Source organism: Eriocheir sinensis, chromosome 23 (genome assembly GCF_024679095.1).
Source record: "Eriocheir sinensis breed Jianghai 21 chromosome 23, ASM2467909v1, whole genome shotgun sequence".
Classification (NCBI taxonomy): domain Eukaryota; kingdom Metazoa; phylum Arthropoda; class Malacostraca; order Decapoda; family Varunidae; genus Eriocheir; species Eriocheir sinensis.
In genome coordinates, this window is record NC_066531.1 from 14,509,001 (window position 1) to 14,571,820 (window position 62,820).

Below are 62,820 nucleotides of genomic sequence, written 5' to 3' on the forward strand. Positions count from 1 at the left end.
ATGTCTTTTTATGCTGAGAAGAGGAGTGTGGTTTACTGTCCGCTGAGGACTTGTACTTCTGTTCCTCCTTGGCCTTTTGTATTGCAGAACAACTGTCTGAATCATGAAAACAATTTCCGTGGATATGGCAAAAGGCAGCCTTCCGCTGATGGTTTGGCCTAGGGTTCCTGTGTGATGAATGATGCCCGCCCCTGTAACCTCCTGACCCCCTATCTGAGCCCTGTCTTGAATGTGTTGATTCCCTACGTTTCGCGAAGCAAGAATGTTCAGAATGTCCTGATTGCTTGCAAAAACTACAGGTGAGAGAGACCTTACTTTGAGCCTGTAATACTGCGGCTGGTGCGAGGGGATGCTGGTGAGGGTGTCCTTGAACCTTGAGTGGGTTGTAAGTATGCAGACGAACCCGGGGTGAACGAATTCTGCGGCCTGTAATTGATAAATAATGAGTGCCTGAACATAAGATTACCTTAGTAAATTCACCGGTTGTGGTATCATGTTCCAGTCCCTCTTCACTTGAAGGACGAGCCAACTGTTTAAAGGTGTCGCCGAGTTTAGCGAGAGTGTCTTTGTTCATACTATGGTGTAAATCATTTACAAAATAGGAGCATATGTTGATAGCTGTAAATATGAACCAATAAACGCAACGTGTATGAATGAATAGTTTGCGTTGAAACCCTAAAAAGGCAAGAAAGAATGGCTAGCAAGGTGCCTGTTTAGACGTAATAGAAGTTAAGGTTATAATGGAATGCCCTAATGATATGGGTATATTGAAAGAATAACTATATAAACAAGGTGGTATGGTAAGTGAGTATACCATTGAAGCTCACGTTTTCTCTCGAGCGGTGAAAAGAAAACGGAGGCAGGGCACACTGATGAAGATTAACTTTGATCAGGGAACTCACACTATACTCAATAGACTCGCTAGCAAACAATAAGAAATAATCAATATCGTATGCGAATGAACGTTACGCTCACAATTATGACTGATTAACAGCGTTAGGAACATAAATAAAAAATCGTGCCCCTGCACGAACAATAATGAAAAGAAGCCGAGTCGGCATATTTGGACAAGAAGGGAATATCCACAAATACCAAGATTAATCAGCTGATGTAGTGGAGAGGGCGACGGCTTGTGATGCCCTGGGTTACGTGCAGTCGTTGTAGGCGCGTCAGGAAACCTCGGCCGCGGCCACAGCGGCGGTGAGAGGTGAGGGATGGTCTGAGATCGGAGGACTCGCAATGGAGGTTGAAAAACTGCTGATCCAGCAATTTGAGCGGCCGCGTATGCGGCGGCTGGGAGCCGGTACACTGCCGCCAGACGTATGATGGCCGCGTCGCCCTTGTTATAGTAAGAGATGGGCGGCTGTGGCAGATAAGACGACTTGGGTGTGGAACCTCTTGAGAAGACGCCTTGCAAGAAACGGTAGTACGTGGGAACAGCTTGCAGTCACCGGGAGATGGCCGCGGGTACCCTTGCTGACTGTTTGCCGGAAGAGGTTTGGGCCGAAGCTCCCGGCAGCGGCGGTGGTGCCACCAGCTGTGGAGCGAGGGGCATGCGGGGTGTCCCAAGGTCAGCGGGGCGTGCCTCCTCGTTGCTGGTGTGAATACTTCTGCTGTATCGTGGAGTGGCTTGCAGGGTTCGTAGCAGTGCTGGCTTGAAGCGGGGGAGCAGCTTGTAGATTGTGGCCCTCGCTTTCGGCTGCGTAGGCCTGTGAGTGCTCGGGGCTTGTAGGCTTGACGTCTGTAGAGTTGCTTGAAGCTGGTGTGCTCGAGGCTTGTAGGCTGGACGCCTGTAGAGTTGTTTGTAGCTGGTGTGCTCGAGGCTTGTAGGCTGGACGCCTGTAGAGTTGTTTGTAGCTGGTGTGCTCGAGGCTTGTAGGCTGGACGCCTGTAGAGTTGCTTGTAGCTGGTGTGCTCGAGGCTTGTAGGCTGGACGCCTGTAGAGTTGCTTGTAGCTGGTGTGCTCGAGGCTTGTAGATGGCGCCTTGTGAGTTGCACGTAGGTGGCGACTTGTGAGATGCTGGTAGCTGGCGCCTTGTGAGTTGCACGTAGCTGGCGCCTTGTGAGATGCCGCGGACGGCTGGTGCGTTGCCGCGGACGGCAGGTGCGTTGCCGCGGACGGCAGGTGCGTTGCCGCGGACGGCAGGTGCGTTGCCGCGGACGGCAGGTGCGTTGACTCCTTCTTCCCTTGTACGCCTGTCCCCGGAGTTTGTTGGTGAGTTCTCGTGGCTCGGAGGAGAACGAGGTAGCGAAGACACAGGCGCGGGGTGACCGCTGCCAACCAAATGCAACGGGCTTGTCGGGGGGCGTTTAAAGGGTGTTGATTAAGACTTCAGCTTCCTTAAGGCGAATTATATTCATAGCCTTTATGTACAAGAAGCGACGGAGCGAGAGCGACTGTCGTTGTGTGTCAGTCGGACTCTCGTGAAGGAGTGGCGAGTTTTTTCCATTGACAACTGTATGCCTAATTCGTGGTGATATTAAATAATAATAATACATTGATATCCTACTATAACAGAGAGATATTATTTTGGGGTCTAATCCCATGTTTTTGTGGGCAAGGAGTGTAAATATACCGTTCGAAATTCAATCCAAGCATTACGTTTAAAATAACCATGTGCTGTCTCAAGAAATTATTCTGCCAAATTGCTGAACTACCATAAGTAATCTGGTTCACAAAAAGGGCACAAGATTAAATTAACGAAATCCAATTTCAGTTGGATGCTAACCGCTACAAACTGTGAAACATACAATACATAGAAAGGCATATCCATACAGCATTTATATCAAGAAGCAAATAATACAACAAAGAAACCATTGGTCCAGTCTGGCAGGTACCAAATGTGAGTACATTTATGTCATAATATTTACAACACAATTCTAGTTTCAACCCTCATCTGAATCTATGGATTGGCTGTTGTTACATGTCCTCCCAATACACGAGGAACACATCTCAGTGTAAAATAGCCCAGCTCTGTAACACCTGCATTTTTTCCACATCCTATTATGCAGCCACATGAGATCATTCGCAACACCCGATCAGGTGGCACAGGTTGGTCTGTTGCACCTGGAAGCAACCTTCCATCTTGTACTTTCCATCCCCATTCAGTAGGTGCCAGCTCATTTCCGGACCACTGCTGCACTGCTAAGTAGGCCCGATATGAATGATATTTGGTGGCAGCTGATGTTGGTGGCAGGCTCTCTAAGTTGACTCCACTTGAGTACACAGATTTTCTACCAACCTGCCTCATGTACAGTACATACCGAAGCATTTCCTTAGATGTGGACTGAACTGCCCAATACAGTTTTAGCAAAAATTTGTTCTCCAACTCTTGCCACCTCTTCATGACTTGATGAAGGCTGATGAAACACATCCAACATTCCCCATTCGTTCCTGCCTTCAATAATGGACACTGCCTTCATCTTACCTACATCGTATAAGGCTGAAACAGTATCACAGCCTGTTATAGCATGTAGGAACAAGAGATTGGTTTTAAGGTTGGGACTGATGGCCTATTGAATAGCATGTATGCTGTAAACTGATGGATCACGTTCAAACATCATGAAAATGTTCATATCTCTAGTTGCCTGGGCAGTGAGCATCACCAGCAAATCAGTATCCTTCCCAACAACTACAACTGGTCGTTCATGGTCACCAGCTGCTGCAGTCAGTGATGTGGCTACAACGAGATGATCTGCATCTGCAGTGCTCTGCTAACAGTTCACACCATTAGACTTAATTTTTTCATGAGTATACCAATCAACCGCTGCTTGTTCTTACTGTTTGCCAGGAATGACGTTTGGGAGGTGGTAGGCACCATGTCCACCTCAAATATAATACCTGCAGATGCATTCTGGACTGCTCTCCTGTGTTGTTCTAGTGCTTTTGTTGATATGGTGCAGTCGTATCCATCAAATATGATTGCTGAGCCCCTTCCATAATGATTAAGAACATGTGTCACATAGGTGTCACACACCTTTCCATATGTAGCGTCACATGACCAAGTTACACTGTGTAAGAGGTGGCCAACATCAATAATGAATTGTAGGTTCTCGGGAATCTGTAACTGGCCATTCACCTTTGACTTCAGCATAATGGCAAGGACACTTTTGATGTTTTTGCGCATCATCCCATGATGAACAAGGGAGGGTGGGTCCCAAATTCATAACAAAGGAAATCCCGCATTTCATTATGATGCGTCATAATACATGTCACACGCATGAAAAGAACGGCTGCGTTGACTTCCACACTCTGTCCTCTTATAGAAACTTGAGACCTAGCGCTGCTGATTGACAAAACCTTGTCTTTTTGCCTCATTTTCTGATCAGCATAGTTGTGTCCTGTCATTGCTTCTGCTCCAGCTTTCCCCACTGTGTATGATTCATCAGCATTTGCTGCAGTATTAGCAACTTTACCAGTAGAAATACAGACAAGAGATTCATACCCTTGATATGAGAACGGGGAATGTGTAGAAAGCCAATTAATGAAAGTTTCACAATCCTGACTGTCACGTGCTGTTCTGGATGGACGTAAATCAGCATGCTGGTCTGATGTGCTGTTATGAACACCACAGAAGTTTTCCAGTGCATTGCAGATAGGAACACATTTTGGAGTTACAAATACTCATTTGGTCACATTGCTATCAGTTATTCCCCTACCACGAGCCAGTTCACCAGATGTCTTCAATAATCTCATGAGTTCTTGCTCAATTATTTGGTCTGTAAAATTCCCATTCCAAAATGTATCACTTCTCCGTATTGTGAGGTAACCATGCTTGGGGAAATTTAGAAATTCAGTTTCACCCATGATTTCAGGTAGCTTCTTCATTGAGTCAAGATACAAACGTGATGATTTAGCATAAGCAGTATGGCCTGCTGCATGGAGTATCGGGATCATTTACTCACAGCATGAAGATGCAAATGCCAGTCTTCTGTGCGCTCTGCTCTGATAAAGAGCATAATTACTTGCACCTGCTTTAAATACTGGATCCATAACTTGCCTGTACAACTTTGTCTAGCAGCATCTGCCATGATATCATGTAAAATGTGAGTCAGCTGCTGAACTACCTCTTCATTCATAATGCTACTCATGTCACACTCCCTGGCAAGGAGCATTATTTGAACAGAGCAAAACTGACTGATATCCATCCCAATCAGACAACCTGGTGTCTGTAGTAAGATCCTCACAAGAGCAGCTGCTGTGAGTAAATGGGCACGAAGAGCTCTTGCATATGCATGCCCTGTCACCATATGATTCACTGTGTTTGGCGCATAGACTGTCTGCCACAGACTCTCCAAACCACTACCGCCCATTATGTAGCCAATAGATCCCATGAATGACATCAGAAGGTGAAACCCACCAAGCCTGACTATTGTGTTCTTGAGCTCAGGGGAGGCCTTAACAGCTTTGATATACAGTGGCTGGTCAAATGTCACAAGACACTTTCCCAAAAATGCTTGATGGCTGAGATGGAGCTTGGTTGGTGAATGGAAGAATTTCTATCTTGCTTTTATGATTATTGTCCCCTGTGACTGCCACCTGCATGAATCCACTCCAGGAAGGACACTCTGCTGCAGGAATAGCTTGGGTTAAACAAGCAAACTATATACTATCCAGAGATTTAACCAGGTTCAACAGGACTGGGAGTGGTTGAGAGGGTTCAGGTGGGTCAATTATGACTCACTTCAGTCCTGCAGATTTAGGTTTTTTGTATGGCTTTATGGGCACATGACTGAACTGTCCCATCTGCACTACAGATCTGATACTGGTGGATCTTTATAGCAGAAATGAAACCTGATCTGTTGCTGCTGGGGTTACACATGCAATGCCACCCATGGTATGCCACGTGCCATGACATGTTAGAGTGCGAACATTTATATCTACATTGTCAAAAATAAAATTGACTAGATCTCCAGAAAGGTAAAAAAACTGCTCTCCTTTTGGTAAAAGGGCATCATATAGTCTTTGAACCTCCCTGTAGTTATCTGCAAAAGATAAACTACCGAGAAGATCAATGAGTTCACGTGACTCCAGTTTTCTATTAATATACACAGATATTCCTAGCAAAATTGGTGATATGAATGAACGAGGTCTGACAGCAGATATTATACTATGGGCAATAGCAGTGCGACGTCTTTCTGCTACTGCTCTGTCATTTGATTTAGTCTTGATTATCACTTCTAGGAGACGCCTTAAGCCCCAAATACACTGCCGAATTTTGGCCACGAACTTGACGCCGAATCAGTTCGTGATTTTTTTTTTTTTTTTTTTTTTTTTTGTCGCGGAATAACTGGCGACAAGTCTCCGAATTGTCTTCGCATGTCCCCGAAGTGTCGGCGACATGTCGGGGACAATTCTCCGACAGTGCCAATATTTCTGACAGCTGATCATCTGATGCCCATGTGGCATACAAGAGCACGGGAATCCGCGCCTACCTCATGGACTACTACAACACCCGGGGAGCAGTGGCCTGGCAGGACAGAATTGTGGGCGAGTAAATACCATGTGTGGTAATATGTGTAGTAATATGTATGATAGTATGTGTAATAAAATGTATAAATGTGACTTGTTTTTGTTTTACTCTCCTACAAATATTTTAGAATGAATGAATGTTTACGTAATATCAGTAAACAAACCAGTAACTGAAAGAAGAAATAAATCTAAATAACTGAAAATGAAACAAAGGTTAAATAATGGCAGAATAATGATATTAAGAAATAAATAAAGAAAGAAATAGTAAATTAATTATGAAATAAATAAAAATGTTAGTTCCATACCTATTTTATATATTCATGATTCTTCTTGTTTTTCATAATTTCTTGTTTACTTTTTTATTATAGTATTATTTTATTTATATCTATATATATATATATATATATATATATATATATATATATATATATATATATATATATATATATATATATATATATATATATATATTTATATATCTAAAGAGAGAGAGAGAGAGAGAGAGAGAGAGAGAGAGAGAGAGAGAGAGAGAGAGAATCCATAAATAGATAGATAGATAGATAGACCCCCGTGTACACCTCCCACCGCGACCCGTTTGCCGTGTCGTGATTTATTCGCCGAATATTCGGGGACATGTCCCCGAATAGTCTTGGCCATTCGGCGACATGTCCAGCATACAACAAGGCCAGCATACAAGAAGGCCAACATTATGCTCGGGTTCATAGCGAGGAAAATCGAGTGTAAAACACCAGACGTGATGCTATCCTTGTATAATTCCATGGTAAGACCGCACCTCGAGTATGCAGTGCAGTTCTGGTCTCCCAATTACAGAAAGGACATTGCTTTACTGGAAAGGATTCAACGACGCGCCACAAAGATGATTCCAACCTTCAGGGCTCAACCGTACGAGGAACGACTCAAGCGACTCAATCTCTTTACATTGGAGAAAAGACGCCTACGAGGGGATATGATTCAAGTCTTCAAGTATCTAAAAAAGTTCAATAACGTCGATTACTCCAAATTCTTCGAACTGCAAACCAACTCAAGAACTAGAAATATCGGTTTACCCATTCAGTTGAGTCGATGTAACACAGACATTGGAAGGAGTTTCTTTTCAAACCGAGTCATCCGCCACTGGAACAATCTTCCCTCAGAAGTAGTAAATGCGAATACCATCAACTCCTTCAAATATAGAATCGACTGTCATTTCGCTGCGTCGGGAGTAAACTGAATAACGAGGGGCTTCCATCTGCTCCTCAACATCGAGGTGCTTTCATCTGCTCACCAAGCCCCAAGTGGCGGTCGAGCAGATTAAATCACCCAAGCGGGCGACCTCGTAATGAGCCAATAGGCTTTCTGTTGCCTGCATTTCCATGTTTCCATGTTTCCACCCACTCCTTCCCCTTCTCTCCATTCATCCCCTTCTTTGCCTTACCCATCTTCCCATTCACTCTCGTCCATCCATCCCCGTCCTTTGCAACTGCACCCATGAGGAACTAAATCAAAGATGTGTTGTTCGTTATATGCACTTTAAGGAAAAATTCTGAATAAAATGAAAAAGGGAAGAACCTACAATTGAAGGAACACCTCGGGAATGGGCATGGCTTCACTTATATTACTGAAGACAAACTTATTTGAAAACCCTTCCCTTTGCAATCTTGAAACTGCTTGTTTCGAGGGTAAAGCCAAGATTATAGAAGTAAATGGTGGTTTTACAGCACATGTCGGCCCTAATTTTGACCCGAGCTCTGCCTGCGGGTGAGGAAGCTAGAGTGATGTGGCCTTGAAAAGGGGGGTAGGTTATCTCCCCCGCGCGTCGTGCGGCTGTGTCAGATACCTCTGTAATACGAGTATGGGAAAGTGGGGTAAGATGAACCGTAGGGTAAGATGAACCACCCCTTGCGATCACGTGATCACAGATTGCATCAAGCTCTAATGCTGCACAACCAAACCAGTAGTCATCACGTGTCTCTGGTAGCAGCGAGACGTTCCTGTGGAGAGTCTGTCAGTTTTTACAGCAAAAAATGTTTCTTCCATTGAAAAGTAAAATATTGGAAGCCGAGAATACCGTCAATTACTCTGGTATGTATTAGTCTTACTTTTGTTGCAAATTGCTGGTGATTAGTTTAGTATTTGATAATTCTTATGTCCATGTTTTCGATGGTAACGGTTTGTATTAACATATTTACAAACGATTCATTCAAAATGGCCGCGGAGGGGTAAGATGAACCTTTAAGTTTGGGGACAGATGAACCATCAGTTCATCTTACCCATCATGTGTGAATGATTATTTTTTAATCCTCATTGTAATCTATTTGATATCAGATGCCGCGAAAGTACATCAGAAAAACGGGCCGGGCCCCTGTACCCCTCGATGTGATGAAAAGGGCCTTCGCTGCATTCGACAATGGAAAAAAGAAGAAAGAAAGAAAAGAAAAGGGCCACAAAAATACTGACTGATACGCCAGCCCGGGATGAAGTAGCAGCAGAGAGAGAAGAAAAATAGGCCGCCAAGGCGAATAAAGAAATTGTGAAGAATTTGTTTGGTAAGAGACATAAGTCAAGACAGACAGCATCTATAATGCCACTTCGGATGATGATAGTGAGGACGATGCATGCGAGACCATGGATTCACTTACACAAGATTCTGATGACGATATATCGGATGACGAGTTAATGGAAGGCGGTTTCGTGGTAGTGAACATTCATAACATGAAGGGAACCACACAAAGATATGTCGCAAGAGTCGACGTAATCTACGGTGATGAAATCGAGGGAGTTTTCATGAAGATAATCCCGAGACACAGGCCCATTGAAAGCAAACAGGCCTTCATAATCGACCACGATGATGAAGCATCATTCGATAAAAAAGATATTTCGGTGACACTACCAGCTCCGAAAAACTTGTCTGGTAGTCTGCGAAAGTCGAAGCAGTTTTTGTTCCCATGTGACTTGGGAAGATTCAATCTCTCGTAGGCCTGTTGATGGACATAAGTGCATTTTGCTAAATTTTCAAAAGGATTTTTTATTCTTTTAAAAGCATGTATACGTACTATTGATACATCAAAAATGTGTACTATCCTCTTTTTTAAAGGCTTTAAAAAGGTGAAAGCCTTATCAGGAGAATATCAATTTTGTTTATGGTTAAAGGTAAATGACAGCTGCTCAAATGAACACTGACAGAGACAGGGTCACGTTACCAGGGAAGACCCCAGGTCGAAAAATCTAAAAAGTGGTTCATCTTACCCCACTTCCCCCTATCTAGGAGCTCCGAGCCCAAAAATATATTCAGTCCTCAGTCACACACACACACACACACACACACACACACACACACACACACACACACACACACACGTACAGTGTAATTCAAGCAAACATATCTAAATTGAAAATGACCGTATCTCGCTTATTTCCAAAGTCAAGTTTTTTATTAACAATCAGCAGCGGACGGGAAAAAAATTGATAACCCGGCGGGCCTGACGTGTGGGGTGGGCAGTGGAGAGAGAGAGAGAGAGAGAGAGAGAGAGAGAGAGAGAGAGAGAGAGAGAGAGAGAGCAAATCATCCGTCTACTGACCTGTATGTCCTCACTAAACTGAGGGAAATCACGAACGGTAGGTATAATAATTTATGAAGAGTAACGAGCCTCCATTATGGGAGGTAAGGGTTGCATATGACTTGCGCTACACTGTCGTGTCATCATGACAAGATGTTGCATCACTTCCACTGTACCCCTCCACTAGTGGTGGCAGCGCTCCACACGTAGGCACGAAGCAAGCACTTAACGAGCATGAGTAAATCTTGTGTTTACACTTGTAATATTTGCTTTGTTTTGTGTATGCAGCTCAGCGTTTTAAGGAAGTAATTGTTTTGAATCTTCGTAATCTTCATTTTCAAGAAAATAAAAATGTATAAGAAATGCATTGTAATTCTCAGACAACGACGTTGTTTGTTAACGCGCATCGGATCCGGGGACGAGTAGGTTTCATTGCTTGTTTCTCCAACAGAAGTTCAGTCATCTATAGGCGATGGAAAGTTTTCAGATTCCGCCATAATCAACTTTACTTTTTAACTCTTAGCGGGTGATATTTTCTCAAATAGTCTCCAAAGCAAATACCCTTCACTCATCGTTAATCAAGTCATACTGAGTATACTATTCTGAGGAGACCTCGAGTAACCTTGTCCCAGGGAATCTACCCCAACGGCCGGTGGCAACACTGCAGGGTGGCGCACGGGTGCCTGAGGTGACGGAGCTCACATATGAAGTGTCCGGCGGTAGTGGCGCGTGGCCTGTCATAAGTGTAACCATCACGTACCCTTTGAGGCTCCTAAATACTCTTCCGAACGCATGTGACCAGTTGTTGTGTCGCGTGTAACCTAGATTGACGCAGCGACGGAGGGGCAGCCTGAGGGACCGAACACCGATTCCTGGTAAGTACTTCCGTGGGTTGCCTCGTAGCAGCACAAGAGGTTTGTACTGATGTTTCTGGAATAAGAAAGTGAAAGGATTGTATCATCTACAAGAGTACTTCCTTCCGTGTATAGTCATGTGAGCTCGTAAATTCCACCGTCGGTTACAACAGAAACGGCAAATCGTGTATACTGCCCCTTTTCACCCCCCCACCCCCTTTTCGTTGCTTTTTTACATAGGTCAAATGGCAATTAGCACTACCCCAGCTACCATCCCCTCCCTGTCGTTGGCTTTACAGTGCCTAAAGTCAGGGATCTCCATGACCAATAACCCAGGAAAACTACTGTTGTACAATCGTGGGACACAAGTGTTGATACACTGTCCACTGAGTTCCGTTCACCGGCCCTGACTTTAAAATATATACACCGCATGGAAAGAGGCTAATGTTCGGATATGTCACTACATATACACTCTCCATAATTTATTATATATGAATTTGTCAGTTGTGCACACTGATAACAAGTTTGTAGTTTGTAGAGGAAAATGTCTCTTTTTACATTTCGTTCAAATTTAGTCAAGGACAGCTAAAGTTGTTTACAAGGCTATTATGCATTTGAATAAATGTTGTATTCATTCCTGCAACGTCCTCCCTAAGAAAATACGAAGAAAACATTGATAACTTGCACACATATTCTGATGGGATCTAAAAATATATAATGATGAAACCATTTAACTCTCGCTTGACGCTGTTATGTAATGACGTCATCGACCATGCCAGCCGGCGCATTTTTTTTTTTTTACAACAAAGGAGACAGCTCAAGGGCAACAAAAAAAGAAAACAATAATAAAAAAAGCCCGCTACTCGCTGCTCCTAAAGTAAAACAAAAGAAGTGGCCGAAAGGAAGATCAAATACAGGAGGAGAGGTGTCCTGATACCCTCCTCTTGAAAGAGTTCAAGTCGTAGGCAGGGGGAAATACAGATGAAGGAAGATTGTTCCAGAGTTTACCAGCGTGAGGGATGAAAGAGTGAAGATGCTGGTTAACTCTTGCATAAGGACTTTGGACAGTATAGGGATGAGCATGAGTAGAAAGTCGAGTGCAGCGGGGCCGCGGGACGGGGGGAGGCATGCAGTTAGCAAGTTCAGAAGAGCAGTCAGCGTGGAAATAGCGATAGAAGATAGAAAGAGAGGCAACATTGCGGCGGAATTTAAGAGGTATAAGACTATCAGTATGAGGAGGAGAGCTGATGATACGAAGAGCCTTAGCCTCCACTCTGTCCAGAAGAGCTGTGTGAGTGAAGCCCCCCCACACATGAGATGCATACTCCATACGAGGGCGGACAAGGCCCCTGTATATGGACAGCAACAGTGCAGGGGAGAAGAACTGGCGGAGACGGTACAGAACGCCCAACCTCGAGGAAGCTGATTTAGTAAGAGATGAGATATGAAGTTTCCAGTTGAGATTTTGAGTTAAGGATAGACCGAGGATGTTTAGTGTTGAGGAAGGTGATAGCTGGGTGTTGTCAAAGAATAGGGGATAGTTGTTTGGAAGATTGTGTCGAGTGGATAGGTGGAGAAACTGTGTTTTTGAAGCGTTGAAGGACACCAGGTTCTTCTTGCCCCAATCGGAAATAATAGTAAGGTCTGAGGCTAAGCGTTCTGCAGCCTCCAGCCTTGAGTCGTTAAGTTCCTGAAGGGTGGGTCTTCTATTAAAAGAAGTTGAGTAATGCAGAGTGGAATCATCGGCGTAGGAATGGATAGGACAGTTCGTTTTGGAAAAAAGATCATCAATGAACAACAGAAAAAGAGTGGGAGATAGGACAGAACCCTGTGGGACACCACTGTTAATAGATTTAGGGGAAGAACAGTGACCGTCTACCACAGCAGAAATAGAACGGTCAGAAAGGAAACTGGAGATAAATGTACAGTTAGAAGGATAGAAACCGTAGGAGGGTAGTTTAGAAAGCAAAGATTTGTGCCAGACCCTATCAAAAGCTTTTGATATGTCCAACGTAATAGCAAAAGTTTCACCGAAACGGCTAAGAGAGGATGACCAAGAGTCAGTTAAGAAGGCTAGGAGATCACCAGTAGAACGCCCCTTGCGGAACCCATACTGGCGATCAGATAGAAGGTCAGAAGTGGAAAGGTGCTTTTGAATCTTCCGGTTAAGGATTGATTCAAAAGCTTTAGATAGACAAGAAAGTAAAGCTATAGGACGGTAGTTTGAGGGATTCGAGCGGTCACCCTTCTTCGGCACAGGCTGTATGAAGGCATACTTCCAGCAAGAAGGAGAGGTAGATGTTGACAGGCAGAGGCGAAAGAGTTTGACCAGGCAGGGTGACAGCATGGAGGCACAGTATTTAAGGACAATAGGAGGCACTCCATCAGGTCCATAAGCCTTCTGAGGATTGAGGCCAGAGAGGGCATAGAAAGCATCATTTTGAAGAATCTTTATAACAGGCATAAAGGAGTCAGAGGGGGGATGAGTAGGATAAATATGCCCAGAATCGTCCAGAGTGGAGTTTTTAGAAAAAGTTTGAGAGAAGAGTTCAGCCTTAGAGATAGATGAGACGGCAGTGTTGCCGTCAGGACTGAGGAGTGGCGGGAAAGATGAAGAAGTGAAGTTGGAGGAGATGTTTTTGGCTAGATGCCAGAAGTCACGGGAAGAATTAGAAGCAAGGTGTTGACATTTTCTATTAATGAAAGAATTTTTGGTTAGTCGGAGAATAGATTTGGCACGATTTCGGGCAGAAATGTAAAGTTAATAATTAGCATTAGTTTGAAGGCTCTGGTACCTTTTGTGAGCTACCTCTCTATCATTGACAGCACGAGAACAAGCAAAAGGAGCTGCCTCGTACAGGCCTACCAGCCTCTTGCAGACTCCTGCGTTCTTATGTTCTTATGTTCTTATGATTAAACCAAGGCTTTTTAGCGTGAGGAGTAGAGAAAGAACGAGGAATGTATGCCTCCATTCCAGAGACAATCACCTCTGTGATGCGCTGAGCACACACAGAGGGGTCTCTATCCTGGAAGCAATAATCATTCCACGGGAAATCGGAAAAGTACATCCTCAGGTCGTCCCACCGAGCTGAAGCAAAATGCCAGAAGCATCGCCTCTTCGGTGGGTCCAGAGGGTGTACAGGAGCGATAGGACAGGATGCAGAAATAAGATTGTGATCGGAGGAGCCCAACGGAGAGAACAGTTTGACAGAATAAGCAGAAGGGTTTGAGGTAAGGAAGAGGTCTAGAATGTTGGGCCGATCTCCAAGACGGTCGGGAATACGTGTAGGGTGCTGGACCAACTGCTCTAGGTCGTTGAGGTTAGCAAAGTTGTAGGCTTGTTCACCAGGATGGTCAGTGAAAGAGGATGAAAGCCAAAGCTGGTGAACATTGAAATCTCTTAGGATGGAGATTTCAGCGAAAGGAGAGTGGGTCAAGATGTGCTCCACTTTAGAATTCAAATAGTCAAAGAATTTTACATAGTTGGTAGAGTTAGGTGAGAGATAAACAGCACAGATGTATTTAGTAATAGAATGACAATGAAGTCTTAGCCAGATGGTGGAAAATTCAGAAGAGTCAAGGTTGTGGGCACGAGAGCAAGTGATGTCGTTGCGCACGTAGGCGCAACATCCAGCTTTGGATTGAAATTTAGGATAGAGATAGTAGGAGGGAACAGAGTAGAGATTGCTGTCAGTAGCCTCAGAAACCTGTGTTTCAGTAAGGAAGAGAAGGTGAGGTTTAGAGGAGGAGAGATGATGTTCCACAGAATGAAAATTAGAGCGAAGACCGCGAATGTTGCAGAAATTGAGAAGAAAGAGGTTCGAGGAGTTATCAAGACACCTCTCGGGTCGGCAGCCTGAGGGAATTTTTGGGCCCCCCCCCCCCCCCCCCAGGCGGGGACTCCGAGGCTTGGTGTATGTGCGCCATTTTGAAATTTTAATTTTGGGAAAAGGTGTATATGTTGTGTGAATGTAGTGTGGTGTGGATAAAGAGAGGATCTGTCTTTAGAGAGCATGCTGAACTACTCTCCGGTGTTGGTGAGACAATAGGAAACGGTTAGTGAGGACATGGGAAGGGTCTTTGGAGGGCTTCAGCTCCCTTCTCACCTCCCATATATACCTCACCGGGAGTGGCTTGCGCCCGTTCGGTAGATGTATTCCTACCTACTCCACTACCTACTAGGGAACTAGTAGCCTATTGTGAATTGAATTAAATTACAAAGCTATTATTTTGCATTTAAGAATACTAAGGGATTCGTTTGCATTTATGAAACTAAGCCATTACTTTGCATTGACGAATACTAAGTTATTATTATGCATTTAAGAAAACTGCTATTATTTTGCAGTAACTTTTTTTGGTCAATTTACGGTTTCACCCAACCAACGATTTTCACACGTGGTTCATGTTTTCTGGTGATAGATGTAGAGAATTCCGTGATTTTGTTCCTCATTTCCGTCGCAAATGTCTACTTTTCGAGTTATGCCTCTTTTCAAGTTATGCCTATCCCCTTCCTTAAACGATCTTGGGGGACCTGTGGGAACACGGGTTTTTTGGGTGGGGGAGCATGAAATCGACTAATAAGCATTTTAAATGAGGTCGAGAAATCAACAGAATCGCATTAGAACACCAGTGAAAAGGCATAGCCTACATTTGTTTTGGTTGGAGCGGGGAAGCGGCCATTGTGATGTAAGCAGTGTTGCCAACGATCCGCTATGGGTGAACATCCCATCCTGATCTGCGCATGCGCGGACTTTGTTTACATACACAGGGCGGATTATTTTCGGCACGGTACCATGTCTTTTCTCGCTTACTTATTGTGATCTGTCCCACCCGAGTTTATATTTGTTTTTTTATGAAAGTAAATGATGACGTATGTTTTGAATTTGAAAAATGCGTGAAATATGAAAGTTGATTCCTGCACCTCTTGTATGTCAGCAAATGTGATAAATGAGATAACCTGCACCCTTGTATGTCGGTAAATGTGATAAATAAGATAACCTGGACCATTTGTAGGGGAAGGTGGGGCAAAATGGCATAGGTGGGTAATATGGACCACCCCGTTTTCTGTGTTTTTAGTTTCTGCCAGCTATTGATAATGATATGGACTTACTCCTCGGCTCATTAGTCAGCTGCAACATCGAGGCAAGTTTGGACGCCGTCGTTTGTTTGTGTGTGAAAAATCCCAGAATATTTTATCACCAGCTGATCTATTGGTAAGGGTCTGATAAAATCGTGTTTATAGGAGTACTGTGACTCACAATTTCATGTGTTATTGCATGATTCTTTGGTATTACTCTGTGCATGAGTCTGACTACTGAAACATTTTTCTGCACCGCCATTGTTCCGCTGAGATTGTTGTTAACATTTTCATTACCCTTGGGGCAAAACGGCCCACTTGATAATAATAATTATTTTTTGCTGCTAACTAACTCACAACTTCAGTGAACAAAGATAAGGACAAAGTGTTCTCTGTTTCTTTTATATGCATATTAATTTTATGTTCAGGAAGGTAATGTCAGTTTTCGTTTGTGAGTTCATGTTGTTCATGCTATTGAGCAAAATAACAATTATTTTTGTAATGCATTAAGAACTTTTATGTTCAGAAAGGTAATTTCACTTTCACTTGTGAGTAGTTTCATGAGAGTTCATTGGTGTTCATGCTATTGAGCCACAGATCATTTATTTTTGTAATGGAATAAGAACTTGATGTTCAGGAAGGTAATATCACTTTTCATTTGGAATTCATTGTTGTTCATGCTACTGAGCCTAAGAGCAATTGTTTTCTAATGGAATAAGAACTAGATTATTTTAGTTTTGTTAAGTAATCTTTCAAATGTGATTCTCTGACAAAACGTATGTTTGGCATGTTACCAAGCATTTCCATATGAGGGCCATTTTTGCCCCATACGTGAGGTCTGTTTTGCCCCGACCGTTGTACAAAATGGTCCACTTTTGGCTATTTTATTTTTTTTAATTCATGAGTAAAGGATCCAAAGTAGTTCTTCCAAAGAGAGTTTATTTTGTTTAATGATGAATAAAGATTGCAAAAACACCAGCTATCTCTGAATTTAGTACAAAATTGCTGCAAAATCTGGAGTGAAACCTTAAGGGTGCCACCTTCCCCTATGTCGGTAAATGTGATAAGTGAGATAACCTGCACCCTTTGTACGTCGGTAAATGTGATTGGTGAGATAACCTGCACCCCCTGTACGTCGGTAAATGTGATAAACCTATACCCCTTGTATGTCGGTAAATGTAATGAATGTAATAACCTATACCCCTTGTATGTCGGTAAATGTAATAAATGTGATAACCTATACCCCTTGTATGTCGGTAAATGTGATAAATGTGATAACCCTTGAATGTCATCCTGGAATTTGGCCATTCTCTCATGAAAACTAGCATGCTGTATTTCCGCCATCTTGCCTGGACAAACTAATATCAACACTCTGTGATAGTAAACAATGGGTTCTGCGCATGCGGAGATCAGGATCGGATAGAGTAAAATACATTGATGAGATTTATCGCCACGCCGGGCTGCCCACAACATTTCTTCCCGTCACTCCAGAAACACAGGCCGAGGACCGCGAACTTGTTTTCCACTGGAATGCCTCAGATTTGCTACACTTGTTTGTGGTGTCTGTAGCGCCGGTAGGGTTTTTTGAGAGGCGTTATAGACGGCCCCAGCCTGTTAGTGGCGCAAGCTAATTTTATTTATGGTGGCTGGCGTGATGTATGACTTGCTTGGCCCATGCTGCCTCCCGGTGCTCCTCTTGACCGAAGTTGCTGAAGTTAAGGTTGATTGAAGATCCGGACAGCATGCCAAGTGCCTTCCCACCCCTCAACTTAGCCACAGCCTCTTTGACCTCAACCAGAGAGGATGAGCTTTCGTCAATGGGTGGGTCAGCATCCACCACTTGTAACCCAGCAACTGGAAGCTGCCGACGTGGAGAGTCCACCATGTACAGCTGCTCAAAGTTCTCAGCCCAACGTGCCCTCTGCCCATTCATGTAAGACACGAGGCCGCCGTCAGCTGTTCGGATAGTGCTCACCTAATAAGAGGGAGACTTGGAGCGGAGCATCTTCACGGCTCGATAAGCAGGTCGGGGGTCATTCGCATTTAAATGGCCCTTGACTTCCTCAGCGAGACTCCTGACATACCTCTCCTTGTCTCTCCTCAGGAGAGCTCTAGTCCTACGCGACAGTGTTGCAACAACAAGCCTATGATCAGTTGCAAAGAAGGGAGCACTCCGGTAAACCTAGCAGTTCTCCAACGAGTATTTACGAGAATGTGGTCGATCTCCTTAGCTACACCTCCGGCATCGCTATATCAAGTCCAGCGGTGCAGCTCTGGTCTCTGGTACCAGGAACCCGCAATTCTCAACTTTCTGGATTTTGCAAAATTCAGGAGGAGAGAGCTGTTGATGTTCCTGGTACATTAGCGGAAATGAGTTCCTGTACCCACTGTGGTAAGCCTTCCCTCCAACCGGCAACGTCGCAGTAGTGCTACTCAAGTGTTGTTGTGAATAAACGATGTTCGTCGTGTTCGGCTGTGAGTGGCGAAGAGGTTCACTGCTATTCAGGAAGTGTAAGGGAGGCTTTATCCATAATTAAGAGGTGAAAATAAGTGTAGCATGTGTATGTAAAACATGTTAAACCAAGATATCACTACAAAATAATAACACCAGAGAAGACGAGGCGTATTATCTAGAGTCGAGACTTTGATGTTCCGCTCCTTCATCAGCATTCACGTGTGAACGTGTGCACTCTCTCTCTCTCTCTCTCTCTCTCTCTCTCTCTCTCTCTCTCTCTCTCTCTCTCTCTCTCTCTCTCTCTCTCTCGATGGAAATCCGATATAATTTTCTCACTTTCTAAGAAATCCGGCCACCTGTTTTTAACCAGTCTCTCACATACCTTCGCAACCACACTAGTGAGTGATACCGGTCTGTAATTTAATGGGTCCGCTCTCTTGCCTCCCTTAAAAATCGGTACCGTACTATGTTTGCTCTCTTCCAATCTTGTGGTACCTTTTCTTCACTCAGAGAGGCACTCATTATGGAGTGCAGTGTCTCTGCAAGTTGATCATTACATTCTTTCAAGATCCACCCTGATACTCCATCCGGCCCCGTCGCCTTTCTTACATCCAATTTGTTCAAACTTTCTTTGACCTCCTGCACCGTTAACTAAATCTCTTGCATAACCTTCCTTTTTCTTGGCCCGGGGGTTGTACAAATTCTTCTTTTGTAAAATTCTATGGAAGCTGTTATTCATCACCTCTGCCATCTTTGCTGGGTCCTCATATGTGGTTTCATCCATTTTCAGTTGATCGATTTTTTCTCTATTTTTTAATTTGCCGTTCACACGTCTATAAAATAGTTTGGGTAGGTCTTTTCACTTGTCGATTATATCTTTTTCATATTTCCTTTGTTCTTATCTTTTAATCTTTGTATATTCATTCCTTGCTTGTTTAAAATCGTTCCACGAGTTGATTCTTCTTCGTCTCCTCCATCCCTTCCAAGCTTCCTCTTTTCTCTTTCTAATTATCTCGGATCTCTTGTTAAACCACTCCTTTTTACCAACATCCTTTTTGGTTACCTTGGGGACATATCTATTTTCGGTTTCCTTGTATAGCTTTAAAAACGCCTCCCACTTATCCTGTGTACTCTTGGCTTTGAACAGCCCACTCCAATTTGCATTTTCAAAAAAGGTTCTCATGCTAACAAAGTCACAGTAGTTGCTTCTCCCAATTTTGTGATTTTCTTTTCGGTCAATCGTTTTCTTTTCTGATACTTCAAATTCCACAACCTCATGGTCACTCTTCGCTATTGGACAATCTACGTTAAGATTTTCTATTATTTCCGGCGCCTTACTAAATATATACCAGGTCTAGTCTTGATGCCTCGCCTTCTTTCCCGAATCTGGTATGTTCCTTGATCCACTGAGTCAGCACATGTTCCACTGCCAGTTGCAGGAGTCTTCCTCCCCACGACTCGTCTGCTCCCTGCGTCTCCCAATCCTCCCATTCCACCTCCATGCAGTTGAAATCACCCATTATAAGTATTCTCTCACACGCCCTCAACATTTCATCCTTGCAACTCACCGTCTCTTGTATCATTTGTTTATATTCCCGCAACCCCATACGCTTGTTCATGGGGGCACATACCCTACTACATAATGCCTCCTTCTTCCTTCAGCACCCACAATTTTCACTTTCAACACCTCTGTCAAGCCTTCACCCTCAATTACCTCCTCCACCTTAATGCCTTTTTAACCATTAACATCACACCTCCTCCCTGTTTTATCTTTCTGTCTCTCCTCCATATGTTGTTTGCACCTTCTCCAATCCCCACCACCTCAATTGAGTCACAACTTAGTTTCCGTCAGCCCCACAATATCAGGTTCTTTGTCTCTCAAATAGTCGTTAATTCTATCTACGATGAAACTATTCCATTAATATTCGTATATGTCACTTTCCACCCTTTCTCCTTTTCTGTTAGTTTTATTCCCTTCTTCCTCTCGACCCTATGAACTATTTTCTCACTTTCATATCCATTACTCTCCAAAAACTCCTCTTCTCTTCTTGCGATCTCTTCTCATTTAAATCACGAACCTCACCTCTAAAGGCGGCTTTACACTTGGCAATTCGCGGCTGGCAATACAGGCGCGGCAGCATTTTTGGTCTGGGTCTGGGTCTGGGAGCTCTTCTCGCGGCAAGTTCTCTGCAGCTGAGCGTGTCCGTCTTGTATTGCCGACTGGCGCCCAGGTAAACAACATGTCGGCGCCAATAAAACAAGAAATGACAGATGCAGATAACAAGATTTGGAGCCGGGAGGCCGAGGTGGCATTGCTAGAGGAAGTGAGACAGCATCGACACTTGTGGGACCCACAAGATAAGCTCTACAAGAAGCAGAGTCTGCGCAAAACAACTTTTGAGAGTGGCAGCAACACTGAGGGAAATGTTTATCTCTTTGCGAGATATCGAAGGAGGTATAAGGAACGGTTATTTTCGTGTATTATATAATCACACTATGTAATGCCTGGGGGTTGGGATGGCATGTTCCTCCCTTCTCCTTTGCTGTTAAATGCAACAATAAACAATCAATCAATCAATCAATACTACTTATGATGAAACTCGTTTACGTAAAGTATTTCTACAATATTAGGCTGATGGACCAAACTCATTGTGGTTTTAAGATATGGTAGTAGCCTTTTGGGGTGTCTGGGGTGAATTCATGCCCTTGCATTTACTAGCAGTTTACGTCTTGATGCTCCCGGCGGCTCCTCCCACGTGTGAAGGTACTTTCTCCCGAGAGCACCCAGCCGGTCTAGCCGCTAGATCGTCGCGGGTGTATTGCCGGCCAGGAATTGCCACGTGTAAAGTGTGTGTGTGTGTGTGTGTGTGTGTGTGTGTGTGTGTGTGTGTGTGTGTAATTCACCACGACCTGATCACGCGTTGGTCTCGTAATCGCCAGCAGCAGGTACCCTCCCGACATGAGCAAGTGCTCTTTATCGTCGATCTATGGGTACTGCCAGGACCTCACACACCACACACCCCATCCCCTTTGCTCAAGGGGGGATAGTAACCACTCCTAGTCAACGGAAAGAATCCGGCCTGAGCGGGCTCGAACTGCCGCCCTGTCAGACCGTGAAGCCTGGGAGTGTGTGTGTGTGTGTGTGTGTGTGTAGTTCATTCATAACACCCTGATCACGAGTCTCTCTCTCTCTCTCTCTCTCTCTCTCACACACACACACACACACACAGAGAGAGAGAGAGAGAGAGAGAGAGAGAGAGAGAGAGAGAGAGAGAGAGAGAGAGAGAGAGAGAGAATGAGCAACTTCAGCTGGCCGTGCAATAAGCCGGAGAGCCTTACTGCACCCACACCTCACTGTCACCTGTCATCCTCGTCCATGTAGCTATCCAGTCTACTCAAACCAAGCTACCGTCGCTGCACTAACTATGTGATTGCTTAGTCTATTCCATTTCAGAGAGAGAGAGAGAGAGAGAGAGAGAGAGAGGCGGGCCACACTTGCCATGGAGGTGGGCGGAGCTTGAGAGCCAGGCGGTGGCGTAGGTGGTAGCGTACTGGGCTCACATTCACCGCGTGATGGACGACGCCGGTTCGAATCCCCACGCTACCACTCGGATTTTTCAGTCACCGCCGAGTGGCTAAAAAACCCACCACTGTCCTGAAGACCACCCATCCGCCCGGACTCTAGAGAGGAAGCCGTCCAGAAGAAGAACAGAACGAGGGGGGGGGCAGCAGAAGCCAATGCAAGATAACTATAAACCGCCCACTGTGCGCCAGAGCTCTGCCGGGGCAGCAGGCCCCACCTGGAAGAAGCCTTGAAGCCTTGGGCAGGCCCCACCGGGAAGATGCCTACCGGCGCAATAGGCAACAACGTAAGCCGGCAAATCAGCGAGGAGTGCGGCGCGGGGCTAGAAAACTGTACCTACCATTGTAAATATATAAAGGATGTATAAAGGAATTGTACTGTACTGTATTCATGCCCTGCCTGTGATTCTTCTGTCTCTTCCCTGCTGCAGGATAATGTCTGAGGGCGGCAGTCGGGGCGACGTGGCAATGAGGGTGATCGCGAAAGTCCACAGGCCGGGGGTCACGCCGGAGGAGATGGCGGCCGGCTACGACGAGTGGTCCGAGAACTACGAGGAGATGGTGAGAGAGAGAGAGAGAGAGAGAGAGAGAGAGAGAGAGAGAGAGAGAGAGAGAGAGAGAGAGAGAGAGATGCCTTCGGTACCAAGTGCCTACGCAGAATCATGGGGTATCGCTGGAATGATTTTGCGTTAAACCGGCGACTACTCCTTGAGGTCCGGGAGTGAAGTGATGCGGCCCCTGGGGTACCCACCTGTAATCACCCGCTTCCCCGTCCCCTTAGATGATCTGGAAAGGCGGGTACCGTGGCCCCGCCATCACGCTGGAGGAGGCGCTGCGTTGGGTACCCCCGGAGCGGCGAGCTAAGGCCAGGGTGCTGGACGTGGCCGCTGGGACGGGCTGCGTGGGCCGCGAACTCCACCGGGAAGGCTTCAGGTGGGTGCCGCAGGGCCGCAGACAGGGGGATGTCCGGTCACCATACTTAAATATCCTCCAGTCCACTGCCTCCTGCCTGCCAGTGCCTCAGCCTCAACACGAGTCTAACGCCAAGAGATGAAGATGATGTGTTGGAAATTACAGCTGCTTGTGTAGAGGCAGGGGCGCTGGGTGGGAACTGGGAGCGGGCAGGAGCGGCATTACTATAGTCCATCAACTCTAACTTAAAATTGAGCCCTGTGACTTGGCCCGGGGAAACCCCATTGTTTACAGATCTAGCGATGACCTGCGCATGACGTTTTGTCTCACTGTTAGTCTGTACGTTATCTATTTATGGAATTTACATACATTCATAATACGACTGCGTGGTGTTATGAATGGCTTGGGATTAGAGGGATTGATTGATTGATTGATATAGAGTTTCTTTCATGGCGCCGCAACATCTTGGTCATATGGCACCGGAGTAATAAAATGGAAGGCAAATAATTAAAATAATCTAAGGGTGATAAAAGTTATTAGAAAGATAGTTTTGAAATGGTCCATTCAGGTATAGCACTAGTTTAAAATATAATAAAATGTTTATTAAAAATGCATTAGTGAAATACAAAGAACTTTCTATGAAGAGACCCTACAAGAGATGGAGGATGCCCATCTCCTGCAGATACCCCATGACGTCATGTCCAGGGGTGAACGCCTTTTCACCCAGCATTAGGGAAAGGGAAAAATTCCCATGTACATCACGACACCGGGAGAGGTACTGCTCTCGCAGATCCCGCAGACTGGGGCACTCGACCTGGGATTAGAGGGAAAGACAACGACTCAGTAAACCTTCCATATCACTTGGCAACGTGGCTCATGCAACTTTGCCGCCTGACGGACCTTGGCAACAGGCGCCAGGCCGCACCATTCAACGTTACGCCACAATGGACAAATGAAGTAGATCTCACTCTTGCGCCCTGCGCAGCCATGCAGAGAGAGAGAGAGAGAGAGAGAGAGAGAGAGAGAGAGAGAGAGAGAGAGAGAGAGAGAGAGAGAGAGAGAGATACACTCTCTGAGGAGAGTAATGGAGTGATGTGGCACCAGCGCGATCTCGTGGGGAATCCTTGTGTCGCGCCCAAGGGCTCAAGCTAAAATCGATAGGCTATACTATGTTAGGAATTAGGCCAGTTAACCGGGGGACTAGACAAATTAACTATTTCCCTTATGGAACTAGTCTCGGGCCGAGAGTTCAAGCCAACTATGAGTATCGTCTGAGCTCAAATAAGCCTTCGATGTTACTTGAATACTTCGGTCATCGGCTCCCAAACCGAGACATAATCAACTTATTCACTGCCTTAAGACTAACCATATTTACCATGAAAGGAATAACAATAGTGAAATGTTTCCTTTCATGAAATAATAACTAATTGTTCTTGCTGAATTAAAATTAAAGAGCAAGGGTAATTTAACCGATGGAAAAGAGAGGAAAGCCACGCCACCTGGCGAGAGAAATTAAAATTATCGCTTCAGACCCACGTGGTTGGTTTTCTCTCACTCCACCACCGGCCTTCACAAAGTAAAGACCAAGGCACTGCAGCCCACCCATTAAATCGGACGCAGTGTGCCTTCTATTAACTGACTGAGGGATACTACACCCGGCAACGAGACTTCAGAGACAACAATATCTTTTGAAACCCGCTTCTCAGCTAAGTGCCCCCAGCAGTTATTTGAGACAGACAGATTTTACTACACGGATCCGGTAGGATTATTATTTGTTCGGCTGTCTGGAGTTGCTTGTTGGATACCTTCACCACCTAAAAGCTGGTAAGCACTTGTTTGTTTGGCATTGTCTGACGGGTGTGTTATTCACTTTGCGAGTGACCTAACTGTTGGGTAGGGTAAATTTACTGATTCCCAACAACTACTACTACTGCTATAACTTCTACTACTACTACAACTACTACAGCCGCTCCCACAGGCACATAGACGCTGTGGACCCGTCGGAGGGCATGATGAAGCAGCGGGAGACTGGCATCTATACCAACGACTTCCTGGAGTTTATCGGCAGCGGACACTCCACCGTGCCCAAAGGTATTAGTAGTTTTTTTTTTTTTACATCAAAGGACACGGCTCAAGGGCAACAAAAAGAGTATAAAAAAAGCCCGCTACTCGCCGCTCCCATAAAAGATAAAAGTAAAGAGTAGCCAAAATAGAGGTCAATTTCGAGAGGAGAGGTGTCTTGATACACTTCTTGAAACATGTCAAGTCATAGACAGGGGGAAATACAGACGAAGGAAGGTTGTTCCAGAGTTTACCGCTTCCATAAGGGTTTTGGATAGTATAGGGATGAGCATGAGTAGAAAGTCGTGCAGCGGGACCGCGGGAGGGAGGGAGGCATGCAGTTAGCAAGTTCAGAAGAGCAGTCATCATGAAGATATCGATAAAAGATAGAAAAAGAGGCAACATAGCGGCGGAATTTAATTAAGAGGTAGAAGGTTGTCAGTAAGAGGAGGAGAACTGATGAGACGAAGAGCCTTAGACTTCACTCTGTCCAGGAGAGCTGTGTGAGTGGAATTATTGTTATTGTTGTTGTTTCATATGTAAAGATTAATATACCTATTTTTTCTTTTACATCTCTCTCTCTCTCTCTCTCTCTCTCTCTCTCTCTCTCTCTCTCTCTCTCTCTCAGACACATACGACCTGGTGGTCACTTCGGGCGGTATGGGCGAAGGTCACATCTCACACAGTGGCCTCGACGACCTGGTGCGCGTCGCAAAGAACGGTGAGTGAGTAAGTGAGCCTGCGTGCCTGCGTGCGTGCGTGCGTGCGTGCGTGAGTGAGTGTGAGTGTGAAAGTGTTTTTACAAAAAAGGAGACAGCTCAATGGCACAAAAAAAACAATAATATAAAAAAAAGCCCGCTACTCGCTGCTCCTGAGAAAAAGAAAATCAAAAGAGGTGGCCGAAAGAGAGGTCAATTTCGGGAGGAGAGGTGTCCTGATACCCTCCTCTTGAAAGAGTTCAAGTCGTAGGCAGGAGGAAATACAGATGAAGGAAGATTGTTCCAGAGTTTACCAGCGTGAGGGATGAAAGAGTGAAGATGCTGGTTAAATCTTGCACAAGGGGTTTGGACAGTATAGGGATGAACATGAGTAGAAAGTCGTGTGCAGCAGGGCCGCGGGAGGGAAGGAGGCATTCAGTTAGCAAGTTCAGAAGAGCAGTCAGCGTGAAAATAGCGATAGAAGATAAAAAGAGAGGCAACATCGCGACGGAATTTAAGAGGTAGAAAACTATCAGTTGGAAGAGGAGAGCTGATGAGACGAAGAGCCTTAGACTTCGCGCTGTCCAGAAAAGGTGTGAGTGGAGCACCCTCCCCCCCACACGTGAGATGCATACTCCATACGAGGGCGGACAAGGCCCCTGTATATGGACAGCAACTGTGCGGGGGAGAAGAACTGGATGAGATGATACAGAACGCCCAACCTCGAGGAAGCTGATTTAGCGAGAGTGGAAATCTGAAGTTTCCAGTTGAGATTTTGAGTTAAGAATAGACCGAGGATATTTAGTGTTGAAGAAGGTGACAACTGAGTGTTGTTGAAGAATAGCGGATAGGTGTTTGGAAGATTGTGTCGAGTTGATAGGTGGGGAAATTTAGTTTTTGAGGCATTGAAGGACACAAGGTTTCTTCTACCCAAATCGGAAATGATTGCAAGGTGTGAGGTTAAGCGTTCTGCAGCCTCCAGTCTGGAGTCGTGTGTGAAGTTGAATAATGCAGAGTGGAGTCGTCGGCGTATGAGTGGACAGGACAGTTTGTTATTTTAAGAAGATCACTGATGAATAACAAGAAGAGAGTGGCTGATAGGACAGAGCCCTTTGGAACACAACTGTTGATAGGTTTAGGGGAAGAACAGTGACCGTCTACCACCGCAGAGATACAACGGCCGGAAAGGAAACTGGAGATAAAGGAACAGAGAGAGGGATAGAATCTGAAAGAGGGCAGTTTAGAAAGTAAAGACTTGTGCCAGACTCTATCGAAGGCTTTCGATATGTCTAGCGCAACTGAGAAAGTTTCACCGAAATGGCTAAAAGAGAATGACCAAGAGTCAGTTAAGAGAGCAAGAAGATCGCCAGTAGAACGCCCATTGCAGAACCCATACTGGCGATCAGATAGAAGGTTGGAAGTGGAAAGGTGCTTTTGAATCTTCCGGTTAAGGATTGATTCAAAACCTTTAGATATACATGAAAGTAAAGCTATAGGGCGGTAGTTTGAGGGATTGGAACGGTCACCCTTCTTAGGCACAGGCTGTACAAAGGCATACTTCCAACAGGAAGGATAGGTAGATATTGATAGGCAGAGACGAAAGAGTTTGACCAGGCAGGGTGTCAGCACGGAAGCACAGTTTTTAAGGACAATAAGAGACTCCATCAGGTCCATAAGCCTTCTGAGAGTTGAGGCCAGAGAGGGCATAGAAAACATCATTTGGAAGAATCTTAATAACGGCCATAAAGGAGTCAGAGGGGGGGTGAGTAGGAGGAATATGCCCAGAATCGTCCAGGGTGGAGTTCTTACAGAAAGTTTGAGCCTTAGAGACAGACGAGACGGCAGTGCTTCCGTCAGGGTTAAGGAAAAGAGGGAAAGAGTAAGAAGTGAAATTGGAGGAGACATTTTTGGCTAGATGCCAGAAGTCACGAGAAGAATTAGAAGAAGCAAGGTGTTGACATTTTCTATTGATTAAAGCAGTTTTGGTAAGTCAGAGAATAGATTTGGCCCGATTCCGGGCTGAAATTTAAAAGCCATAGTTAGCGGGAGTTCGAAGGCTCTGGAACTTTTTGTGAGCTGCCTCTCTATCTTTAATAGAACGAGAACAAGCACGATTAAACCAAGGATTTTTAGTATGAGGAGTAAAAAAAGAACGTGGAATGTATGCCTCCATTCCAAGGACAATCACCTCTGAGATGCGCTGGGCACACACAGAGGGGTCTCTCTCCTGGAGGCAGTAATCATTCCACGGGAAATCGGAAAAGTACATCCTCAGGTTGTAACGGTGTAACGCTTGGTTGCGGGGACTTGCGGGCGTGAAGGGAAACTCTTGCTGTCTTAGAAGAAATATATTCTTAACCTAAGATACAGCGTAGCATGGGTGAGAGAGACGAGACGCTAGGTGTGTGTCGTGCGAGCTCTCTCGAAGGAGTGACGAGTTTCAGAGTGGAAAATAATGAAGTTACAATTGGTCACGTATGTCAAGGTGACCTCTAAGCTTGATGAAATGCTTTGTATACAAACTGAGATGGTAAACACTGACAGCTGACATTCCTACAAGGTGGCGTGATCTATCTGTCGTGGATTTTTTCCATTGATATTGCATGCCTAATCCGTGGTGATAATAAGTAATAATAATAATAATACATTGATATACTACAATTACTATAACACTGTTCGGTCACCTACCGCTGATCGCGACCTCGCGACACCCCCCCAAAAATCTAATTAGTAGTGGACCCGATATAGTGTGAACATGTTGAGCAGACTGCTTATGGGACAAGTATATGAAAACAATGGCTAAGCAGGAATACTCGTGTAGTAATGACATAAATAATGAGAGGTAACACCAGCGGGTGCGACATAAATCAGAGAAATAATCTCTAAATGGTGAAACATAAAGACACAAGTATCTGTAGTTAACAAGTGGCATAGTTACAGAACATGAAATGCTCATCCAGATTCCAAAAAATAAGAAGAACAACAACAATAGGTGGGAACATAGTACAATGTAAGGTACAGGAGCAGGAGAAATGACAGATTTCTTGCCTTTGTCTTAGGTGAGAAAAAAAATTACCTAGCCAGTGGCTTCCCTGCATCCTGTCGCCTTGTCTGAACCACCAAATAATCGTGCAGGACAGAGTTCCTCCTAATAAGGTAGCACATGACGACGAGACTGACGAACATCAGAAACATTGGCACAAAAATTCCAGGGTACAAGTAGGTGAGGTGCAAGTATTCAGGCAGCGTTTCCTCCAGGGTTTCTGCAAACTCTGTTTCGTTTGCGAAAGATAATGAATTAAGGGAATTAGTCACATAAGAGATGCTGGAGAAATGAATGTTATCGAGAGACCGCAGAGGAAACACTCGATGGGAAATATTGGCCATGAACACCAGACGGATCCGGGACGGGTACGTTATGTTAGTGGAGCGGATATAGCATGCTTCCGCTATGGCATAGTGACCAGTAACCCGTTGATAAGTGGTACCCTCCGGGCAGATTACAGATACATAGAAGGACTGAGGAAAATAGAAATATTGCAGACCCTGAAAGTTCTTATGGAAAACAGGTGTTGGTGGTAGTTGCTTGTAAGGGCACATGGAAAGAGCGTCAGACGCGTTCACGCGGTTGAGGGCGATCTCGCACACTCCTCCCCGACCGGTAGGAAGGCAAAAAGAGACGCAGAGCAATAGAATCGCCTGAAGACCGTTTCCTTGCAATATTGCAAGAGTGAGTAGCTACCCGTTGAATACAGAGCGAAATCCTCCGCGATTAAGAAAAGAGACGGGTACGTGTCCAGGGCTAACACACTGTCCTTGGCGGAAAAGGGAAATGGAACAATTTCATGGGCCTCAAACACGTCCGCCGTCTGAAACGGAACATGAATGATTATGGCATCGGGCATGAGGGTGGACTCGATCAAGGGGTAAAAATATTGACTCGTGTCTGGGGTGAATAAAGGCTTGAGACTATAATTTTGATACCCGATATGGATAGTCGTTCTCAAATTGTGTAGAGGGAACAAGGCAGGTGTGACTCTACCGTGCGCCGCATCTACCATGCTGCTAATAACCTGCTGATTTGCCGTTGCGACAGAGTTAATGACGTTTTCCAGTACATGCAAGGCCTGATCTAGGAGGAGAAACTGATTCACCTGGTCGATCTGCTTGACAACTATGTTGATAACCTCTACCATCTTATTTGTTTGCTCTAGCAGTTCCTCAATGTTTTCTACAATTGGCGTTGATCACCCTGCGATTTCGGGCAGCAAAGGAAAGTACATGAGAGTAGTGGTCCCGCAAATCGCGCACGTTCTCGTCGGTTGCCGTACCGAAGAGGAACTTGAGGCGGACTCAACGATGTTGAGCAACCCCCTCTTTACCCGAGAGTGAACTGAGTGAAAACAATAATCCATGTCTACCTCATAAACTTTTTGCCGTAAGAACAGAATCCTATCCTCCAGTAGTTGAAAAATAGTCAGAGTTGGTACTAGAAGGTGCCTTTGATTCCTTAGTCTTCGTTACCCGTATGGCGTCTGCCATACCGAGTAGTTTTTCTGAGACTATCCTGATTGTGTCTGTGGTGTTGGTCAAGGAAGTATATAGATATTTTACGAGGAGCACATCTTCTATGAGGAAGACCTCTCCTGTGTGTGCCGTGAGGGCGCCAGGCTTCAGGTGGATGGGTGTCGTTGCAAGCAGGGAGCCGAGGTACAACAAGATGATCACAAAACGCAACATCATGATCTGAAAGTGGTGGGAATGAAGTATTTAAACTCGTGGTCTCAAGTTATAGCAATGGGTGTTGGGATTATCTTGTTGAACATTTGACTCTGAGGGGAATTACCAATATCAAGGTCCAAAGGTGAGGGAATTACTTTCAGACGATCACTGTGAACTTCTAGACTAACTCCACTATTTGACTCAAGAACCTCGAACCTATTATTTCCCCTGACATTCCGAACAACACGGTAAGGACCCACAAATTTTACCCCCAGTTTTGAACTTTCCGCTTGCTTAATCATGACTGTGTCACCCTCTTTTAATTCCACCGGGACGGCCTGTTTGTTTTGTTTTGGCATCATTTCAACCTTTGTAGCGTTTAACGTACACCTAACCTCGGAGTGTATCTTGGAAAACATATGCATCTGCTGTTGCGCGTACCTATCAATGTTGTATAAAGGTTGGTGTGGTTTTGTTAGGAAGTCGTACGGAAGACGTTTCTCCACCCCATATAAGATGTGGTAGGGAGACTTCCCCGTAGAGTCGTTTACCGACGTATTTATGGAAGCGGCGAGGTGCGATAGCCAATCCTCCCAGTTATCGTGGAGATCGTTCACGATAGGCCTGAGGACCTGTAAGATTTTCCTATTAGCCCTCTCCGCCAACCAATTAGCAGCTGGGTGGTAAGCTGTGATGAAGGATTGCGTGATTTTACCTGAGCGCATATTTCGCTCAATACTGTGTTCCTAAACTCGGTGCCAATGTCACTCAAAAGAATTAGAGGAGACGAATGTGGACACAACACGTGAGTCACGAGGGCATGGGCAACGCGTGTGGCTGTCTTGTCCTTGAGAGGCGCTAGAACTAGAAACCTAGAGAACTGGTCGACGCACAACAATAAGTAGCGCGAACCATGTTGGCTCTGGGGGAGCTGTAATAAGTCTATATTAACAACATCCCATGGCGCCTCTGGTACTGGGTATTGCAACATAGGTGCTGGCCCTTTTACGAACCCCTTGTGCTTAGCACAAACGACGCAATGTGCGACATGTGTTTCTACATCAACTCGTAATGTGGGCCAGTAGAATTTTCGTCTGGTGACAGATAGCGTCTTGTCTCTTCCTGGGTGACCCGCAATGGGTGTGATATGGCCTGTTGGCATGCAATATAGGTGAACGTGTCCGAAGATTTTTTCCAATCTCTTTAATGAACTTAGGTATTATTACCCCTTACATTAGTGCATAATTCCTCAAGGTATTGTATTCCTCCCACTTATATATCAAGTGTAGTGAGGTTATAGTGAAGATATAATGAAGCTTATATTACTTTATGGGATATGCTTCCACATCATTCAGCTTCATATGAAATTAAAGCTTAGATTCTAGGGAACAAAACTTATAGGATACATTTCATCAAACTCATACCTCTGATTTTTTATTAATTTCTCTGTGTACTTAAGGAAAAAATGCTGCAAAATTCAGGTTTCATAAATCAAAGAAAAATGTCTTCTCAAATTTCCTTTATTTTTATCTATAGAAAATGAAGAACACAATGTTTTCTTTCAAATAAAAAAAAGACTACAAAAATCCCATGAAAATAACCGAAGATATTGGCAAAAGAAATAACAAAACATAAACTTTACAGGAGACGGTTTTTAAATCACCGCGCTGCCATTGTTAAAAGGCGCCAGCCTCATAGTCTCCCCTGTCTGTCCCTTTAACCACGTTTTTTTTCACTGCCCTCTCCTTCTCGCGCACTCTGTCTCTCCTTTGGAGGGCAGACTTTTGAATATTAGTAAATGGCTCTCCAAGGAGGGGAACAACAAATCATTCTTCATAGCCAACATTGTAGTCTCGGACGGCTTGGGCAACACTGAACTCAAGAATCTTCTTGTTGGCATTCTTATATTTTGAGCAATAACGCCAGATTCTTGAGTGTAAATGCTCATTCGGGTTTTGCGTTTTTCCCAGTAGACAAGCAGATAAAATCTTGTCAGAAGTCAGTCTTCTGTATTCTCCCCAAACCTTCTGACGAAGTTCACTTGGCAGTAGGAAACTGACTTTCATGTTCTTGTGGGATGGTATTGCCTTGTTGTTTGCGATTGCTTTCTGGTAAAAGCAATAACTGTCAGGTGTCTTAGGGCATAAGTGATGTTGAGGATTATTATCAGACGATGAACAGTGGAGGAATGATGCATAAATGTCCTTTCTAAGCGCCTCCACTGTCCCTCCAACATGACGTCTAATTGCAGCAGTATAGTATTTCTGTAGCTTGGCGATTACAAAGTCTGTCAGCTTTCCTTTCCCTCCCATCTCCTTTACTCTTCTAGTTTTTCCTGTTTTTGTTTTCTTTTCTGTTAGTACTTGTTCTCTTACTTTTCTTAGTGCTGTGCCTAGTCTCTTTCCCACATGATTTATACATTCACCTTTTTATATTTCAATTCCATTGTATGGTCCTTTTCCATCATTCATACTGCACACAGCATTATAGGCTGAACTGTCCCCATCTGAGATAAATACAGTATACCTCATATCATTGTCCAAACTCCTACTAAATAACTTCATAGCTGCTGCAGCTTCCATCCCTCCCGAACTTCCTTCATAGTTTTTCATACATTGTTCACTATGATTTTTCAACCATTCATCAAACTCTTCTTGACTCACTTTCTTTTGCTCCAAACCTTTTTTTTTCTTTCCACACACTTCACAAAATTTACTGACTACCTCATAATCTAAAACACATGCAGAGTCAGCGTCGATGATAGCACCAACAGCTAGCAGACTCGTATGGCCTCGTTTCTGCCACGACCCGTCATATATCACTTTCATGTCATAAATTCCATGCTGGTCAGGTACATAATGTTGTTTTGCTGCTTCAGTACTCTTTTTTAATATTTCTTTTGCCTTTTCCTTTGTTTTCTCAAGTGCTAGCGACTGGAAGTTTGCATAATTATTATACAGAGGCTTCATACTCATGTTCTCAGTCAATTTATGAAACCCTGCATAGCCTAAACCTACATCCATTGTACTGTACACAATGGCGTTCGTCACTGGAGTGTCTTTCACATCTGAATCACCATACTTTTTACCACACTCTGCACACTCTAAGTCAATTTTATGGTCCAAGAACTTGTTCACAAAGCTCACATTTAGTTTCCCAAAGCAGTGACTGCAAGTAACATGTGTAAATAATTCTTCAAGATAACTTTTTTTCAAAATCAAGTTCTCGTCATCAACTGTGGTCTTGATTGAGGGTTGTGATATCTGGTAAACTTCCAATTTCCTCTTCTTTGCTGACGAGGTTTGAGGTGAGAGGAGAACATGAGTAGTGTGAGGTGAGACTGAGTGCTGTGGCGGTGGAGGGTGGGTGTGGCTGGTAGAAGCATGCGAAGTGGCTGCAGGTGTGACGCGACCCTCCTTCGATGTTTCTCCTCCTTGTTTCTCTTTCAAGCACTCACGGGCCCTCTCTGCATTCTGACGCTTCGCTGTTTTGCTTCTTTTAACTCTTCCCATGATTGCAGCACTAGTCCAGGTCGAGGAATCAAAACTGTGGCGTAAGAAGTTGAGAGGTCAAGGAGCAATATCCTCTCACTCTGACATTTTGAAGAGCACTGAAGCTGAAAGAGTCTGTCTTCGTGATATATGCTGGTTGATCGAGTTGCCAATTATCTTCATAAACACAATTCTGGAACAAAAAACGAAGTATCTATCGAAATTTTGACGTTATTTCAATATAAGTAATGTTTTTTCTATGTAATAGGGTTGCCAGACGTTGCCAATATTTTATCTATTTTATTCAGTATAAAAAAAAATGAAAAGAAATACAGCTCTGTAACTTGGTAGGATTGTTGCCACCATCATAGATATTATTTTTAAATGTATACCTAAAATTCGCCCATTTCCCAGAATTTTTCGAATATTCGCGCCCTGCACTCCCTTAAGCGTCACGGGGACGTATTTGTCTGGGATGACCAGTTGTTCTATAGGTACCGGTTTGGTTGGCCATGACCTACAAAGGAGGTTGTCCTCTGATAGGAAGAATTGTGAAAAGGGAACTGGCAATTCAGGAAGGTTTGTTTCGTCTCCCGACTCGAGGGCTTAAATTAACCTCTTCCACACAGGGTGGTCTCGCTGAGCAGTGTGTAGCTCAGGTGAAGTGAAGTTGTGGATGACCTCTGGGGTGGTAATCGCACCTATCGGAATATTCCGAGATAAGGCATCTGCGACCACATTTGTTTTCCCGGTGATATATTTTATCTCCGGATTGTATGCTTGGATCGTTAAGAAGAATCGTGTACGTTTATTCCCTTGAAAAGATCAGTTATGGCCGCGTGGTCCGTATACACCACAATTATATACCCCATCACTATGTCTCGAAAATGCTTCAGAGCCCACACAATGGCAAGAGCCTCTAGGTGGGTAACAGAATAGTTCTTTTCCGGAGCTGTTAGTACTCGACTGGCGAACGCTATTACATGCTTTTTGCCGGACTTATCTGTTTGCATAAGAGCGGCTCCTAGTCCACTAGCCGAAGCGTCGGTACAAAGCTGAAAGGGGTCCTTGAAATCCGGAAAGACAAGGACCGGAGCCTGTGTAAGCGCTTTCTTTAAATCCTCAAAGCTCGTTTGTTGAGCTGGGAGCCACTGAAATGGTACGTCTTTCTTTAATAGATGGGTTAGGGGACTCGCGCGTGCTGCGAAGTCCTTTATGAAAGGCCTGTAATAACGTCCGTCTCCCAAGAAAGACCGTACCTTGTCCGCCGACGTTGGCTGAGGGAACTCGGAAATAGCTTTTATTTTGTCGTCCACTGTGTGGATGCCGAATTCGTCCACGACATGCCCCAAGAACTTGATCCGAGGCTTTAAGAATTCACATTTGGTGAGTTTGAGCTTTAATCCGACCTCTTGAAGTCTGTGTAGGACTGCTTTTAGTGTTGCCATGTGCGCATGCACGTCTTTACTTGCTATGATGAGGTCGTCTAAATACACATAGACAGTTGCCCAGCAAGTCACCAAAAATAATGTTCATTGTCCTTTGGAAGGTCAAGGGAGCTCCTTTGAGTCCGAACGGCATCCTCGTCCACTCATAGTGTCCATGAGGCGTGCTGAAAGTCGTTATTTCACGTGACTCGGGGGCCATGGACAGTTGCTAGTAGCCACTGACCAGATCAAGACTCACAAAGACTTTATTTCCTCTACCGAGACACATCAGAAGATCTCTAAGAACGGGAAACGGAAAATGATCATCCACGGTCGCGGTGTTCACACGCCGGAAATCAATCACAGGACGATAAGAACCGTCTTTCTTTGGAACCAGAAACAAGGGTGAATTCCACGGGGAGTTCGATTCTTTGATGACACCTTGTTCTAACATATCAGATATAAGTTGCTGCACTACTTCCCTCTGACTGTGGGGGAGCTTGTATGCATTGATATATACAGGATTGGTATTGGGTTTTAACTTAATGTGATTGTGTTCAGCACACTGCGTAACTCCAAGCGGCTCGCCTTGTAGAGCAAGCGCCCCCCTATAATGTTCCAGCAGCTGGACTAAGGTTGGCTTAATTTCGGAATTGTGTGCAACTTTTAGGAATGCCTCTAAATTAGCTGTGTCTTGTTCGGGAGAAGCCTGACACGCCGAGGTTATGCCTAAAACTTGGGCTGAAGGGTATGCAGCTGGTTCCGGGGCTACATTTTTCCCATACACTGGACACTGGCAGAATCTAACCCCGTGTTTTAAGGATACAGGGGATCCTGACGTGTTTATTACCAATGCCTCTGCAATACCTCCCTCTTTGACGATCGCGAGAGTTACCTCCACCGTCACCCGGTGTATGTGTGGTGCTCCGTCGATACACACATCACTGCCCGTTGGAGGAGCGTTAGGTAACCGGATTTTAACAAGTTTTGCAGCACGATCCGGAACTACTTGAGGACCTTCTACGACTGCCGTTACTGTCCGCCACAAGTCTGTAATGTTTTCGTGTGGTTTGACCGTAAGAGGTGACACTTGGGCGGTGGGAGACCCTGAGTCTGTGGTGGGTTGGTAATTTTCCCCCTCTGAGGGCGGGATTACATGTGACATAGGCGATGGATTTACCATCCCCTGTATGCGTCGTCCTTGATACACGATCGCGTTGCTTTCAGGGTTTATGGTTATGTGCAGGTCTTTCATGGCGTTTAATCCTAAGATCCCATCCACAGGTAAGGCAAACCTGCTAGATACATAAAAGAAATCTCGAAAGGAACATACCTTTTCATGTAAGCTGACTGTTAGTGGTACTCGCCCAAGGATTCCCAAAGTGGTGCCTGTCACGCCTACCACATTCAGGTCGTTCTCTTGGAGCGGCCAATTTCCCCCTCTCGCCTGTCGTGTCAGTGACCTGTAAGCGGAGTCTGATATTACATTGACTGTTGCACCTGTGTCTACCGCTAAGGTGAGTGAAATTTTGCCCACCTTGCAAGGGAGGGCAATTATGCTTGTCCGTCCCAAGGCGGCAGTGACTGAGTCAAGTTGCTCCCAATTAGTATCGTCCTTATGGGGTACTTGGATGTACGCCTTGGGGCTGTCACAAAGTCATGCCTTTTTATTCTGAGAAGAGGAGGAGTGTGGTTTACTGTCCGCCGAGGACTTGTTCTTCTGTTCCTCCTTGGCCTTTTGTATTGCATAACAACTGTCTGAATCATGAAAACAATTCCCGTGGACATGGCAAAAGGCAGCCTTCCGCCGATGGTTTGGCCTAGGGTTCCTGTGTGATGAGTGATGGCCACCCCTGTAACCTCCTGATCTCCTATCAGTTCCCTGTCTTGAGTGTGTTGAGTCCCTACGTTTCGCAAAGCAAGATTTCTCGGAATGTCCTGATTGTTTGCAAAAACTACAGGTGAGAGATGCCTTACTTTGTGCCTGCAATGCTGCGGCAGTTGCGAGGGGTTGATGGTGAGTGTGTTCTTGAACCTTGACTTCTAACTCTGAGACGAAGTCAACCAACTTCCCGCCCGGTTTGAAGGTCAAGGGAAGGGCAGAACGGCGGTTCTTCTCTGAAATATGAAATAAGTAAAAAAGCAACTCGAAGACTGTCTTCACCTGGTGTTTTTGCATACTGCCCCCTGAGAGCCATTGCGCGTCTTCTAGACTTTTGACACAATCAACCGCCAGCTGATTTGCCTCAGTCATGGCGTCCCAAATCGGCTTTGTTGAGGATTTTTTTTTTTGAAGGGGCTCAACCGTGTGTGCGTTCTGTCTAACGAAGCTTGGTTTACTCCCGCCTCCGAAGATTTTTATGAAATTCCTTTAAAAAATCTCATAGTTTACTCCAATGTCCACCGAAGCAAACGCTGAGGACTGCATCAAATTTAGTGCCCGAGAGCCTGGTAGTAACCCGGACCGAATAAATGCAATTTTATCATGATCTTCCGTAATGGAGGAATTTACGATGGCAGACTCACATAGATCTAGGAACTGTCGCCGAATAATCTGACTCGCTGCCAGAGAACTGTCGAAAACTGGCGTGAGATGGAATGACCCGAATCGGTGGAAGGGGGAGGGGGGGAGGTGGATTGGTAGGCATTGTGACCGGTTGAGTGGAGGTTAAGTATCCCGAAGAACCCGGAGGTGAAGGGTCCCTGTTTGGAATTGAGGAATACTGAGAACCTGAACGTAAATTTACAACATTAAGATCATTGGTGCCTGAACCGTGTTCCACTTCCTCCTTACCTGAGGGACTCGTTAACTGTTTAAAGGTGTCACCGAGTTTAGCGAGAGTGTCTTTGTTCATATTATGGCTTAAATCAGTTACAATATATGAGCATATTTTAATTGCTGTAAATATTAACGTAACACGTCTGAGTTAAAAGTTTGCGCCGTACCCCTAAAAACAAGAAGGGATGGTAAGCAAGGTGGCCGTTAGACGTAATAGAAAGTTAAGGTTATAATGTCAGGTTATAATGTAATGTTATAATGTTATGGTTATATGAAATAATGGCCCAATAACGCAGCCGTTATTTGGTTAGGAGAAATAAGAGAGCATGCCCTTAAAGTGCGGGTTTCTCCCGAACAGCGAAGAGAAAACGGAGCAAGGGCACACTGAGGAAGTTTGAATTAGAGCAGGGAAATCACAGTTTTACCGCTAACAGACAACAAGAAGGATCAATACCGTATGCAAATGATCGTTACTCTCACAATTACGACTGATTAACAGTGTTAGATACACATAAATAAAAGAGTCGTGCCTCTGATGCAATTTTGCTGAGTTTGCACTTGTGAAAATATTTGGAACAGGTACAATACCGAGAATATTCAGCTGACGTAGAGCTGGTGACGAAGGATGTCGTCGCTCATGGGGTACCTGGAGCCTTTGGAGTCGCGTTGGAAGACCTTGGCCGCGGCAGGAGCGCGTAGAAGGTTGACTGATGGCGTGGAGACTGACCCCATAATGGCTGCTGGAAACTGCTGACGATGTAGTCGGGCAGGTGTGTGGCAGGGCGGGCGCCGGAACACTGCTGCCAGACGTAGGACGGCAGCGATGCTCTTGTTATTTTGAGAGTTGTGGGGGCAGCGGTTGTAGATATGGCAACCTGGGTGTGTAACCACTTGAGAAGGCGCCTTGTAGTAACGGTGGTGGGTACTGCTTGCAGTCACCGGGAGATGTCCGCGTTTGCCCTGGTTGACTGTTTGCCGGAAGAGGTTTGGGCCGATGCTCCCGGCAGCGGCGGTGTTGCCGCTGTGTTGCTTGGAGCTTGTGGGCTCTGCGAGGAGTGCCTCCTTCTGCGTACCACGGAGGGCTTGGAGTGAGCTGGGAGTGGCTGGTTGTTGGCCTGTAGAGAGCTTGTAGAAGTGCGTAGGCCTGTAGTTGGCCTGTAGCAGGGATTTTGACTCCTTCCTTCCTTCTACGCCTGTCCCCGGATTTGTTGGTGAGTTCTTGTGGCTTGGAGCTCTTGTAGGACAACTAGGTAGCGAAGGGCTCAGGCGCGTTGGGACACCGTCTGCCACCAAATGATGTAACAGTGAACGTTTGGTTGCGGGGACTTGCGGGCGTGAAGGGAAACTCTTGCTGTCTTAGAAGAAATATATTCTTAACCTAAGATACAGCGTAGCGTGGGTGAGAGAGACGAGCCGCTAGGTGTGTGTCGTGCGAGCTCTCTCGAAGGAGTGACGAGTTACAGAATGGAAAATAATGAAGTTACAATTGGTCACGTATTTCAAGGTGACCTCTAAGCTTGATGAAATGCTTTGTATACAAACTGAGATGGTAAACACTGACAGCTGACATTCCTACAAGGTGGCGTAATCTATCTGTCGTGTTTTTTGTTCATTGATATACTACAATTACTATAACAAGGTCGTCCCACCGAGCTGAAGCAAAATGCCAGAAGCATCGCCTCTTCGGTGGGTCCAGAGGATGTACAGGAGTGATAGGACAGGAAACATAAATAAGGTTATGGTCGGAGGAACCCAACGGAGAGAAGAGTTTGACAGAGTAAGCAAAAGGATTAGAGGTAAGGAGAAGGTCTAGAATGTTGTGCCTGTCTCCAAAGCGGTCGGGAATACGTGTAGGGTGCTGAACCAACTGCTCTAGGTCGTTGAGGAGAGCAAAGTTGTAGGCTTGTTCACCAGGCTGGTCTGTGAAAGAGGATGAGAACCAAAGCTGGTGGTGAACATTGAAATCTCCCATGATGGATATTTCAGCGAAGGGAGAGTGGGTCAAGATGTGCTCCACTTTAGAACTCAAATAGTCAAAGAATTTTACATAGTTAGTAGAGTTAGGTGAGAGATAAACAGCACAGATGTATTTAGTAATAGAATGACAATGAAGTCTTAGCTAGATGGTGGAAAATTCAGAAGAGTCAAGGTCGTGGGCACGAGAGCAAGTGATGTCGTTGCGCACGTAGGCGCAACATTTTGGGAAAAGGTGTGTGTTGTGTGAATATAGTGTGGTGTAGAAAGAGAGAGGAACCGTCTTTAGAGAGCATGCTGAACTGCTCTCTGGTGTTGATGAGACAAAAGGGAAACGGTTGGAGGGCTTCAGCACCCTCCTCGCTTCCCATATATTCTCACCGGGAGTAGGTCACGCCCGTTCGGTAGGTGTCTTCCTACCTACTCCTACTATAGGATCGCCCCCTAGCTTATGCCCCAATGATTAACTGATTTCCTCCTCTCCGGCACTCCAGGAGGCTTCGTGATCATCGTGATGCGCCATGAGTTCCTACAGACCGTGCCTTCCTACAAGGACAAGCTGGAGCCTTACATGGACCAGCTGGAGGCGGACGGGAAGTGGAAGAAGGTAGGGAGCACCGTTGCCAGATTATCGTACTCAGATCATAGTATTTACCGTTTTTTGACACCTAACTATTGCCAAGAAACATCAGGAATTCACTATTTTAACGATAGATATAAATGAATCTAGTTATTGAGCCCCAGGAGACAGTTTTGGGGTCGGAAGTTGGTAAATATAAGAGGCTGAGTACAACTATCTGGCAACATTGGTACAAGAAAACATTTACTCTAATCGAGGTTTCTGTCTGGCGGGGCTGTTCACTGTATGGGCGCCTGTCACGACACTCTGGTATAAGGAGATGGTCAGGAGCTGGCCAGGGGGAGAAGGTCACGTATTTGAAATGATGGTCATAATTCCTTCAGGTGGAGCGGCGCATCGTCCCAAACTATTTCTGTGACAAGGAGGGCCTCGTCTTTGTCTTCCGCATCACTAAGCCTGAGTGAGGAGGAAGAGGAGGGAAGGGAAAGGAGAGAGATGAAGAGGAGGAGTTATAGTTGTGCTGTGCCAAGGCTGTCTCTGTGTAACAGCCTTGGCTTTCGTCGCGGCACCCGAGACTGAGGTGTGAATTATCGTGCTCTGGCAACCTGGCGTCATGGCGTCTACGATGTTATACGATAGTCTACGCATAGGGCACATTTGTCAGTATTAATCATATTATTGAAATTGTCGTAAAAATATGTTTTAGTTTATAAGACTGAGGCTGCAGAATCCTTAACCTCAGACCTTGCTATCATCTCCGATTGGGATAAAAGGAAACTTTGGGTTTTTGTGTCCTTCAATGCCTCAAAAACCCAATTTATCCACCTTTCAACTCGACACAATCTTCCAAACACCTATCCCCTATTCTTCAACTACACTCAGCTGTCACCTTATAATTCTTCAGAACTAAATATCCTCGGTCTATCCTTAACTCAAAATCTTAACTGGAAACTTCTCATCTCTTCTCTCACTAAATCAGCTTCCTCGAGGTTGGGCGTTCTGTATCGTCTCCTCCAGTTCTTCTGCCCCGCACCGCTGCTATCCATATACAAGGGCCTTGTCCGCCCTCGTATGGAGTATGCATCGCCCGTGTGGGGGGTTCCACCCACACAGCTCTTCTCTATCTTTCGGCCACCCCTCAGTTGTAAAAAAAAAATAAGGTCGCTGATTATGTAGCTGTATGTGTGTGTGCATGTGTAATGGCAAGTTGCCAGAACACGATAACGAAGACCTCAGACTCGTGTGCTGCGACTATAGTATACGTTTAGGAATGCTTGGTCTGGGTCTTGGGGTCTTGATGATATACAGACATGTGTATATATATAATAAACGGGTGCCTACTTCCCCTCAGAATCATGTTAATCTGTGTTTGTTTCTCAAGTTAATTTAAGTGATTACTCTTCCTAATTTTAAATGCGTCTGCTGTTCCTAATGTATAATGCGTCTGCTGTTCCTAATTTATAATGCGTCTGCTGTTCCTAATTTTAAAAGCGTCTGCTGTTCCTAATTTATAATGCGTCTGCTGTTCCTAATTTTAAAAGCGTTTGCTGTTCCTAATTTAAAAGCGTCTGCTGTTCCTAATTTAAAAGCGTCTGCTGTTCCTAATTTTAAATGCGTCTGCTGTTCCTAATTTAAAAGCGTCTGCTGTTCCTAAATTTAAAAGCGTCTGCTGTTCCTAATTTTAAAAGCGTCTGCTGTTCCTAATTTAAAAGCGTCTGCTGTTCCTAATTTAAAAGCGTCTGCTGTTCCTAATTTTAAATGCGTCTGCTGTTCCTAATTTATAATGCGTCTGCTGTTCCTAATTTTAAAAGCGTCTGCTGTAGCCCTACGTGGCGCAATGCAGAGGAAGTTAACTTATTTAATCTGGAAGTAAAGTGAAATGATCATAAAGTAAAGTTAAGTAACAGAGTATTGAAGTATATGTGGCAGGTAGCATGTGGAAGGATGAGATGGAACGAGAGAATAAGATTAACGCAAAGAATAAAAACTCTCGCCCCCATCCCTCCCTCCTCCATACTTCCTTCCTCGAACAGAGTCGTCCGCCACTGGAACAGCCTCCCCGCAGAAGTAGTCAGTGCGGAAACGATCAACTCCATTTCCACTGACAGTAACTTTACTGCGTCGGGAGTGAACTGAACGTATCCAAGGTCACTTAATGTTCTTAGTTATGTTATTTTCTTCTTCTATTATGAGATATCATCATCATCATCATAATTTCGTTTAACGTCCGTTTTCACTCTTCCTGAGCGGTTGGACGCTTTATTGGTCTCCTCTATTCTGCTCTGTCTTCTGCCCGATGCTCATCCAATCCCATCACTGCCAAGTCTTCCTGTATACACCTTCTCCACGTTTTCCTAGGTCTACCACCTGGTCTCCTTCCTTTTACTTTCAATCTCTCCAAAACTCCCAGCACTGTATCCTCCCCTGCTTTTCACATGTCCGAACTATAGGAGTCTCCCTTCTGAGCACTGTTTCCAGGTTCTCTACTCCACATATGTTAGCCCCATCTAGCTGCACTAGATACCCTGTCTTGCTAATCTCTCCACAACTCCCAGCACTGTATCCTCCCCTGCTCCCTTCACATGTCCAAACCATCGGAGTATTTCCCTTCTGATCACTGTTTCCAGGTCCTCTACTCCACATCTGTTAGTTACATCTGCACTGGGCACCCTGTCTTGCCAATCTCTCCAAACCTTCCAGCACTGTATCCTCCCCTGCTGTCTTCACATGTTCAAACCATCGGAGTCTTTCCCATCGGAAGGAGTTTCATTCCAAACCGAGTAATCCGTCACTGGAACAATCTTCCTTCATAAGTAGTAAATGCGAATACTATCAACTCCTTCAAATATAGAATCGACCTTCACTTCGCTGCGTCGGGAGTAAATTGAATATTGAGGTGCTTTCATCTGCTCCTCAATATCGAAGCTTTCATCTGCTCCCCAGGCCCCAAGTGCCTGTCGAGCAGATTGTCACCAAAGCCGGCAACCTCGTAATAAGCCAATAGGCTTTATGTTGCCTGCATTTCCATGTTTCCATGTTTCTGAGGTGGTGGCGGAGTGGTTATGTGCCGGCCCTGCATTCGCAGGGTTGATGATGATGAGGTTCGAACTGCCGCTAACCACCTAGGTTCTTCAGTCACCGCCGAGGGGCCTAAGACTACCCACATGCTGTCCTGAAGACTATCCACCAACCCGGACTCTAGAAGAAGCTATGCAAGTGAAATCAAGAATGATCTCCGGGGGGCAGCATGAGCCAATAATAATTGCGCCACTATAAACAATTGTCTCCGCCATAACGGGCTCGGGCCCACCATCAGGCCCCTAATAAAAAAAAGCCTACCGGCGCTTTAGGTCACATGTAAAAAAGGAAAAAAGAAACTGTTTCCAGGTCCTCTTCTCCACATCTGTAAGCTACATCTGCACCGGACACCCTATCTTACCATTCTCTCCACAACTCCCAGCACTGTGTCCTCCCCTGCTCTCTTTACATGTCCAAACCATCGGAGTCTTTCCCTTCTGAGCACTGTTTCCATGCAGGTCCTTTACTCCACATCTGTTAGCTACATCTGCACTGGATCGACACCCTTCTATTATGAGATATGGAACAAAGAATAAAGAAGTCAATAAATTGCTCTCCCGCCCCCTCCCTCCCTCCCTCCTTCCTCGAATTGAGTCGTCCGCCACTGTAACAGCCTTCCTGCAAGAGTGGTTAGCGCATACTGTGTGATTTTCAATTAATACAAGAAACATGTGTGCAATATTCATGCAGTGGAGGAAATGATAAGACTCGTAATATGATAATAGAAAACAGTAAAGGAAGGAACATTAATTTAGTGCATGAAACCAATTATAATAATTTTCCACAGCTATAGGTTGTTTTTTTCTTCTTCTTGTTTTAATAGTTTGCTTCTTCTATATGAGAGAGAGAGATAATAATGATGATGATAATAATAATAATAATAATAATAATAATAATAATAATAATAATAATAATAATAATAATAATAATAATAATAATTACAATAACAGTAACATGAGAAGTGTGATAAAGGACAAGAGAGGAAGAAGAGAAAAGAAAAAGAAGGAGAAAGGAGAGAATTGCAGAAGAATAAAGAAGAGGAAAGAAGGAATAGAGGAAACAGAAGGAAGGGAGATAGAAATAATGGAGATATATAACAATAGAGCGGATCAAAGTGGGACGGGGGGGCGATACTCGGCTCACCTCAAAACAAAACAACGTGACTAAGAAAGAGTAAGGGAGGAAAGGGAGATAATGTAAGGGAGGAGGGAGGTGGGAACTGGGAAGGGAGGAAATGAGGAAAAGAAAGGAGAGGGAGAGAAAGAGTAAGGGAGGAGAGAAGATGGAAGAGAAGAGAAGGGAGGGGAGAGGGAGAGAAAGAAGGGGATGGAGTGAAAGGGAGGAGAGAGAGAATAAGGGATGAAAGGAGAGGATGAAGGGAGGTAAGGAGTAAGGGAGGTGATAAGAGGGAGAGAGGGCTGTAAGTAAAGGCAGGTGAGGGAGAGAAAAAATAAGGGAGGAAAGGAGGGGATGGAGGGAGGTAAGGAGTAAGGGAGGTGATAAGAGGGAGAGAGGGGTGTAAGTAAAGGAAGGTGAGAGAGAGAAAAAATAAGGGACGGATGATCCACTCCGTCAGTCCATCGTCCATCATTTGTTGACAAACATATGAACAGCATTAACCACAACGACCTCTTGTATATGTTATTTTGTAGCTAAGTACTTATATTTCATATTCATGATATGTAGGATACTAATTTTCATTCTCTGGAGCACCATCTCTCCTCCTCTAAACCTCACCTTCTCTTCCTCACCAAAACACAGGTCTCTCAGGATACTGAGAGCAATCTCTACTCTGTTCCCTCCTACTATCTCTATCCTAAATTTCAATCCAAAGCTGAATGTTGCGTCTACGTGCGCAACGACATCACTTGTTTTCGTGCCCACAACCTTGACTCTTCTGAATTTTCCACCATCTGGCTAAGACTTCATTGTCATACTATTATTAAATACATCTGTGCTGTTTATCTCTCACTCAACTCTACTATCTATGTAAAATTCTTTGACTACTTGAACTCTAAAGTGGAGCACATCTTGACCCACTCTCCCTTCTCTGAAATCTCCATCTTGGGAGATTTCAATGTTCACCACCAGCTTTGTCTTTCATCATCTTTCACTGACCAGCCTAGTAAACAAGCCTACAAATTTGCCCTCCTCAACGACCTAGAGCAGTTGGTTCAGCACCCTACACGTGTAGGCGGTAGCGAGTGTTCTACGTGCTAATTGGTTCATGGATAGAGAAAGTCAATATCCGTCAGGCTTTTTTATTGACATAAAAATCGTACAGGTCATAAGAACAAACAAAATAAATAGAAAAGGTGTTTGTGTGTGTATGCGTGTGTATGGTGTAGATGACATATAAATGTTAGTGTGTGTAGTAAACAATATGTACGAGTTAACAATAGGAGGACGAGGACAGACAGTGGAAGATAAACGAGTAACAAGAGAGACAAACTGAGACAGGCTGGATTAGGTAGGAGGACACCTGCCGAACGGGCGCAAGCCACTCCCGGTGAGATATATATGGGAGGTGAGAAGGGAGCTGAAGCCCTCCAAAAACCCTTCCCATGTCCTCACTAACCGTTTCCCTATTGTCTCACCAACACCAGCGAGTAGTTCAGCATGCTCTCTAAAGACATCTCCTCTCTCTATCCACACCACATTACATTCACACAACATATCCACCTTTTCCCAAAATTCAAATTTCAAAATGGCGCACCTCCACCTTGCCTCCGAGTCCTCGCCTGTGGGGGGGACCACAAATTCCCCCAGGGAGGACTCCCCTTCTGGCTGAAGACCCGAGAGGTGTCTTGATAACTCCTCAAACCTCTTTCTTCTCAATTTCTGCAACATTCGCGGTGTTCCTTCTAATTTTCATTCAGTGGAACACCATCTCTCTTCCTCTAAACCTCACCTTCTCTTCCTCACCGAAACACAGGTTTCTGAGGCTACTGACAGCAATCTCTACTCTGTTCCCTCCTACTATCTCTATCCTTAATTTCAATCCAAAGTTGGATGTTGCGCCTACGTGAGCAACGACATCACTTGCTCTCGTGCCCACAACCTTGATTCTTCAGAATTTTCCACCATCTGGCTAAGACTTCATTGTCATTCTATTATAAAATACATCTGTGCTGTTTATCTCTCACCTAACTCTACCAACTATGTAAAATTATTTGACTACTTGAACCCTAAAGCGGAGCACATTTTGACCCACTCTCCCTTCACTGAAATGTCCATCCTAGGAGATTTCAATGTTCACCACCAGCTTTGGCTTTCATCCTCTTTCACTGACCAGCCTGGTGAACAAGCCTACAACTTTGCTATCCTCAACGATCTAGAGCAGTTGGTCCAGCACCCTACACGTATTCCCGACCGTCTTGGAGACCGGCCCAACATTCTAGACCTCTTCCTTACCTCAAACCCTTCTGCTTATTCTGTCAAACTGTTCTCTCCGTTGGGCTCCTCCGATCACAATCTTATTTCTGTATCCGTGTTATCGCTCCTGTACACCCTCTGGACCCACCGAAGAAGCGATGCTTCTGGCATTTTGCTTCAGCTCGGTGGGACGACCTGAGGATGTACTTTTCCGATTTCCCGTGGTATGGTTATTGCTTCCAGGATAGAGACCCCGCTGTGTGTGCTCAGCGCATCACAGAGGTGATTGTCTCTGGAATGGAGGCATACATTCCACGTACTTTCTCTACTCCTCACGCTAAAAAGCCTTGGTTTAATCACGCTTGTTCTCGTGCTGTCAATGATAGAGAGGCAGCTCACAAAAGGTACCAGAGCCTTCGAACTAATGCTAACCATGAACTTTACATTTCTGCCCGGAATCGTGCCAAATCTATTCTCCGACTAACCAAAAACTCTTTCAATAATAGGAAATGCCAAAACCTTGCTTTCTCTAACTCTTCCCGTGACTTCTGGCATCTAGCCAAAAACATTTCCAACTTCACTTCTTCATCTTTCCCTCCACTCTTCAGTCCTGAGGGCAACACTGACGTCTCATCTATCTCTAAGGCTGAACTCTTCTCTCAAACTTTTTCTAAAAACGCCACTCTGGACGATTCTGGGCATATTCCTCCTACTCATTCCCCCTCTGACTCTTTTATGCCTGTTATAAAGATTCTTCAAAATTATGTTTTCTGTGCCCTCTCTGGCCTCAATCCTCAGAAGGCTTATGGACCTGATGGAGTGCCTCCTATTGTCCTAAAAAATTGTGCCTCCGAGCTGTCAACCTGCCTGGTCAAACTCTTTCGCCTCTGCCTGTCAACATCTACCTTTCCTTCCTGCTGGAAGTATGCCTTCATACAGCCTGTGCCTAAGAAGGGTGACCGTTCCAATCGATCAAACTACCGTCCTATAGCTTTACTTTCTTGTCTATCTAAAGCTTTTGAATCAATCCTTAACCGGAAGATTCAAAAGCACCGTTCCACTTCTGACCTTCTATCTGATCGCCAGTATGGGTTTCGCAAGGGGCGTTCTACTGGTTCTACTGGCATACATTCCTCGTTCTTTCTCTACTCCTCACGCTAAAAAGCCTTGGCTTAATCACGCTTGTTCTCGTGCTGTCAATGATAGAGAGGTAGGTCACAAAAGGTACCAGAGCCTTCAAACTAATGCTAATTATGAACTTTACATTTCTGCCCGAAATCGTGTCAAATCTATTCTCCGACTAACCAAAAATTCTTTCATTAATAGAAAATGTCAAAACTTTGCTTTCTCTAACTCTTCCCGTGACTTCTGGCATCCAGCCAAAAACATCTCCTCCAACTTCACTTCTTCATTTTTCCCTCCACTCCTCAGTCCTGACGGCAACACTGCCGTCTCATCTATCTCTAAGGCTGAACTCTTCTCTCAAACTTTTTCTAAAAACTCCACTCTGGACGATTCTGGGCATATTCCTCCTACTCATCCCCCCTCTGACTCCTTTATGCCTGTTATAAAGATTCTTCAAAATGATGTTTTCTATGCCCTCTCTGGCCTCAATCCTCAGAAGGCTTATGGACCTGATGGAGTGCCTCCTATTGTCCTTAAAAACTGTGCCTCCGTGCTGTCACCCTGCCTGGTCAAACTCTTTCGCCTCTGCCTGTCAACATCTACCTTTCTTTCTTGCTGGAAGTATGCCTTCATACAGCCTGTGCCTAAGAAGGGTGACCGCTCCAATCCCTCAAACTACCGTCCTATAGCTTTACTTTCTTGTCTAACTAAAGCTTTTGAATCAATCCTTAACCGGAAGATTCAAAAGCACCTTTCCACTTCTGACCTTCTATCTGATCGCCAGTATGGGTTCTGCAAGGGGCGTTCTACTGGTGATCTCCTAGCCTTCTTAACTCTTGGTCATCCTCTCTTAGCTGTTTCGGTGAAACTTTTGCTATTGCGCTGGACATATCAAAAGCTTTTGATAGGGTCTGGCACAAATCTTTGCTTTCCAAACTACCCTCCAGCGGTTTCTATCCTTCTCTCTGTACCTTTATCTCCAGTTTCCTTTCTGACCGTTCTATTTCTGCCGTGGTAGACGGTCACTGTTCTTCCCCTAAATATATTAACAGTGGTGTCCCACAGGGTTCTGTCCAATCTCCCATTCTTTTTCTGTTGTTCATTGATGATCTTCTTTCCAAAACGAACTGTCCTATCCATTCTTACGCCGATGATTCCACTCTGCATTACTCATCTTCTTTTAATAGAAGACCCACCCTACAGGAACTTAACGACTCAAGGCTGGAGGCTGCAGAACGCTTAGCCTCAGACCTTACTATTATTCCCGATTGGGGCAAGAAGAACCTGGTGTCCTTCAACGCCTCAAAAACACAGTTTCTCCACCTATCCACTCGACACAATCTTCCAAACAAATATCCGCTATTCTTTGACAACACCCAGCTATCACCTTCCTCAACACTAAACATCCTCGGTCTATCCTTAACTCAAAATCTCAACTGGAAACTTCATATCTCATCTCTTACTAAATCAGCTTCCTCGAGGCTGGGCGTTCTGTACCGTCTCCGCCAGTTCTTCTCTCCCGCACAGTTGCTATCCATTTACAGGGGCCTTGTCCGCCCTAGAATGGAATATGCATCTCATGTGTGTGTGTGTGTGTGTGGAGGGGGGGGGGGTTCGCTCACACAGCTCTCCTTGACAGAGTGGAGTCAAAGGCTCTTCGTCTCATCAGCTCTCCTCCTCATACTGATACTACCTCTCAAATTCCGCCGCAATGTTGCCTCTCTTTCTATCTTCTATCGATATTTTCATGCTGACTGCTCTTCTGAACTTGCTAACTGCATGCCTCCCCCCCCTCCCGCGGCCCCGCTGCACTCGACTTTCTATTCATGCTCATCCCTATACTGTCCAAACCCCTTATGCAAGAGTCAACCAGCGTTGGTGGTCTAGGGATGACAAAAAAGGCTCTATTAAACATACACATCCGTCCAAATTTTATATATCGTAGGTACTTACAAACCCAGCCAGATATTTGTTGTCTGACTATGGTGATCACTTTGTTGGTAATTGGTCATACTTTAGGAGGGTTTGGATAAATCAGGCTTGTCTTTTCAAAGTAATTTATATGGCGAACTGTCGAGAAATGTGAAAGGGACATACTCATTCATATGTTTTGTAACCCAAAGTATGTAGTGCAGGTTTGTCTTATGAATTTTAATCTTGTTTTTTTCTGCAATTTAATTTCGAGACATGTATCCAGAAATTTCTAAGGATTTCACATGAAGTTAATCAACAACTGATGACTCTACAAAAAATACGTAAAGTGACCAGACATGGATTCGGATACTCTGAAATGCTTTTGAACACGCAGAAAGGAGCATTTTTAGCTGCTTTGGATATCGTAACCTATCAGGTGAAGTTTGAAATCCTTTCACGGAAATCAACGGTAAGCGACTTCACAGAAAGCCTGGAATTTACCCAAGCTGAAGGTCTGGACCTAAAAGTAGAAATTAAAAGAACAAAAAATTGAAAAAGACAACATAAGCTAAATTGATGCTTACAAATCTCGAGTTGCCAATATGAAACGAGTCAACTATCAAGAAGACTACAGTGGGCGCCATAATTAAAGCTTTTTTTTACTTCAGAAACAGCCTACATGGAAGCAAACGGCAAATTATAACAAAATTCAGCCTCCCTCTGCGAAACCTTAACTTGCCCATCCTGTTGGACCAATTGAAGCTTCTCGATCAATCGTGGCAATGTTCGAGAAGTTCAGTGATCGTGAAGCAGTCGTCAGTACCTCCAGAAAGTTAAAAGGATGTGGAATGTTCATCAGTGAAGACCTGTGTCCAGCATCGCAAGTAATGAAATAGTCAACTACCTCAGCTCAACAAGCAAGATTGGAAGGAAAAATCGCATTTTTGAAGTACACAAAATTCACCATAAGAGTGGTGCTCAACAACCCAACAACCGTAGCTCAGCGACTCCCTGTGGTGGCACTTGTGGTGCTGGTTCACTTGGGGCTGCTAGACATGTGACTTCCAGTGATGTGCAGGCCGGCAGTGTTGGTGCTCGCTCTTTCTCCGTAGTCAAAACAATCGAAAGCAAGGGTGCTGTGGACCAGTGTCTGAATAAATGGGAGGTCACCTCAGGCGCAGATTAGGTGACGTCAGGTGGTCAGTGGGAGGAGCCTCCTCTCGCTCTCTCTCTCCCCCTCCACAAGTATAAAGGACCTAAGCTAGCTGGCAACCCCCTTAGTCCCTCTCTCTCTCGCTCGCTCCGGTAAATTCATTCTCTCTCTCTCTCTCTCTCTCTCTCTCTCTCTCTCTCTCTCTCTCTCTCTCTGTGTAATAATGAAGATAAAAGGAAGAGGAATCATTAACAATATTTTGCATATGTGTTGTGCTACTTTGAGTTTCATATATTATGCATGTAGCATCTTAGCCAGAGATTAATAGAACCTTTATTATATAATGGAGTTCTTGGTAGTTTTCCAGTAAATCCCGTATATTTTATAGATTTATTAGTGCAGGATATAAAAGGCATAAATGTGCTTTGGAAGTATTTTATTTGTTCTGTACTTTTCTTCAGTATGTACAAGCATTACACAAGCTATTACATAATATATACCTATATTTCTGTATCTATCTATCCATCTATATGTATTTATTCATTTATCCATCTATCTATCTGTCTATATAGAGCAAGGCCCTACCACACTTACCCCATCCACCTGAGGGATGATCTTTAGCCAAGGTCAGCATCCACCCACCTGGACAGATAACCACTCCTAGCTAATTAAGTCACACCCCAGTGCAAATGTGGACAGAGTTACTCACTAATAGGCTCCTAAAGTGAGGTAGGAGACCTGCCCACCCGCCCACCAGACCACCCTCTCCGCCGCACACACATACACAGGTATACACACACATACATACATACAAGTATACACACACACAAGTATACCAATACACACACACACACACACACACACACACACACACACACACAAGTATGCCGGGGCACACAGAGAGAGAGAGAGAGAGAGAGAGAGAGAGAGAGAGAGAGAGAGAGAGAGAGAGAGAGAGAGAGAGAGAGAGAGAGAGGTATACACACACATATATAGCAAGGCAATACACCATTATTAGGTGCGAGCGAAGAGCAAGGTCAGGCCAGGTCCCTTCACTTGTTGCGGTGTGAATGTGACTGGAGGGGTTGCCTGCTCGGTCAACTTTTTTTTATACCCTGTGCTACGTCACTTGGTCAGAGGGAGGAGCCTCGGGAGGATGCGCGGAATGGGACGAGTTTTGAGCCGACCGTGAGTTGACCTCCCTTTCTTTAGATCTTGACCCCAGGTACCTATTTATCGACTATCCGGAAAGGAAGGATGAACAGCTGGGTGGGCTGCACGCCGACTGCCCAGGCCAGAATTCGAACCCAGGCCCGCAGATTCGTAATCAGGGACGCTAACCACTGAATCGTGGAGGCGAATAAAAAGAATGCAAAAAAAAAAAAATGATAGCGGAATAAAGTCCCTTCAGTGGTTTCTGTTAACTGAGGATTGTGAGGGTAGGTAGGTAGCGTACTTTACAGTTATTAAACACATCAGTAGCGAATACTATTGTCTTGAAACAGTGGAATGGAGCTGAGGGTGCTTGTATCGTCTGCGGGGATCAGCTGTTATGCAAAGGCACTTAAGTCATGTCCCGGATCTCCTTCCTCTATGACGGTCCTTAGGAGGCCTGCAATCCTCCTGATTGACAGAGGGAGGGCTGAAGCGGGATCACAGAAAAGGTGATGTTGTTCGTGCGCCGTAGAATCTGTTATGTAGTTCCTTAAGGCTGACACGGGGCAGAGTGGGTGAGGCTCGCTTTGCAGGCACCAGACTGGTATGACCACTGGTTGGAGACAGTGGTCGAGGCGCTCATTCTTGGCTAGCGATTTTGGGGAGGAAGCTAAGGACACTGCAGGTCCATCTGTCGTGAATGTAGTGTACCTGGGAAAACACGTGAGAGCCCTGAGCTGCGAGGACCTGAACCTAGAGGCGAGGGCGACGAGGAACAGGGTGTGTATTAGGAAATCCATTTCTGAAGGTCTGTCCTGGTACCTAGTGGAAGATAGAGACGTTATAACCTTTTCTAGGGACCAAAAACGGATGTCTCTTCTAAGGGGATGATCATGGTGAAAGAGGCCACGCTTAAGGAGTTGAACTGAGCGGGGTCTAGGACAATTCCCCAGCCATATTTAAGAGGGTCAGCAAGGGCGGCAAGGTGAGTTGCAATTGTTTATGGCGCCCTCTTTTTCGTGTGGGAAAGAACAGAAAGAAACTCCAAGACAGTGGCCTCGGTGATTCTGTCGAGTCACCTCCAGGTTCTGATGGGGCTTCTCCGGCCTCGTCCCAGGTGATGCATGCTGATGTAGATGCACCTCACATTGCTTCGCCGAAGTCCGCCAGAGGTATGAAGAAGCGACATCGCGGTTCTTCAGATTCAGTTGAATATGTTCTGCCAACTAAGATTACTGTAGGTATACATGATTCTGGGGTCTCTCAGGATAGGCCTATGGAGGAAGATGCGGAGGCTCATATTGAGCCTGCTGAGACCCCCTCTGTTCCAGTTCCTGTTGCTTCTAGTGGTTTTCCTGATCGGGATATGGAAACTGAGGAATCCCTTGGAGATAGTGTGGGGAATCCTCCCCGCGAGCACGTAGCTTCGGGGAGTGGTGTGCGGTCTGGCTCTAGTAGTGCGGCGTCCGGAGGGGGCGCAGGTTCCTTTGTTGGGAGAAAGCTCGAGGTCCCTCGACCCGCCTCCTCTCGGGTCCCAGTCCCAGGCTTCTTTTATTGAGGATCAGGGATTATAAATTTTAAACTATGGGGAGGTGACACATTTTCATAGCCAAACTGGTACTTTTACCTCTATAGATCTTTCACTTTGCACTTCTAATTCTCTTCCTGATTTTCGTTGGCGGGTCTTACCGGACTTGTATGGCAGTGACCACTTTCCAATTTTATTGGAACGCATTGATTCTGTACCACAGTCACGCCTTTCTCGCTGGCGTCTAGATAAAGCAGACTGGCAGCGATTTACGGAACTTAGCTCCTCTCTTCGTCCTTAGCTGACTTTGGAACTTCTGACGAGGTTGCATCCTATTTCACTGATGCCCTACATTCTGCAGCCCTTCAATCCGTCCCCAGGACGTCTGGCCAGTTCCCTAAACGTCCTGTTCCCTGGTGGAACGTCGCTTGCACTACTGCTGTGCAAGAGAAGCGTGCTGCATTCTCTCGACTTCGTCGTCACCGTGGGGACCCCCAGTGTTTGGATGCTTTTCGGCGAGCGCGTGCTCGAGCACGACGCACTTTCAAGGAGGCTCAACGAATTTCTTGGAAGGCTTATCTCTCTTCCATCACTACCAGAACTACACTCACAGAAGTCTTTAACAGAGTTCGTAAGATCTCTGGGAAGTTTCCCCCCCCTCCCCCTCCAGTGTTATCGCATGCAGGGGAAACGGTGGCGGACCCTAAGACTGTTGCTGACCTATTCGCCAAGCACTTTGCCAGTGTCTCTAGGAAAGATCCTACTGCACCAGGGGCTCGTCATCGCCGGGATTTGGAATCACTCGGCGTTAACTTCGCCTCCACCGGAGGGGAATCTTATAATATCCCATTTTCTCTCTCCGAGTTGAAGACGGCTTTATCCCAGTGTCATGATTCCTCGCCAGGTCCAGACGACATCCCTTATTATTCTCCCCATTCTGGAGCCTGGGAAAGATCATCTCCAAGCAACTAACTATCGTCCTATTTCTTTAACATCCTGCACTTGTAAAGTGATGGAGAAGATGGTGAATGTCAGGCTTATGTGTGTTTCGTGGAAGTATCACGAAATTGGTGAATTGTGCATCATTGCTAGTTACTTTTTTTTTATATGAATATTACTGTTTACGTTGCGCACCTCGTGTTTTGTTTGTTTTCCACCTTACCCCGGCGCCAGCAGCCGCCACGTAGGACAGTTGTCTGTGGTGGCTGCTCCCGCTAGGATGTGGGCGTGATGTAGTAGCCTTGTGACCTGGCCCTGGTTCCCTGCTGTTCCTTGCTGTGGGTGATCTGCTGCGTCTGTGTTTGTGCTAACACTTTGGGCCAGGCGTTGTGGTTTACCGGGAAGCTGACTGCCATACCTTCATGATGTGCCCAGGGCTGTGGGCTATTTACCGCTGGTTGGTCAATATTGTAAGTAAATGTGCTTGTTTTAGGTTAGGTAATTTATGTGAACTTACTAGTTGATGACAGAATATTTAGGAGTATGTGAGCTTGGATACAATGAGATTTGTAAGACATGTGGTGTTATGTTTTGTGATGTTTGGGGTAATTAGGTGATTGTTCTCAGGTTGGATCGACTTAATAAAGTTGAATGCAACGCTCGACCCTCTCTACCCAGCGGTTTGACGAAACAATGTGGTACTTGGAGAGCCGGAATTTATTGACCCCGGTGCAATATGGTTTCCGAAAGATGCGCTCCACTTCGGATGCTCTTTTATCCTTGGAGTCCTCAGTTTGTGAGGCGTTTGCCAATAAGCACCACCAGGTGACCGTGTTTTTTTTGATCTGGAGAAGGCCTATGACACCGTTTGGTGCCATGGAATTTTACTTAACCTGTTTGAGTTTGGTCTTCGTGGCCGTCTCCCTGTTTTTATTAAGGAGTTTTTATCTCATCGTCTTTTACGGGTTAGAGTGGGGAGTACTCTTACCGAGGTTAGTCCACTTTAGGATGGTGTACCACAGGGAAGTATTCTCAGTGTTACGCTATTTGCCTTTTTTTAGTTTTTAACTCATTGAATGCGGCGCCATATGACCCTGGCTGTTGCGGCGCCTAATTTAAATCAATCCACTGCATGAATATTGCACACATGTGTCTTGTATTAACTGAAAATCACACAGTATGCGCTAACCACTCTTGCAGGAAGGCTGTTACAGTGGCGGACGACTCAATTCGAGGAATGAAGGAAGGAGGGAGGGAGGGAGGGGGCGGGAGAGCAATTAATTATCTTCTTTATTCTTTGTTCCATATCACATAATAGAAGGGTGTCGATCCAGTGCAGATGTAGCTAACAGATGTGGAGTAGAGGACCTGCATGGAAACAGTGCTCAGAAGGGAAAGACTCCGATGGTTTGGACATGTAAAGAGAGCAGGGGAGGACACAGTGCTGGGAGTTGTGGAGAGAATGGTAAGATAGGGTGTCCGGTGCAGTTGTAGCTTACAGATGTGGAGAAGAGGACCTGGAAACAGTTTTTTTTTTCCTTTTTTACATGTGACCTAAGGCGCCGGTAGGATTTTTTTTTTAATAGGGTCCTGATGGTGGGCCCGAGCCCGTTATGACGCAGACTAATGTTTATTGTAGGGCACTTATTATTGGCTCATGCTGCCCCCCGGAGATCATTCTTGATTTCACTTGCATAGCTTCTTCGAGAGTCCGGGTTGGTGGATAGTCTTCAGGACAGCATGTGGGTAGTCTTAGGCCCCTCGGCGGTGACTGAAAAGTCCTAGATGGTTAGCGGCGGATTCGAACCCTCATCATCATCAACGCTGCGAAGGTGGGGCCGGCACGCTAACCACTCCACCACCACCTCAGAAGGGAATGACTCCGATGGTTTGGACATGTGAAGAGAGCAGGGGAGGATACAGTGCTGGGAGGTTTGGAGAGATTGGCAAGACAGGGTACCCAGTTCAGATGTAACTAATAGATGTGGAGTAGAGGACCTGGAAACAGTGATCAGAAGGGAAATACTCCGATGGTTTGGACATGCGAAGGGAGCAGGGGAGGATACAGTGCTGGGAGTTGTGGAGAGATTGGCAAGACAGGGTGTCCAGTGCAGCTAGATGTGGCTAACAGATGTGGAGTAGAGAACCTGGAAACAGTGCTCAGAAGGGAGACTCCTATAATTTGGACATGTAGAGAGCAGGGGAGGATACAGTGCTGGGAGTTTTGGTAAGATTGAAAGTAAAAGGAAGGAGACCAGTTGGTAGACCTAGGAAAACGTGGAGAAGGTGTATACAGGAAGACCTGGCAGTGATGGGATTGGATGAGCATCAGGCAGAAGACAGAGCAGAATAGAGGAGACCCATAAAGCGTCCAACCGCTCAGGAAGAGTGAAAACGGACGTTAAACGAAATTATGATGATGATGATGATATCTAATAATAGAAGAAGAAAAGAAAAGAACTGAGAACATTAAGTGACCTTGGATACGTTCAGTTCACTCCCGACGCAGTAAAGTGACTGTCAGTGGAAATGGAGTTGATCGTTTCCGCACTGACTACTTCTGCGGGGAGGCTGTTCCAGTGGCGGACGACTCTGTTCGAGGAAGGAAGTATGGAGGAGGGAGGGATGGGATGAGAGTTTTTATTATTTTCCTTAATCTTTGTTCTCTCGTTCCATCTCATCCTTCCACATCCTCACTGCCACATATACTTCACTGCTCTGTTACTTAACTTAAATTGCTGATCATTTCACTTGACTTTCAGATTAAATAAGTTAATTTCCTCTGCATTGCGCCACGTAGGGCTACAGCAGACGGTTATAAAATTAGGAACAGCAGAGGCATTATAAATTAGGAACAGCAGACACATTATAAATTAGGAACAGCAGACACATTATAAATTAGGAACAGCAGACACATTATACATTAGGAACAGCAGACACATTATAAATTAGGAACAGCAGACACATTATAAATTAGGAACAGCAGGCACATTATAAATTAGGAACAGCAGACACATTATAAATTAGGAACAGCAGACGCATTATAAATTAGGAACAGCAGACGCATTATAAATTAGGAACAGCAGACACATTATAAATTAGGAACAGCAGGCACATTATAAATTAGGAACAGCAGACACATTACAAATTAGGAACAGCAGACACATTATAAATTAGGAACAGCAGACACATTATAAATTAGGAACAGCAGACACATTATAAATTAGGAACAGCAGACACATTATAAATTAGGAACAGCAGACACATTATAAATTAGGAACAGCAGACACATTATAAATTAGGAACAGCAGACACATTATACATTAGGAACAGCAGACACATTATAAATTAGGCACAGCAGACACATTATACATTAGGAATATATTACTAGCATTAGGAACAGCAGAGACACATTATAAAATTAGGAATATAAGACACATTATACACATTAGGAAGAGTAATCACTATAAATTAGGAACAGCAGACACATTATATATTAGGAACAGCAGACACATTATAAATTAGGAACAGCAGACACATTATACATTAGGAACAGCAGACGCATTATACATTAGGAACAGCAGACACATTTAAAATTAGGAACAGCAGACACATTATAAATTAGGAACAGCAGACACATTATACATTAGGAACAGCAGACGCATTTAAAATTAGGAACAGCAGACACATTATAAATTAGGAACAGCAGACGCATTATACATTAGGAACAGCAGACACATTTAAAATTAGGAAGAGTAATCACTTAAATTAACTTGAGAAACAAACAAAGATTAACATGATTCTGAGGGGAAGTAGGCATATATTTATATATATATATACATGTCTGTACATCATCAAGACCCCAAGACCCAGACCAAGCATTCCTAAACGTATACTATGATCGCAGCACATGAGTCTGAGGTCTTCGTTATCGTGTTCTGGCAACTTGCCATTACACATGTACACACACACATACAGCTACATAATCAGCGACCTTATTTTATTATTATTTTTTTTTTAACAGAGGAGTGGCCGAAAGATAGAGAAGAGCTGTGTGAGTGGAGCCGCCCACACACGTGCGATGCATACTCCATACGAGGGCGGGCAAGGTTCCTGTATATGTAGAGCAACTGTGCGGGGGAGAAGAACTGGAGGAGACGATACAGAACGCCCAACCTCGAGGAAGCTGATTTAGCGAGAGTGGACATATGAGGTTTCCAGTTGAGATTTTGAGTTAAGAATAGACCGAGGATATTTAGTGTTGAAGAAGGTGACAGCTGAGTGTTGTTGAAGAAAAGGCGATAGGTGTTTGGAAGATTGTGTCGAGTTGATAGGTGGAGAAATTGAGTTTTTAAGGCATTGAAGGACACAAGGTTTCTTTTACCACAATCGGAAATGATAGCAAGGCCTTAGGTTAAGCGTTCTGCAATGGTTTCGTGTGGTTTGACCGTAAGAGGTGACATTTGGACGGTGGCAGTCCCTGAGTCTGTGGTGGGTTGGTCATTTTCCACCTCTGAGGGTGAGATTACAGTTGACAGAGGCGATGGATTTACCATCCCCTGTATGCGTCGGCCTTGATACACGATCGCGTTGTTTTACAGGGTTTATGGCGATGTGCAGGTCTTTCATGGCGTTTAATCCTAAGATCCCATCCACAGGTAAAGCAAACCTGCTAGAGACATAAAAGAAATCTCGAAAGGGACATACTTTTTCATGTAAGCTGACTGTTAGTGGTACTCGCCCAAGGATTCCCAAAGTGGTGCCCGTCACGCCTACCACATTCAGGTCGTTCTCTTGGAGCGGCCAATTTTCCCCACTCGCCTGTCGTGTCAGAGACCTGTAAGCGGAGTCGGAGATGACATTGACTGTGGCACCTGTGTCAACCGCTAAGGTGTAAGGTTGCCCACCTTGCAAGGGAGGGCAATTATGCTTGTCCGTCCCAAGGCGGCAATGACGGAGTCAAGTTGCTCCCAATTAGTATTTTCCTTAAGGGACACTTGGATGTACGCCTCGGGGCTGTCACGAAGTCATGTCTTTTTATTCTGAGAAGAGGAGTGTGGTTTACTGTCCGCTGAGGACTTGTACTTCTGTTCCTCCTTGGCCTTTTGTATTGCAGAACAACTGTCTGAATCATGAAAACAATTCCCGTGGATATGGCAAAAGGCAGCCTTCCGCTGATGGTTTGGCCTAGGGTTCCTGTGTGATGAATGATGCCCGCCCCTGTAACCTCCTGACCTCCTATCTGAGCCCCGTCTTGAATGTGTTGATTCCCTACGTTTCGCGAAACAAGAATGTTCAGAATGTCCTGATTGTTTGCAAAAACTACATGTGAGAGATGCCTTACTTTGTGCTTGCAATGCTGCTGCCGTTGCGAGGGGTTGATGGTGAGGGTGTTCCTGAACCTTGACTTCTAACTCTGAGACGAAGTCAACCAACTTCCCGCTCGGTTTGAAGGCCAAAGGGAGGGCAGAACGGCGGTTCTTCTCTGAAATATGAAATAAGTAAAAAAACAACTCGAAAGCTGTCTTCACCTGGTGCTTTTGCATACAACCCCTGAAGCCAGAGCGCGCCCTAGGCTCTTTGACACAGTCAACTGCCAGCTGATTTGCCTCAATCATGGCGTCCCAAATCGGCTTTGTTGAGGAATTTCGAGGACTCAAACTGCGTGCGCGCCATCTGCCTAACGATGCTTGGTTTACCCTGCCCCGAAGATTTTAATGAAATCTCCCTTAAAACCCCAGAAGCTTACACCAATGTCCCCGAAGGAACGCTGAGGACTGCATCAAATCGCGCCCGAGGCCTGGAAAACCGCACTGAATGAAAGCGATTTTATCATGATCTTCCGTAATGGAGGAATTTATTACGACAGATTCACACAAATTCCAAAACTGTCGCGCCGAAAGTCGGTCTCGCCTCCCGAGAATTGTTGTCGAATACTGGCGTGAGTTGGAATGACCCGAATCGGGGCGGGGAAGTGGTGGGCCCCGGAGGAGGGGGGAGGATCGACAGGCATTGTGGATCGGCCGAGTGGGGATAAGTAATCAGACGAACCCGTAGGGTGAAGGGGCGCTATCCTTGGGAGGAAGATAATGCAGCCCCTGATCGCACCACCACATATAATCACTGAGGTTTAATCTGTTCCAATTCCTCCTGGACTTGAAGCGACAAGCCAATTGTTTAAGGTGTCGCCTAGTTTAGCGAGAGTGTTCACCATACTATGGCGTAAATCATTCACAAAAATAGAGCATATGTTGATAGCTGTAAATATAACCAATAAAACGGAATGTGTATGAATGAAGAGTTTATGCTGAAACCCCAAAAGGCAAGAAAGAATGGCTACAAGGCGTCGTCAGACGTAATAGAAGTTAAGGTTAATGGAATGCCCCAATGATGATATTGAAAGAATAACTATAGCATAAACAAAGGTATGTTATGAGTATACCATTGTGCTTCACGTTTTCTCGATGGTGAAAAGAAAACGAGGCAGGCACACTGATGAAGATTAACTTTGATCAGGGAACTCACATATATCAATAGACCTGCTAGCAAACAATAAGAAAGAATCAATATCGTATGAATGAACGTTACCTCACATTATGACTGGGATTAACAGCGTTAGGAACACAGAAATATAAAAAAAATCGTGCCCTGCACGAATACAATGAAAATAAGCCGAGTCGGCATGACGGACAAGAAGGGAATATCCACAAATACCAAGATTAATCAGCGATGTAGCGGAGAGGGCGACGGCCTTGTGATGCCCTGGTTACGCAGTCGTTGTAGGCGCGTCAGGAACTCGGCCAGGCCACAAAGTGGCGGTGGTAGTGAGGGATGGGCTGACATCGGAGGACCTGCAATGAGGTTGAAAACTGCTGACCCAATTTGAGCGGTTGCGGCAGCGGATGGAGCCGGTACACTGCCGCCAGACGAATGATGGCTTGCCGTCAGCTGTTATAGCGATGGCGCGGCAGATAAGACGACTTGGGTGTGTAACCTCTGAGAAGACGCTTTGCAAGAAACGCAGGGAACAGTTTGCAGTCACTGGAGATGGCCGCGGGCACCCTTTGCTGACTGGTTGCCGAAGAGGTTTAGGCCGATGCTCCTGGCAGCGGGCGGTGGTGCGGCCAGCTGTGGAGCGAGGCGGGTGTCCGCGTCAGCGGGGTGCTTCCTCGTTGCTGGTGTGAATACTTATGTTGTCGTGGAGTGGCTTGCAGGGTTCAGCAGTGCTGGCTTGAAGCGGGGGAGCAGTTTAGATTGTGGCCCTCGCTGGCTGCGTAGGCCTGTGGTGCTCGGGCTTGTAGTTTGAATGCCCGTAGAGTTGCTTGAAGCGAAAAGCTCGAGGCTTCAGGCCGGACGCCCGTGAGTTGCTTAGCTGTGCTCGAGGCTTGTAGGCTGACGCCAGAGTTGCTTTAGCTGGTGTGCTCGGAGGGGCTTGCAGGTTGACGCCTGTAGAGTTAAGCTTGTAGCCAGGTGTTTGAGGCTTGTAGATGGCGCTTCTTGTGAGCGTAATGTAGGTGGCGACTTGTAGATGTTTGTAGGCTGAAAGCTCGAGGCTTGTAGATGGCGCCTTGTGAGTTGCATCAATGTGGTGGCGACTTGTAAGATGTTTGTAGCTGCGCTCTTGTGAGTTGTAATGTATGTGGGTGCTCTTGTGAGATACTGCGGACGGTTGGTGTTGCCGCGATTTGCAGGTGCGTTGCTGCGGACGGTGCAGGTGCAGCGACCTTCTTCCTTGTACGCCTGTCCTCGGAGTTTGGTGGTGAGGTTTTGGCTTGGAGGAGAACGAGGAAGGAAGTACAGGCGTGGGGGTGACCGCCGCCAACCAAATGTAACGGGCTTGGTCGAAGCGTTTAAAGGGTGTTGATTAAGACTTCAGCTTCCTTAAGGCGAATTATATTCGTAGCCTTTATGT

At 45.2% G+C, this 62,820-nt stretch overlaps 1 protein-coding gene across 1 annotated transcript; it reads left to right on the forward strand.

Moving 5' to 3' along the window:
• The first annotated feature begins 10,746 nt into the window (after nucleotides 1-10,746).
• On the forward strand, nucleotides 10,747-60,725 carry LOC127002588 (uncharacterized). The gene is made up of 7 exons (XM_050868671.1): nucleotides 10,747-10,904; nucleotides 22,429-22,558; nucleotides 22,779-22,930; nucleotides 24,888-25,000; nucleotides 40,556-40,668; nucleotides 41,025-41,101; nucleotides 60,650-60,725. The coding sequence occupies exons 2-7, from the start codon at nucleotides 22,433-22,435 to the stop codon at nucleotides 60,723-60,725; spliced, it is 657 nt and encodes a 218-aa protein (XP_050724628.1). The 5' UTR covers nucleotides 10,747-10,904; nucleotides 22,429-22,432.
• Nucleotides 60,726-62,820: the final 2,095 nt, after the last annotated feature.

Bases quoted from the DNA above. Each gene is read 5' to 3' on its own strand.
- LOC127002588 (XM_050868671.1), top strand. From the start codon at position 22,433: ATGTCTGAGGGCGGCAGTCGGGGCGACGTGGCAATGAGGGTGATCGCG. The intron at 25,001-40,555 runs GTATTAGTAGTT...CCGGCACTCCAG, and splicing joins ACACTCCACCGTGCCCAAAG to GAGGCTTCGTGATCATCGTG. The intron at 40,669-41,024 runs GTAGGGAGCACC...TAATTCCTTCAG, and splicing joins CGGACGGGAAGTGGAAGAAG to GTGGAGCGGCGCATCGTCCC.